Source organism: Mirounga angustirostris, unplaced genomic scaffold (assembly GCF_029215605.1).
Source record: "Mirounga angustirostris isolate CCGP_5_RB_7025 unplaced genomic scaffold, mMirAng1.0.hap1 SCAF_8, whole genome shotgun sequence".
NCBI classification, from domain to species: Eukaryota; Metazoa; Chordata; class Mammalia; order Carnivora; family Phocidae; genus Mirounga; species Mirounga angustirostris.
Genome location: NW_026991716.1, coordinates 23,743,859 through 23,815,487, shown reverse-complemented (window position 1 = coordinate 23,815,487; position 71,629 = coordinate 23,743,859). Strand labels below are relative to the sequence as shown.

The following is a 71,629-nucleotide window of genomic DNA, read 5'->3' as shown; positions in this document are numbered from 1 at the left end:
AAAACCATAATCATAAGTAGAGCACTTTCCTGGAGTTTTGTGGGTCATTCTAGGAAATTATCAAGTATGGGTGGCCTGGGGACCTCCCAAGTGCAGCTCCCATATAAAGTGAGGATAGTCTTGCTGAGACTGTGCCCTTTGATGTGTGCAATCTGACGCTAACACCAAGTAGTTAGTGTTAGAGTTAAACTGTGCAGCAGGACACCCAGTTGGCCCTGGAGAGTTGGCATCAGAATATCACAGCATGGAACAAGAGGAACTGGCCTGATGAAGGGGTCCAGTAAAGCCTGAGTCATGGCATTTCATCTAAGACCCATGGATGAGTTGGAGACCCCGCATCTTCGGGGCTCACTCATTCAGCTCTTGCACCTGGAGTCCTCTCCACCCATCCCTCCAGACCCAGCTCAGACTCACCTTCCATACGCTCTCCCTGGCCCAGCTTGAGCCCCAGAGCTCCCACCCTCATGTCAGCTACCACAGCTGTGCTTGTCCACTTAACACATCCGGTACTGCAGGGATGTTGTTCCTTTGCTGATGTGTCTGTTTTGTTCAAAGGCCAAGCCACTTGGATTCAAAGGCCATGCCTTCCACACAGTAATAATGATCCTAGTTGGAGTCAGATACATTGCTAACATACACTGAGTAGGTAATTTGTACTGGGCCCTATCCTAAACCCTCCCCAGTAATGCTTCACTTAATTGGCACAATAAATTTATGAGGTAGACATTAGGATTCCCGTTGCAGAAATAAGGACACTGAGACTGGTAGAAGCTGAATGATGTAAATAGGTTTCTATAGACAGTGAGAAAAGAGCTACCAGGGCCTCTGCACAGCTGTGGCACATGGGGGCCTCTGCAGCTGGAAGCAGTCACTTGTCTCATCCTTGCAGTACTTTGCTTGATGACAAAGCCTTCATGAAGACAGTTGATGAAAATCTAAAACTTTTGATAATTGTTGTAATTGCTGCAAGATGGTAATTGTGGGGTGCTAATGCCAGAGCCCCCTAGCCTATATAGGGCCTCTGTGTGAATTAAGAAAAGGTGCCCTTCTAAGTGGGCCCAGGGCTTGACTGGCAGGACTTGTGGAGTGCAGAGGCGCCTTACCTTCTGGAGGCTGCCTCCCTCCCCTCACCAGGCCACAGAGCCCAAGGTTGACTATTAGCCCCGCTCAGGCCCTCGGCTGCCTGCCTTGGAGCAGAGCACTGCTTTTGCAGAGCATGGAGGTGCCCACAGCCCAGACTAGCCGAAGGTGGGTGTGTGTGTGTGCCAGGGGCGGGGTGAGGGGTGGGGAGTGGGAAGTGGCAGAATGAAGGAGGCCATAGCAGGGCTCTGGGATCGGAGCCGAATCTCATTCCCTGTGCGACCTTGAGGAAACGAATTCACTATGGAGCTCATTTTCTTCATCTAAAAATGAAAAAGAAGGGAAAAATGGTGATGATGGTGATGATGATGGTGGTGGTGGTGGTCATGATAAGATTGTCCCACTCAGAATGCAAGCTGGTGCAGCCACCCTGGAAAACAGTATGGAGATTCCTCAAAAAGTTGAAAATAGAGCTACCACATGATCCAGCAATTGCACTACTGGGTATTTACCCCAAAGATACAAATGTAGGGATCCGAAGGGGTACGTGCACCCCAATGTTTATAGCAGCAATGTCCACAATAGCCAAACTGTGGAAAGAGCCAAGATGTCCATCGACAGATGACTGGATAAAGAAGAAGTGGTATATATACACAATGGAATATTATGCAGCCATCAAAAGGAATGAGATCTTGCCATTTGCAACGACGTGGATGGAACTGGAGGGTATTATGTTGAGCGAAATAAGTCAAACAGAGAAAGACATGTATCATATGACCTCACTGATATGAGGAATTCTTAATCTCAGGAAACAAACTGAGGGTTGCTGGAGTGGGGGGTGGGGTGGGAGGGATGGGGTGACTAGGTGATAGACACTGGGGAGGGTATGTGCTCTCGTAAGCGCTGTGAATTGTGCAAGACTGTTGAATCTCAGTTCTGTACCTCTGGAACAAATAATGCAATATATGTTAAGAGAAAAAAAAGAAGATAGCAGGAGGGGAAGAATGAAGGGGGGGAAATCAGAGGGGGAGACGATCCATGAGAGACGATGGACTCTGAAAAACAAACTGAGGGTTCTAGAGGGGAGGCGGGTGGGAGGATGGGTTAGCCTGGTGATGGGTATTAAAGAGGGCATGTTCTGCATGGAGCACTGGGTGTTATGCACAAACAATAAATCATGAACACTACATCTAAAACTAATGATGTTATGTATGGTGATTAACATAACAATAAAAAATTAAAAAAAAAAAGATTGTCCCACTCATGGTGTTACTTTGAGGACTAAATGAGAAAATGCTTGTAAAGACCTCGGCACTGGGCCAGTCTTAATAAACGTGAGTTCTCATTGTTTTCAGTCAGCCAAGACAGTGGATGGATGACACCTGAAGGGTCCCCAGGAAAAGAATGGGCCAGCATGAAAAGGGACTCTAGGGGATAGAGCCAGTCAGTGGGTTAAGTGCCTGAGTCTTGACTTCAGCTCAGGTCATGATCTCAGGGTCCTGGTGTCGAACCCTGCATTGGGCTCCGTGCTCAGCGGGGAGTCTGCTTGGGATTCTCTCCTTCTCCCTCTGCCTCTCCCCCTGCTCATGCTTTCTCTCTCTTTCGAAAATAAATAAATAAATACTTAAAAAATTTAAAAAAAAAGAAAACTTCATGGAGGGGAGCCAGGCCTGCTCCTCCCCCGTGAGTACGCTGTGAGCCTATTGCTAGGAGTGTAAAATGGTATAGTAGCTATAGGAAACATTCTGGCAGTTCTGCAAAAAGCAAGACAGAGTTACTATGACCCAGCGATTCCACCTTTGGATATATACCCAAAATAACTGAAAGCAGGGACTCAAAAAGATGTTTGTATACTCACGTTCACATCAGCATCATTCACAGTAGCCAAAAGGTGGAAACAACCTAAGTGTCCATCAACATATGAATGGATAAACAAAATGTGGTTGATACATATCATAGACTATGATGGGGTCTTAAAAAGGAAAGGCATTCTGACACATGCCACAACACGGAGGAATCTTAAAGATGTTGTGCGAAGTGAACTAGGCCAGTTGAAAAAGGACAAATACTGTATGATTCTACGTCTATGAAGTACCTATAGCACAGTCAAATTTTAGAGATAGGAAATCAGATGGTGGGTGCCAGGGGCAGGGAGGAATGGGTGGGAATGGGGAGACAGTGTCCAATATGGACAGAGTTTCAGTTTGGGAATATGAGAGAGTTCTGGAGATGGATGCGGTGATGGTTGCACCAACCGTGGGCAAGATGAGGGAGGGGATCAAGGAGCTAAGGCTACAGTGTCACTGTCCCTGTGAATGAGGAGAGGAGAGGGGAGGTGAAGAGTGCTGCCCCCTGGAGGTCAGGGATGACCTGTTTTGTTCAAAGGCCAAGCCACTTGGATTCAAAGGCCATGCCTTCCACATAGTAATAATGATCCTAGTTGGAGTCAGATACATTGCTAACATACACTGAGTAGGTAATTTGTACTGGGACCTAACACTGTGGGGGCAGAGGAGTACCAGCCTCCTTTGCAAGGGGAGAGAGCTTACTGGTCTGCCTGCCCTTAATGTGCAAAGCTTGGAACGCCAGGGTTGTAGGAAAATGAGCAGCCTCCACTGAAGGAGGTGCAGGGAAAGGGCTCCTGGGGTAGAACCAGGGCTCTGCTAGGGTGGAAAGGTGAGGTCGGGCAAGGGAGGGGCACAGGGCCCCGGAGAGACTGCTCCCGCCATCTGGGTGGGATATCTCAGAATCCCAGCCACCTTGTCAGCAGAAGGAGTTCACATTTGTCTTGGGATTGAGCTCCCTGTCCTTGGCTCTGTCAATTTCCAATTTCAGGCACTCCAGGCTGGAAAGAACTTGTGCCAAAGTTCTGGTTCACGAACACATTTTATGACAAATGATCAAGAATGCAAACACATAAGAAATCTTGGCAGACTTATCACCAATTGAAGATCCAGTATCATCTGGCCCCAGGAGCCATGGCCCAGAAACAGGGTCTGACCACATTTCTCCCTGTCCAGAAAGTATTGGCAAAGTCGCTCTTCACACCGGCAGAGAGCCGAGCCTTGCAGTCAGGGTAAGTCATCACTGAACGAACCCCTCTGTCCATACACAAATTAAATCATCGAGGGGCCTTGTCTCCCCTGCCAAACGCTGTTCACACAGCTTCTTGTTTACTAGTAAACCCATATTGCACATGCCAATTCATCGTCTTGAATAATTAATGCAGCACATATGAATAATTAAGGCTCAGTTGAGACCTATAGCTGAGAAATCCTACAGTCATTAGGTTGTTTCATGCAGTGTGATGGAAGGAACCAAGAAGTCTTTGACAAAGGTACACGGTGACAGAGGAGGAAGCATTATCCAGGTAGCCAGTCCCACAGGGAGCCAGATGAGGTCACAACCACCTGCTGCCAGGTCCTCGGTGAAATACCATCTCACCCCCTTGTCATTTTATAGCCCAATCCCTCTGGAGCTGGTGGTTTCTCGTGCTGTGTGAGGCTTCTGGCTGCCTGGATCACTGTTGCTGCAACATCTTCTAAATTCCAGAACATTCACTCTTTGTGGGGGGGTGGAATTTATGAGCGCTTTAAAAATAAGAAGGTGGGCATTCACAAGTCCTTGGGAAAAAAGAGTACTGGGGGAAAGTAGCCAGTCCCACGGGGGAGTGTTAGAATGGTGCAAGGCACTTCGTATGCACTGTTGCCTTCCACTTGTCCTCTGGAACACTCCTGGGAAGAAGCTGGTAAACAAAACATGCCCAATCGCTCTTCCTGCTCAGGGGCTGTGCTCCTGCCGTTCCCTCTCCTGAGCTGTTCTTTCCTACCACTCTCCCCCTCCACATTGCAGCTTAACCGCCACTCCCTCAGGGAAAGCCCTCCCAGACCCTTGGGCTACAGCAGGCTCTTACTGGATTCGCATCCCTGTTGTGAGTAAACACTGCACAGTGAACCTCCCCCCCTCTAGGATGCCAACCCCCGAGGGCCAGGGTCCTCTTCGGCCCCTGTTATGCTTGCAACCCCAGGGCCTGGTGCAGAGTAGCTGCCCTACCCAGACTCCCAGGGTGGCTGAACACAGGCAGGAAAGAGGATTTACACCCACATCTGTCTGACTCCAAAGCTCAGGAGCTCTTGACCACACCAAATGGCAGCAGAAGGAAAGAAGGGGATGGGGGGAGACCAAGGACATAAGCACTCATGATCACAGCTCTACAGTGGCTAGGAAGCCCCTGAACTAAAGTCTGAGTGTCCTCCTGAAAACTTGTGGAAGCTGCCAGCCGGAGATGGTGGTGGTAGAGAGAGGGCTTGCCTAACACGCTGGCCCCGCTGTCAAGTCGGGGAAAGTGGGTCCTCACAAGTCCTGAGACAACACCTGGCAGTCCAGCATAGCTTTGCTAAGACAGTTCAGGGTCCGTGCCCAACACGATTTCAGTGTCAGCTCCTGGATATTGTTGTGATACTGAACCCCTCATTCTTCAGCTGCTCATAGAGACGGAGCCCTAAAATCCCACCGTCTATCTGCCGTTTGGTTTGAGATTTTGATCCCCTGATAAAATGTTCTATACCGAGAGGAGGGATGACTCCCTATACTATAATCAGGCTTTGGTAGCCCACGGTAAATAAGCAGTCTGGTAGTAAGTGAGAGACTCTGCCTGTGAGGACATGCATGGGGGACTCGGGGTCACAGGGGACGGCGCGCCACACTGACTAATGAGATTGCAGATCTACGGGGCGCCGAAAGCCTTTCTGCTATGAGTTTGCAGAGTGATAACAAAAGATGGTTAAAGCAAAACAGGGTCCTTCACCCTTTGTCTTCACCCTGTTTTTCTCTGTCTTGTTCCTTGAGCATATTCCTCAGATGCATGCAGAGTGTTTTCATCTTAATTGTCCGTGAAAACATCAGAAATGCCCACTGAGTCAGCTCAATGATCTGTCCAGCTCATGGTCACCAGCAGAGAGCATGAGGATGCCCATGGGAGGGCAGCATTTGTTGGCACCTCAAAAGCCCATAGGCCCTTGTCCCCCTTTTCTCAGCTTCCCTCTGAAACAGCTGTAGATGTGCAAACTGCAAGTCACTTAACCTTTATCGTACTCACATAGAAATAGAAATTTGTCTATATTAATATGAACAGCGTGCTTCATCTTTAAGGAAACAAATAAGTTGTTTAGGCTGAATTCCCATATAAATTGTTTCCAAAATAGGGGCCCCTGGGTGGCTCAGTTGTTTGAGTATCTAACTCTAGATTTCGGCTCAGGTCATGATCTCAGGGTCCTGGGATCGAGCCCTGTGTTGGGCTCTGTGCTTAGCAGCGAGTCTGCTTGGGATTCTCTCTCTTCCTCTCCCTCTGCCCCTCCCCCTGCTCTCTCTCTCTCTCAAATAGATAAATCTTAAAGAAATGTTTAAAAAAAGTAAAAAATAAATTGCTTCCAAACAGATGCCTAGAGCAGAATCTATCATCTATTGCCCACATACTATTTTCTAGACATTACTAAGAGTTCCACGTTCCTTATTTCATTCAGTCCTCATAACAAATCTGTGAAGGAGTTCTCATTGTCTGGGCTTCCAGGTGGGTAAATTCAGACTCAGAGAGGTCATGTGACTGGCTGCATTTATGGCTGTTCCGTGGTGTGGCGAGATTTAGATCAGGTCTATCCTGCTCCAAAGATTGTACCACAACTATGATGCTCTACAGCTGGATTTGTAAGCTACCACAGCAACTTTGACCCTCGTCATTAATACATAACTATAATAGAAGAATTATAGCAGTAACTACTGCTATAATGTAACAAGATGTGCCTTGTAACAATTCTGAACCATGATGATGTAACAAGATGTCATTGTGGCCTGAACAGGTTAATTATTAACATAACTATAATAGAAGAATTATAGCAGTAACTACTTCCCTGTTAAAGTGTAACAATTATGAACCATGATGATGTAACAAGAGACTGGTGCTGGAACCTATTCTAGTTAGGATAATCAGGATAGGGAAAGTAAGAAATTATGCTTTACAGAGCAGGTTTGGCAACTTCATGTATGAGAAGGGAAAAAGCCAGGCTGCAGGAAGAAAGGGTGGTACCTGCCCCCAACATCAGGCCCCTCCAAACCCACTGAGACCAACATAATCTTGGCTCTGCTCGGTGTCAATTTTCAAAATTGATTTTCAAGAAGATAATAAATGGTGAAATCTAATCAAGCCTCTTCGCTTTTTAGAAAAGATTTGAGGGGCGTCTGGGTGGCACAGTCGGTTGGGCGTCAAACTCTTGGTTTCAGCGCGAGTTGTGATCTCAGGGTCCTGGAATGGAGCCCTGCATCAGGCTCTGCACTCAGCGGGGAGTCTGCTTGGGATTCTCTCTCCCTGTCCCTCTGCCCCTCCTGCTTGTGCTCGCTCTCTCTCTCTCCCTCAAAAAATAAATCTTTAAACAAAAAAGATTTGGGAAAATAGAACTTCTTAGGAACGCTCTATTCAATTCATCACCAAAATTTGTTTTTACCTCACTATGACAGAGCCAGCAACACAGGATGGATTATGTGGGTTCTAGGCTGTGTGTTTGGGGGCTGGGGCCGAGGCAGGCTTTAAACAAAACATATGAAGCAATAAATCTACTGGAAATCAGAAGCCCCACTCATGGTGAGGCGATGTTTTGCTGTTGGTGGATGACAGGGGGGTATGCTGTGGGCCATGGGGATGGAGAGGGCCATGAGCAGCATCGAGAACTGTGGGAGTGGGGTGCCTGGCAGGAGACAGGCAGGCTGTCAGGGCTCCACACAGAACAAGCTGGATTCAGGAAAGGCCCTTGCTGGATGCTCCAGCAAGCCCAGACTAAGGTCCAGCCTTCCTGATGAGCAGATGTGGCAGGGGCTGGGGCACCCAGATCACAACCCAGCTGCTGGCGGAGAGGCTCCAAGTATCCACCTGCTACCTGCTGGATGAGTTGGGATCTTCTGAATCCAAACTTCCACGTTGCTTCTAGAGATCCAAGCAGCCAAAGAACCCATCCCCCACAGCCCCAGGAGAGTGTACCCAGGGCCTTCGTCGTCCTCGGGTACCAGTCACAGCTATTTTCCTATAGCAGATTAGCCAGACACAGAGAATGTATGATTTACACTTCCTCATTCTTTTTTCCTACATTTTTTTCTGGTGAATGAGAGGAGAAATTCTTTCTGGAAAGTGGCAGGTCAAACCATGCCCCCATGCCCTGACCCCACCCGGACTACTGAAGATCAAGTTGAGCCAGATTCCCAGAGAGAATAAATATTCCCCAGGGCAGGTGTCTGTGGGTGTTTGGGGAGAAAGTATTAACCTGTTCAGGCCACAATGACATACTCTCTTGACACACCACCGTTTAGCACCTTCCTGCATGCAAGGCCTCTTTCTAGGGCCAGTGTGATGAGGTGAGCAAGACACACTGGGCCTCTGGTCTCATTTAATCAGATCCAAGGGGCCCTGAAGGAGTTCCTGAGACTGTCAAGGTCCTCAGCTCTTGTGTGCATGCCAATCACAGACCAGCGGACTCTAGTTCTAAAAAAAGGAGTTACTGGACCTGTGACACTAACCTGCAAACCCCAGCTTGGAGTGCAGACCAGACTCAAGGATAAAGACCACATCTGGTGTGGACGCTGTGTATCCAATCCCACAATCGAGGCGGATTGAAAGCTCAGACTGTTCTGTGAGGTGACTGCGGTCTTGAGGCTAATCAGAGGCTAAAGGAGTCAGGGGGCGCTGTCTACAATGGTGAAGGAGAACCTTTAAATGCCCTACCAGGGAGTTGGGCTGTCCACACTTTCTCACTATCCTTGCTTTACTGGAATTATTTTTTCTTCCTTGTCCTTCTTTTCCTTCTTATTTGTCTCCTTCTTCACCTTTTTCTCCTTCATACCATGCTTTGTTCTGTGTTTTCACAGGCTAGCTGCTGTCTACTCAAGACTGAGCGAGCATCTTACACATTTATGGACACTCAGTGCAGTGGACAGTGCCTGGGACATAGTAGATGCTCAACAAGTGTTATTTTTCTTTCTCCTCTTCCTGCTCCCTGTCAAGGGCCTCCTGTGGTTTCCCAGGCCTGGATGTGGGTGACAACAGTCATGTCTCAACAACCCTCATGCCTCAGGTGCTGGGAAGTCATTGTCAGCTGTCTGCCTAAATTCTCAGAGGACTAAGTTCATGGATTTTACTGCAGACTTCTCTCTCCAAAGCAAGGAGGTTCCTGAGCTGACTTAAGTCAACACCACACATGAAATGAAAAAAATAAATAAATAAATTGGGTGGAGAATAAGGATCAATCAGACTATTCTCAATGAGTCAAAATTTTAAGTCACTGGGGAACTTTTAACCCAATCATCCAATCATTCCAGTGGCTTTCTGAGAGCCCTAGTTTGGATGTTGCATGTTTCCATTTAACACATTATCAGCTAAAATCAGCAAAAGTCAAACCTTTCCTGCTGGGTTGCGTGGGATGCCAGATGGATACCTGGTCATCAAGCTCCTTTTGAGTGAAGAAAAACAAAGTGTTCAGAAAATAAAAATGTATGTTCAAAACCACAAAAATGAGGTGCATCCCACATTGGGTAGTAGTCTTGCCCCTGGGTCCCACTCCCACTAACTCTCTCTCTCTCTTCAGAAGAAATAAACTTCAGAGGGAAAAAGGTCATATTCTAGACCTGAAACTGTGCTTCAGACCCAATCAAGGACTTGGAGAACATAACTCATGTGTCTGCCTGGCTTGATCAGTAACAGGGATTAAAGTGACCCCAAATACTTAGAGAATTAAAATTAGGCCTTTAAGGGATGTCATGGATTCATTGAAATACTGGCTCCAACTTGTTCAAACCTCCCTGTACCCATGTCGTTGGTCGCATCTTCCTAACTTACTCTGGGCTCAAGCCAGTGGACGGTAACGAATGCGATGGGAACAGACTTGAAAAGCACTTGCACATTGGGTTTACCCTCTTTCTGTCCCTGGGATGCTGAGTTCCCATGTGAAAAAGCCTAGTCTGCCCAGGTGGAGGAGGAGAGAGCACGTGGAGTAGGGAGCACGTGGAGTAGGGATGATGAGCCACCGCACAAGCTCTCCTGTACCAGCTCTCTGCAGAGAGCCCAGCCAAGATCAGCCAGGTCCCAACCAGCAGAACTCCCTAGTGAATCCCAGGACACGTTGCTGACCCACAGGACTGGGAGCTAAATAAATAGCTGTTCAGTCACTGAGTTTGGAGCTTGTGTTATGCAGCAAAAGCTGAGTGATACAAAGGCAAATTTCCTTCATTTAAAAACAAAAGAAACCAAAAACTCCTACATATCTCTCATGTCTAAAAATACTTCTATAGTCAATGAGGCATTATTCTACAAATACATTCTTATTCATGAGAAATTTTATATGTTCAGGTTACCTTTGCCTCTTCTGTTGCAATTGCAAAATATTTGAAGCAATCTCATCTTCCATTCATAGAGACCCAGCTATGTATTCACATGCATTGTTGGTGGGTGTACAAAGTGGTCTGGCTCCTGTGGAAGACAATTTGACAATGTCTACCAAATTATAAATTGGTGTACCCTATAACACAGATGTCTCACTATGGAGGAATTGCTCTACAGACCTACCTACATGTGTACTGTAAAAAGGTTATTCTCTGCAATATTGTTTGTAATAACCGAAGAAGATCGGAAACAATGCACTGTCTGTCTATGGAAGCCTGGTTAGAGCACTCCCACAATGAAATGTCATACAGATGCCAGCCAAGGATGAGGAAGTTCTTCAGAATGGATAGAAAAAGATGCTGAGTGTAGGTTGTTAGGTAAAAAAAAAAAAAGCATGATGTAGAGAAGTATGCATAGTATGCTACCTTTTGTGTAAAAAAGTGGAGAATAGGAAAACAAAATATATATATACACATGTATGCTTATATTCATATAAAATATAAAAGTATAGATCAGTATAAAAGTTTAGACCAGTATAAACACTCCTGATCTACAGATAAGGAACAATGAAACCAGTTATCTGGCTGGGGGAAGGGAGTTGGGAGAAATAGCATATGGGGGAGACGGGAAGCAACACTTTTACTGTATATCTTTTTATTCCATTCAGGTTTTTGCTCTCATTATTCTACCAAAACTGTGCTTGTCAAGGTCAGCAGTGACTTCCACTATGCTAAAATCCAATGTTCTTTTCTCCATCTTCACCGTACTTCATTATCAGGAACATTGAAAACACTTGATCCTTTTCTGTTCCTGAAATACTGTCTCTGCTTAGCTTCCAGGACTCCAAGTACTCTTGGCTTCTCTCTTACCTCACTGGCCCTTCTCATTCTCCTTTGCTCCTTTGTCTTTTCTCTAGCTCTCAGGGCACAATCTTTGAGACTCTTTTCTGTCTACACCCACTCGTGTGGTGATCAAATCCACTCCCATGGCTTTAAATAGTTTGTCCTTTATTTTGGTAATTCCCAAATCTCCACCCTCAGATCTGCTCTCTTTCCTGAACTTCAAACCCAAGTATTAGTCATCCCAGATTTAAAATATCCAAATCATTTCCTGCTCTTCCTTTCCAAAACCTGCTCTACCTTTGGCATTTCAGTTGAGGGAAACCAAATGATCTGGTTGTTTGGGCTCAAAATCTTGCAGTCACCCTTGAGTCCTTTCCTCTTATACCCAATGGCCAACTCAACTGCTTCCTATTTCCAATGTTACCACCATGGTCTACCATCATCTTTTGCTGGATGACTGCAACACCTCTTAACGAGTCTTCCCTCTTCTACTCTGGCCCCTCAGGTCTATTCTTCACCCAACAGCCAGAATGACCCTTCTCTATGTCATATACTATTACTCCTCCATTCAAACTCCCCCAGGGGTTCCATCTCACAAGAAAGCCAATACCTAACAATGGCCTACCAGGTCCTCTTATCTCCCCCAAGATGTCCATATGGTTTGCTCCCTCATCTTTGTTCAGATTTCACCTCTGCAGGTGCACCTGCCTGACCACCCTCAACCAGCCTCAAGTTCTTCATCCCTGCTGATTTTTCTCCAAGTCCTCCAGTTTACCATCTCACATGCTATGTAATTCACTTATTTTGTCTATTGCCAGTCCTCTTCACTAGAAATAAACTTCATTGTTCACTGCTTTATCCCTAGAATCTAGAACAGTGGTACCCAGTGGGCACTCGATAAGTATTTTCTGAACAAACAGTGAGTGGATGAATGGACTGATAATATTTTGAAATATGTGGATGGTTTACATATTTACAAAATTAAAAAAGAAACAGAAACAGAGAAAGTATTACAGGGAAATAAAAGAAAAGGAAAATGTTGCTTAGCTAAATAAATGCACATAGATAAAAAGCATGAGGTAACTCTAAGAATCTCCAAACTAAATTATTAAGTGAGAAAGCCAGGTGCATACATTAAAAAAATATACACATTCATATATACTTCTGGAGTGGACCCAAGAAACTGGTTATAATGTTTGTCCCTAGGGCTAGGGCATAAGAATGAGCAGGAACTTGTTTTTCAAGGCACACCACTTTGTATTATATTGAATTTTGTACCATGTGCAAACAATACTTGCCCCAAAACTAAAGTCAAATAATAATAATAAAAGGTTGCCATTGTGAGTTATACTAAAAAATTAACAATTGATTAGAACTAAGATATGCAAATTCTCCTTAGAAGAATGGATCCCAAGACTTGACTGTAAGACCTGTCTGAATTATTGCATAAGTAAACTTGTTCAGTGCCCACCAGTCACCATCCGGTGGAGAAATTTTGACCAACCCAACCAACTCTGAGTGTTTGGTTCAGTAGGGAGCCATAATTGTTTTATCCAAAAGAACATAAAGGACGAAACCTTATGTGCCCCATCCTCCCACCAACAAACTCTTCCTGGAGAAGTTTCCCTACTGAGCAAGGATGCTGCAGGACCAAGAAGAGGGTCTGCCCTCCCATAACCCTCATCTGAATATTTGAGTCACATCTGCCTATAGGCAAGGCCATCCTGACTTTGGGGATGTTACTGCTTGGTTTTTCCATTGTTGAGTTCATCTCTATTGTCTCTTCATTCAACGCTGGGGTTTCCAATAATCTCATAGCTTGTCCATGAAAAATTTTCACTTGTCCACAGAGAAATGAAAAAAAACACAGAACAGTCACTTTTAAAAACTTAATCTGGGGGCGCCTGGGTGGCTCAGTCGTTAAGCGTCTGCCTTCGGCTCAGGTCATGATCCCAGGGTCCTGGGATCGAGCCCCGCATCAGGCTCCCTGCTCTGCAGGAAGCCTGCTTCTCCCTCTCCCACTCCCCCTGCTTGTGTTCCCTCTCTCGCTGTGTCTTCCCTCTGTCAAATAAATAAATAAAATCTTAAAAAAAAAAAAAAACTTAATCCGTTGACTTTGTGTGGTGTCAAAATGCCTTCCATAGAATTCTAAAGCCTTGGTACCAATGATATTTCCAGTAGTATTTAATCTAATTAATCTCCTCTCTTCTAATTTCCATATTCATGAACAAGCTTTAGATCATTATTCTACTTTTCCCACTTGCCAGGAGTGAATACACTGGCCAGCCATAACTTCTTAGGATTCTGATTTCTGGATCAGTTGTTTCTATTGTAAATAAATAAGTGGCCAGGCATTTTGGTGTTTAGACATCTGTCTCAAGATTGTTTTTTTTTTTTTAAAGATTTTATTTATTTATTCATTAGAGACAGAGAGAGAGAGGCAGAGGGAGAAGCAGGCTCCCCGCCTAGCAGGGAGCCCGATGCGGGACTCGATCCCAGGACCCTGGGATCACGACCTGAGCCGAAGGCAGACGCTTAACCATCTGAGCCACCCAGGCGCCCTGTCTCAAGATTGTTTAATGTGAATGTGCCACAGAAGAAAAATTTGCTCTCAGGATTTACTATCTTAAGACCAAGAGCAGCCCTTAGTTTATGGCAAATTCACAACCCTCTGCCAGCTCCTACCACCCCTATCTTCACCCCAGCCCCAAAACAGACAGGAACAAATACTAGAAATTCTAACACTTTGCCCAGCAATCTAATGAAGTTAAGCGTGTCTAAGATATGATACACTGCATACCTGCCAAGTCCTTTAGTCATTCAGACTCTGATTAGAAGTAAAACTGATCACATTTGAGCAGACCACCGAGTTCTGAAGTGCTTCGAGACACGTTGTTAATGACCGTGAATGCTAAGTTATACAGACTTCTAAAAAATATGTACATTCATATTTAAAGAAATATTACAAGTCTGTGCTAGAAACCAATCAGTGTTAGGGAGGATAGGATGGGGACAGGAATAGGAACAATACTTTCTGTCCAAAACCCTTTAAATCATTTTGAGTTCTGCACCACAGGGATATGTCACCCATTCAAATTAAGAAAAAGCAACATCTATATCTATGGGGAGCCTTGTACCTGTTGGAAGATTTTTGCATGAGGCATAAAGTTATGTCACATTTTTAGTTTCCTCTGTGTCATCAGCAGGGGATAAAATCAGATCCCTTTGTAGACCAAGGACTCATAGGGATTAATTTGTATAATAACTACATCTTCTAGTTTCTGTATTTGATGCTTAGACATCTTGGGGCCTTGCTCATGTTGGAGGGACTGCACCTCCCAGGATTAGCCAATTCCTAGAAATAGTGAACAACTTGCCTTTGAGCCCACCTTTAAATGCAAACCAACCAGTGCAGAGCCCACAACCCACCACCTCCTTTATGGGCTCTCATACTCTGGGCCACTGTCCACCTGCCCTAATCACCCCTAAGACAGGTATCAGACACATAGGGGCAGCCCTGTGCCCCAGAGCCCACTGAATTTATTCAACCTGGCTAATCCGAAACCTGCTTACCCTGCCTTGCCTGTTCCTCTCTGTAGAAATCACAATAAAGGCTCTTGCCCACAGCATCCCCCCCTCCTCCACCTTCTCTGCCTCTTGATCAGCCCTGGTGTTTCCCCATGTGGCCCTGCTGGTGTTGTGTCTCCCTCCTCTTGGGGTCTGAGTACCAAACTATCTTTTCAATGGCTGTCATCTGATCTGTTGGCCTTGCCATGCCCATATAATCATAAAATCTATATTTGAAAACAGTATGCACCTGGAGTAGGAAACTGGTCTGCAGGAAGTACTTTAGCACCCCCGACGTGGGTCAGAAATTTCACCTGCAATAAAAATGCTTGTAATTTGACAGAATGCCCTCTTAAATGAAGACCAAGAATGCATTCGATCTCTGGGAGGAGAAAGTGGCTAAGGTTAGGACACATTGCTCAGGGCAGTTTGGCTGCCAGCACCCTGCATATATTTCTATTAATGAATGTTCTATCTGTGAGAACTGTGTGCTTATTAATGAGCCCCCAGTCTGCTCAATTACCAGGTAGCTTGTGCCCGTCTGCTGTCCCACAGCAAGGACGCAGACTGCCCAGCATGTCAATTCTGCAGGCTCATCAGAGGGCAGACCTAGATCGTGTCCTCATTGTGCATCTTCACTTCAAGCAAACCTCATCCGTGAAAGACAGCATCTATTTACAACACAAAGAGCAGATGATCCCCCTGCCTATAAATAGCATTTGCTGAAGGTTCCTTTCAAATAGGAAATGTAGGTGACTTTCATTTGATTCGCCAAAAAATTGTTTTAACTGCAAACCCCTATGCAGGGGCCTATCTAGTGAGTTTTCTGACATGATTCAGTAACAAAGGGGAGTGTCCAGGCCACCGCTGCCAAGGGCCTCCTGGTTACCAGGGCAGCACGAGGGACACGTCACAGGGGAAGAAGAGAGGCAGGTTGTTCTAAAGCAGTTTCTGGAGAAATGTGTGGGCAAGAGTGCAAACTTCCTACGTGAACTTGAACTCGTCTGGTATGGATTCTCTGAACTGACGGTTTAGAAGGTGAAACTTCCTCATTCTTTTACTTGGAAACCTTCTTGTCCCTGGAGTTTTTTTTGGTAACACTTCAAAATTGGGATATTTCACATAAAAAGTCAGATTTCCAGCTCCTATTGAAAACCTGGGAGGACTGGCCACTTTGGGCCCACACTCCCAGCTGGAACAGTCCACTAAACGGAGTGGTGCTGACTGTTCCTTTACACAGTGCACGAGCCCTGTGTTGGTTCCAGTCCCCACCACTCCACACTGCCTTCCCACAGGGACTCTGAGTGCCAGCGACCAATGACCACTGCACTTAAAGAAATATTTACCTGTACTTTGGATTCTTTCAAATGTTAGAATGAGAAGAATAAGCCTACCTGTGTTTTTCCAGGGAAAAAAAAAAAAAAAAAAAGGAAGCCAGAGAATGCTTTGATGTGCTTCACAGAAGAACAAATATCTAAACACCTGATCCCCCCCCCAGTCGAGGAAGCTCATGGTGCACTGACTGGAACCAGTGAAGAGGCTTGTGGAGCCAACCTTGGGCCCCGATGGGGAAATGAGGTCCAAGTAAGCAGAGGAGCTCGGCCAGCTGCTGGGTAGCGTGGGAGAAGCACCTCTGGGGAACAGGGATCCTGAGGATCACCAACTGAAACATAGATGGTGATTAACTAAACGCGGTGATTGATTCTAATCTTAACTGCTAGGCAAGCAGCCCTATCCTTGTAAAGAACTGAATTTACCCCACAAGAGAAGAAAGGCAACTGGCCAACCCCCATCAGCCAGCCAATAGCCTGTTTGAAAGCAGGATGCGTTCAACGGAGCACAACCGGAAGGCAGAAGGGAAACGCAGATCCCATGGAAATGCCATATGCTAGGCAGTCGGGTCAGAGGAGGGTTCCCGGGGCTGCCAAGAGGAACATGGAGAAGGGGGGCAACCCTAAGTCAGAAAAACAAAAATCAAAAAACATAAGCTGTTTGTTCACTTTTCAGTTTGGACAGATTATTCCCTAGGGTGAGAACAGAACACATTTCCTAAGTAACAATGAGACCAGAGTGCTCGGGGCCAGCCCTGAGGCGGCGGGGAATAAAAAGGAGCCATACCTTTAGACACCAAACATCCTAAATCCAGGAGTAGAGTAATACACTTTATTTAATTAAAATAGATTAAAAAACAGACCGTGTAAAAGAATTAGGATTCTCAATAATTTACTATTATTTACATTAGCAAATGTTGGTCGTTAGTAGACCCCATGAGGAGATAAGCACACAGAACCCAGACCTGCCTGCGCACCGCCCCCCACCAAGGGGCAAAGGGGGACTTGGCCAGTGCTTTCCTGTTGGTCTCCCTGCCCCCCCGCCCCCCGCAGGTGAATATGGCAATGACGTCACTGACAGCTTGGTAAACAGCAGGAGAGGTGAACCTCCCACAGCCCGGGGTGGTTCCAGCCTGGCTACCCCACTGAAGGGCTTTAGAGATGCTGGTAGGCCAGGCAGGAACTCTTTTCTCTGGAGGAGAATCAGTACTTCTCAGTCCCCGCTCACGGCACCTGATCAGCAATGATTTGCCCTGTCTCTGTAGCCAACCCTCGCCATCCACAAGGAACCTTCTGTAAAGAGCCCCTTTGGCTGACACCAGACCCACAGCTTCTGGAGAGAAGATGAAAAAGAGAAATGAAAGCCACACATCTGGGTTCCCAGGGAAATCCTGGATTACCTCACATTGCCTGCCTGTGTCGTCCAGACCGTGGCAACTCCTCACCACCTCCCAGGCCATGTTGTGCGCGCTTGTCGGGTGAGGGAATGGTGGGGAGCTAGGGGTGGCCGGGCGGCCGTGGGGGGCCCCTGCACCAGGGGAAAGCCCCGCTGCTCCAGGGGCAGGACACCCGGGCCTCCTGGGCACTGTCACTGAGGAGATACCCCCTGACCCAGGCCTGGGGCAGCAGGGGGGCCCCTGCAGCCGGGGCAGAACCAGCAGTCAAGGGCCCGGAGAAGGTGGGGGCCCACCAGAGACTCAGTCCAAAATGTCCGTCTCGAAGGGGACCAGGTGGTAATAGGATAGGTTGGTGACATAAGCGGCTGGGTCATCACCATCCTCCAGCTCTGAGGTAAATTCACTGCCATTCTCAAACCTGAAAAGGAAAGTTCAGAGGTGAGGCTGAGGTTGGCTCACTGACCACCATCCCCCACCAGGCCCACTGAAGTGGAGAAAGAAAGGGCAGAAGGCCATTGGCAAGAGGGCGCTTAGGGGTCAATGCCAAACGCTATGGAAGGGCTTTCCACAAGGCTCCTCATGAGGCACAGGCTCATTGGACCAACGAGCACGGCCTTCTCAATGCAGGTTTAGGAAGAGTGGGAAGAACCATGGTTACAAATCAATGAGGCAAAATGGACTCTTCTCTAAAGAGCGTAACAGCTCTGGTTGTTACTGCTTTAGACACTGCTATCCCTATTCGGGAACCAACATTTATTGAGGCATTCATTCATTCACTCGTTCACAGAGCGATTTTTTCTCTGTCCAGGGATCACTCTGTGTCGAGCTCTGGGGACATGGCAGGAAGCGAGGAAGGGAGCCAGTCCATGGGGACCGGAACCCACCCCGTGTGGGGCCCCCACTGACAACAGCACTGACGAGTGGGAAAAGCCACGGTGGTCACAAGCTCACAACCCAACCACATCTGGGGGACATGTGTGCCGGTGACTTCGGGACCGAGAACAGCCATCCAGAGAGGATCTGGGTGGGGGGCTGGGGGAAGTCGTGGAGGGAGGGTTCCTTCTAGAGGGGGCGGTGTATTCAATGGGGGGGCTTCCACGGGGGAGGGCAGGCAGGAAGTGCTGAGGAAGAGTATGTACTCCAAACATAAGGTGACTAATGCCTTCCTGACAGGGATTCCCCCACGAATTGAAACCATTTCCACTCCCCCGTCTAACCCAGACATGGCCTCCTAAGCTAGAAAACAAGGCTCCAGATTTTTAAAACGGAGAAACAAGTGCCTGAAGGACATTCTCCCCGGGAAGGGACACAGAGATGCTGCTTGTGCTTTCTCCATTTTCCTCAACTAAGGATCAGTCCCAACAAAGCGGGGGCAGGGTGGAGGCGGGCAGAGGCTCGCTCGCTGCTCTCCAGGGCTCTCCCTGGAGGAAGGGGCCCGCGGAGCCCACAGCACACCGTGTGTCCCTGCACTCATTCCTGGCACTTGAGGGCCTCACTAACTAGGACAGTTAGCTGGAGGAGCTCCACTCTACCTGGAAGGGTTGGGTGTGACCAGGAAGCACATAACTGAGACGGGAGCCGCAAGGGGGTCAGAGAAAAGGCCCAGCCCCCCCCCCCCCCCCCCCCCCGCAGAGCGCCCCTTGTAGCGTCCCACTGATTCTGACCATGGGGCTAACTTCCTCTCAGTCTAAGCTGGAAGTTAAATGAGGAGGAGGTTTGAAATCAGCTCGAAAAGGCCGAGGAGGCACATTGTCCTCTATCTCCACAGTGAGGGGTGTGTGGGGGGATGCGCGGGGCCTCCCCTCATCGGCCGCAGGGGCAGGGGCAGGGCCGCCTCCTCCCCCGACACTTGCCGGCCCCGGTAGCTGAGGCTGCCGAGAAAGAGATCTAGCTGCACACCAACACAAGTGTGCACAGCCTTCCAGGCAGCAAGTCTCACGGAGGTAAGACCACCTCTCCGACTTTATTCCAGGACGTGGTCTCTTCCCAGAAGCCAGCATTGGGAAGAATTAAAAGAGGACTCTTGGACGTAGACAAAGGGGAGGGACAGGGCCAAGATGCAGGCCTGCCCAGGTTCCTACCCTTCCTCCACCTCCTGCCCTCAGATCAGATGACCCTGAGAACCCAGGGAGGGAGGGGAAGCTGGGACACTGGGGAAAGTGAGTCACCAGGCCGAGTCCAGTGGCCTCGTCAGTCCCCAGTGGCCCTCAGCAGGCCTGGCAAATAGCTTTGCTCCGAACCTGTGAGGACAGAGTTGGGGACTCGCCTCAGCCCTGGGTGGGAGCCTGGCAACCACTCCAGCCAACCAGGATCATCACCAGGCAGAGGCCCCTGCAGGCCCGCTGACTCACACCCCGCTCCCGGAGTGCAATGGGGTCTGCGCCTGGGTTCTGGGACCTCCCTGCCCCAGAAACGTGGACACCGCCTGCTTGGATGCACGACACAGGTCCTAATGGCAGGCTTGACAGCGCTGAGTTCACAGTGTTGGGGCCAAATGGTCACCCTCAGGTACCACCGAGGACGGCTGTGGCAGGGAGGCAAAGCCTTGTTTCTCAAATGTCATCTCTCTGTGACCTCCCGTCCCCATTGTCAACCCCCATCACCCGCCTGACAGCCCCGTGGAGTGTTAAAACAGACTGCTCCCGAGAGACAGCCAGTGGCCGACCATCATCAGCTCAGCCACACTGCCCTACGTCAGCCACCCAGAGAAAACCCTGGCAAGCCCGCATCAGGAATTCCCTCTCAATGCTCCCCTGAGCCGTTCGGAAGCCGCCGTTTCTTTGTTAAGCCTTTCTGGGATCACAGAGGCTTTTCTTGCTCGGCTTCCTGCCAGCCAGGCATCCTGGAGCCGGGGGCCCCATGCTAAGGGTGTGTCATCCCTGCCCATGCCAAGCCGAGGGGTCACGTTACTACCCTTGCTTCCTCTCTGTGCTTCTCACAGTTCAACTTACTTGTCAAATCTGGCCAGGTGCAGGAAGGCCTCTGAGGCCTCCTAACGACAGAAAAGGCCCCCCAGGGGATACTGTGGAGCCAGAGCTGGTGATGAGGGAGGGTCTCCACCTGTCCCTCATCCACCAAGACAACCCCTCACCAGAAGCTCCTCCCATGAAGCTAAAGGAGCTCTCCTTCTGGTCACACATTTAATACATAGCAATCTCATACCCCCTCGGTGCCAGCCCTGTGCTGTCATGGACCCCCGGCTCGTGAACGAATGAGCTATCTCCAGACACACACCATGGGTAGGATGTCATGTGGTGTCACAGCAAGGCATGCAAAGGGACAAGGGCCTTTCAGAGAAGGGCCACCCCCGGCAGCTTCACCAGCATGTCCTCTTACACAAGCATTTCATGACATCTCCATGGTGAGGGATCCTTGTGCCATCCACCCAAGAGACATCTGAGAAACTGAGAAAGTGGGAGGTGCTGGCCAGGGCCGGTTCCATGGGCCTGTCGGGGCTCCCACTGTGCTTGATCAAAGAGCAAGGGTCCAGCGGAGGCGGCTCCAGCCGCCTGCAGGAGCTCAGGGACATCCTGGGCCTGGGTGTGTCTCCGCACAGGAGTCTGTCCTAGTGCGTGTTTATTTGCAGCTCAGTGGGTGGGGTAGGATGTGGGACTCCAAGGCCCCTGGATCCCAGAGCACACTGCTCATGGGCCCACAGGGAGACTCTGAGCACCCAGCACTGCCTGTGAGGACTCCTGGGCCAGGGGGGCTCCCATTTACCACCTGAGACCTTGACAGTGACCCTGGGAGGGCCTCAGGGGCCCCACTCTGAAGAGAAGAGAAGCCAGGAGAGGTGAAATGACAGCCTGAAGCTCACATAACCAGGAGGAGCCGTAGGGTTGACCTCGACAGTCAACAGAAGCCAAGTTGAGATGTCCCCTCAAGCTGCCTCCCAGTAAGTCCCAAGGACATGACCCGGAAATGCACCAGGGATGAAGGAGGCTGTGCCTTGAGGGGACCCCAGGTGTCGGGCTTTCCTAGAGCACTTACCACTTATCATGCTTAAAAGTTCTGCTATTAGAGAAGGAGGGACACGGAAGGCGGTGGTGTCTTGGCTGTCCCATCTTCACTCATCAGACACATCCTCCCTCCCCTCAGTGGCCCAGCAGGGCTAGGCTCCAGCCCGTGAGCCCTAGAGAGGTCACCTCAGAGTCCGGAGAACCTCCAGACCTGTGATGTGACACCATACAGGTGACACGTGTCCCCATCCCAGGAGACCAGGCCCTTGGGGCGAGGAGGCTTATGGCCACCATACCTCCTCAGGGCCCAGCACAGACCGGACCCTGAAGGCTGGCCCTCGATGCCCCCTCACAGCCAGCACCTTGGTCAAAGGAACTTGGTTCCCACAAGGTTTATGAAACAAGCTCTCACTGCCTCTAGAAAAGGCAAACACTTTAAATAAGTATCCAAATACAGGTAGGATGGCTCAATGTCTCCGGCCACATCTGCTTCCTCTATGGGCCATGAACTCCAGCCTCTGGCACCAGCTGACGGTTCAGGGATCCCTTCTATAAAACTATATTCAAATCAATCTACTTACAAATGCTCTGTCGGATCCACACCCAGGTGTTGGTCTTTTCCGTTTGGTATACTGTGGTCAATAACAATGGTTTCCGTATTTGCTAAGCAAAATCCATTGGATCTCATGATTTCTGAAAAATGAAAGCAATGAAATAAATATGCAGGAGGGGCCAGATTTTGAAGTTTTGGGCTTATACCAATCTCCCTACTTTCCCCTCCATCTACTGCCCCAAATTCTCCCCCACACTCCAAGAGAATGCTCTACGCCCCAGAGACCCATCCTGGAACTCCGCCACACAGACAGGAGGCAATGCCAACCTCCACAGAAACCACACCTGAGGACCCTGTGCAAGCCAAGGGGCACATCCCTCCTTCCAGAAAGATGCTCTGAATTGTACCAGCACCCTCCCCAAAAGCCTTCCCCATTGGTTTAAAGCTGGGGTAGAGAGAGTACTGAGCTCACGTCTATCGGTCTGGGTTTGGGTCTGGGTCCGTCACACCGCCATGAGGCTTTGCACAGGTACCCCATCTTCCCTGTGCCTGAGATGGGGATGACGCTGTCTACTGCCCTGGGTCGCTGTGAGGGTCAGCTGAGATCAGTATGCATTTTAAACCAAATGGGCAACTTCATTTTTTTCCTTTATATTAGTTCTCTACACAAATTGATTTTTTTTACCTCTACACACAAATTTTGGTAATTTAAAAAGGCCAACAAAGTAGTCTATGTTGGCCTTATGGGGTGAGCCTCCGAGGGTGGAGGCCTGGTGCTTACCCAGCACTAAGAGAGGAGAGGACAGGCATGCCTGGATGTGTCCAGCTGACACAGCCCCAGGCTGGGAGCCTGGACATCGAAGTTCAGCCCAGCCATGAGCTCCATGGTCTTGGGACTCAGTATCCACAACTGGAGAATTTCAGAATAGTATTGGATGATCTCCAAGGATCCCTTCAACTCTAAACTCCCAGGAATTACCAGGTTCCATCAAGCCATCTGGTCCATTTAAGTATAAAGAGTCAATGTGGCTTGACTGACTTCTCATATCTGGTGTAGCTTTTATTTACATTTCCCCGGGGAATGTGTTTCTGTCACTCCGGTAGATTAAATACGCTCCAAGAACTGATCTGGTGGCCATTGCCAGTTCTCCTTGGTGTTGGAGCTCTCCAGCCCTCTGGGAGGCTGCCTGAGCCCCTAACCTCAGCTCTTAGTCAGCTAAGCGCCAAGTTCATGGCCCTTGTCTGTCCTCAAATCAGGTCCTCTCCTTACCTCATCTTAAAAAAACATGCTTAAAATTGACTGAATTTCTGGGGCATTCTCAAATCCAAAGGTTTATCATCTTCCCATTCAGAGCCTCACACACAGAAACACACAGCTCGAAATAGCTTTCCTCTCCTACTAGCCCGGCACAGGTAACAAAAACATTCCTCACTGTCCGCGGTCTCCCTGGGCATCTGCCACAATCGTTTGGGGGACTGTTTTCTTTTATTTTCTTTCTTACATCTCATCATAATTGAGATTTTTTTTATTCCCATGCATGGATTTGCTTTTCTCATAAGTATAACTGTAACTTCCTATTTCTTTTTAATCTTTCCAGATATCTGGTTCTCAGTTCTTCGAATTTCTCTCCATGCGAAGAGAATTAGGGAAACAACACAAAAACAAACAAAGAAAAAAAGAAGATTTCCTCCTCAGCCCCACAGGAATAAAACGACACTTCATCAATCAGATTTGCCAAGTAATTGCTACCATCTCCCCTTGACTTTCTGCAGAAGTGACAGCTCATGGTTCTTTGGTCTTTTGAAACACCAGCCCCCTTAGTCACCCTCTCGTGACATCAGCACATTGCCCTTCCCTGCCGTTCCCGGTCAAAGCCCACACGCCCTCCCTGTGCAAGGACAAGCATGGAGAGCCTGAAGTCATGAGAAGGAGCACCAAGATCCTGTGAAAAGTCAGTGCTTGGAATCTCCGGGATCAACGACATTTCTACCTGCCAGAAGATGTTTACCCAAGTCTGAGTGAGACTCTGAAGAGGAAGGACTACATTGTAACAAGAAAGATTAAGATTCCCTCCCCTCTCAAATCAAAATGTAGCAGCACAGATCCACTTTCTTTTTTTTTTTTTTTAGATTTATTTATTTATTTTGAGAGAGAGAGAGAGAGTACATGAGTGGGGGAGGGTCAGAGGGAGAAGCAGGCTCCTCGCTGAGCAGGGAGCCCGATGCAGGACTCGATCCCGGGACTCCGGGATCATGACCTGAGCCGAAGGCAGCCGCTTAACCGACTGAGCCACCCAGGCGCCCCAGATCCACTTTCTTTATTGCTTTTCACTAACTCTGACTCAAATGTGTCTGTCTCAGAAGCACATCCAACCTCAGCCAGCTGACAGCCCCCAGCCCTTTCTGCCACCCCTCTGCTAAGGGAGTTTAGAGGGGGAAATCCTAAAGTGAAAGCACATGTCAGTGCAACAAAACATTTCTGACTGTGACAGAGAGTGACCTTGCAGAGGAACTTTCGAACTTCCTAATCTTTCTCAAATGTGAAATTTGGAGCTCTAAAGAAATGAAGTCCTTACCAGCCCCCACAAAACAGATTTGTAACAGATCACTCCTTAACTCCCCCTGCAAAGAAACCTCTGTACACAGTCATGTGGTTTAATGGTTTGCAAAGCAACCTGTAAACTCCAGTTCTGCTACTCATGCCTGGGGAGCAGGTCACTGCCTGCTCACTTTCTTCATCTGTAAAATGGGCATACTGGTACTCATCCTTAAAGCACAGGTGTAGAAGAAAGGAGACGATGTTTATAAAGAATCTAATAAATGTGGGGGCCTGGGTAAGTGGTAGTGGTGACTATCATTACTGCTAATGTCTTCATATCTGTTGTGTCATGCAAATAAACAGAACCAAAGAAAGTGTTATGATTACAGAACAGTGCTCACATCTGAAGCCCATCTCCAAACATGCATAAAATGTGAACATCTTAGAAGTCGGCTTAGTCCCAATAGCAAAAAGCACTGGCCAGTGTAATTACTTTAATCCCATATGTGACTGATTCCATGTAACAGTTCACTTTCAAGCGACTTTTCTGCATTCGTATTTTTTTCACATGAAGAGTTCTGCTTTGCCATTTCTTAATTTTCTATTTTGAGCTAATTTTAAGTTACAGAAAACTTACAAAAACAGTATAGAGTTCTCATGTATCCTTCACCAGCTTCTCCTGATGTTAACATTCCGCGTAACTATGGTGCAATGATCAAAGCTGGACTTAACTAGACACCTCCCTTACTGGAGTGTCCCCGGCTTTTCCACCAATGTCCCTTTCTTCTGTTCCAGACCCAGCCCAGGATCCTCTGCTGGGGATCCTTGTGTTGCTGTGTCCTAGTTTTGTGCAGCCTCTGACATTACCTCCGTCTCTCCTCATCTCCCATGAAAGTAACACTTCGGGAGGGGCTGGTGAGTTATTTTATGGACGGTCCCTCAGTTTGTCTGATGCTTTCATGTTCTGACTGATGTGGAGCTTTCCAGGCAGGAATCCTGCAGAGTGACCCCGCCTCCCCTCCCTGCATCCTGTCAGGGGTGTGATGGCAACAGGCCTTGTTCCTGGGCTGTCCATCAGGATCACTTGCATAAGAAGTTTCTGCCAGGTTCACTCTTTCTTTGCAGTGAATAAATATCTTGGGGGAGATGCATTGAGACTGTGCAAATTCTGTTTCTCCTCAAATTTTTCCCACTCATCTTAGCATCCACCAATGGATATTTCTTGCAACAATTACAGTTGACCTTGAACAACACAGGTTTGAAATGCATGGGTCCACTTACATGTAGTTTGTTTTGTTTTGTTGGAAAAATACAGTGCAGTACTATAAATGTATTTTCTCTTCCTTAGGTTTTCTTCATAACATTTTCTTTTCTCTAGCTTACTTGTGTAAGAATATTTAATACATATAACATGCAAAGTATATGTTAATCAACTGATAATGTTATCAGTAAGGCTTGACGTCAACAGTTTTGGGGGTGTCAAAGTTATACATGGATTTTCAACTGTGCAGGGGGTCAGAGCCCTTAACCCCTGCGCTGTTCAAGGGTCAACAGTATGACTGTGGTGTGCACCCAGTGATGATTTGTCTTATTTTTTTGGCTGTAGCTATGTTCTCATCTGCCCCATAGGCCATCATTCCTCCAGTTCGGTAATTCCTATGTTCTTCTTTTTCTGCGGACATTAGCTCAGTCCTGAAAGCATTCACGGTGTAGCTTCTCCCCATCCAAATCCTCTCTCCCATTATATTTTCAGTGGAGTCCAGCAATCAAACAAAACCCAAAGCACCATCTTTTTATCAACTGGCGAACTGGTCTAACCTTATACGGCGAAAATTAAGGTTGAGATTGAACAGATGCTTGGTTAATGAAATACAAAATTAGAATTCATTTCCAGGCCCCCGTCCCCCAAACCTGAATAATTAGATTTTTGCGGCTTATGGAGATTAGTCCAAGTAGCCAGATCACGGGTGGGGTTTATGCTTCCTTTTAAGCACAGACACAACCACCATGTAGAAAACTCTATTTAAGCTTTTCTGATTCCAAAAACATTTAGATTCACGTGGGAGGAATTTAAAGCTGTACTGGCCCAAAGCATCCCCGAGGAGGCCACCGTGTCTCCCACTGCCCTCCTGCGGCCCAGGGACGTGGCTAGCGCCTGGCGCCATCTAGCGGAGCCCCGGCCCCTAAGCCGTCTCCACGGCTGTGTGCTCGAGCCTCTGTGCACGCCTGGCCCTCAAGAAAAGCCCCAAACAGCCTAGGTCAGCGCCTGTCCCCCATGGTGCCACCTCCCTACGTGCCACATCAACAGATACAAGGCATTAAGAAATCGGAGAGGAAAGGAGGAGGAAGGGTGGGGTGAGCCGCAGGGCAGAGGCATTGTCAGGAATGAGTGGAATTTAGCAGGACAGGATGGATGGGTGGGGTTTGTGTGAACAGAGGGAAGATGGGAGCCCACAGCAGAGAAAGCCCCACCGAGGGGAGGCTGAGGGTCTGGACCAAAGGGTTCTATGGTGTCAGCATCAGAAAGCTAGAGTGAGCCAGACTCTGGCATGCTGGAAGGACTAGGGCACTTGGCCTTTATCGTAAGTGTGAGGTTTTGAGAAAATGAACCAGCCCAGGAAGTCAGAGTTCCAGGATGACCGACCTCAGTATTCAGGGTCTGTCCTGGGGCAGGGGAGGCTGAGAGAGAGAGAGAGAGAGAGAGACCTGTGGATATTCCCAGGTGTGGTCATGCTGCCCAGAGCCTGAAGCTTCGAGCCTGGGGGGCCCCGAAGCCACAAACACCCACATAGGAGAACAACACTGAAGAACACGGCTTGCCCATGTGTAGACTAGTTCTTCAAAGGGATGTTAGTGCTACTGTAAATAAAGGTGTCATTGAAAAGTATTCTTGAATTTACCGTAGTTCATTGTCTTAATATATTTCTTTCCTCACTCCGGGAATAACGAAAGTATATCTCACATCCCGGGGGGACACCCTGTTATCATCTGCATATCTACACACTAATTTACGGTGAGAAACACTTGCTCAGACAGACTGAGGGCTGGCTAGTCCTGGAGCAGAGATGGGGAGGTTGGGATGCTTCCACGGGAGAAGCCCCAGACTTGGTGCCCAATCGATCGGAGCAGATGAACAGGATGAAGGCCCCAGGAGACCGAATCTTAGCTCTGGAAGGGTGGCAGAGGCTTCTCCCAGCCTGCCAACCCTGCGAGGGATGCCTCTGACAGGCCCCCTGGCCTTTGCAGGGAGGCATGAGGCTTTCCGAAACAGACTTGCAATAGATATTTCCAGACTCCATTGTTGGGCGGAGCTCTCGTTGTTAGAAAGTGGTCTGTGCTGAGCCAATCACTGCAGTTACTCCCCCACCCCACAGCAGTGTCCCTGCAAGCTAAAACCTGTCCTCAGTCCTCACAAAAAGACCCAGAGAATGGGGGTAAAGCCTCACGTGGGAGGCTACAATTATCCCTGTTAAATTTCACCTCATTATTTTCAGCCCTTTAGGATAAACGTGGGTCATGCGTTTATCTCTGTCACAGGTAAAAATAGGACAGTAGACAGAGGGCTGGGAGTGTTCCCAGGTTGCTGCCCTCCAAGAATTAATGAGAAGCAACTCCACGCAGCCCGAGTCTGTCCCTCTTGTGCTTGGGGCCTTCGGGGTCAACAGGAAGCAAGTGTCCAGCTCCTGGCCCTAAAAGAGTTCTAGTGCTCTTTGCTCTCCTATTGGCTCAAAACAGAAAGAAAGAAAGCAAAACGGAGACACGGTGCTGGGACTCTTCTGCTCGGGACAAAAGAAGAGAGACTTGCCCAGGCTCTAGGTGACAGCACATAAAACCCACCAGGAGTGACAACTGGTGTCCCAGAGCCCTCGCTGTGCCCTTCAAGACTGGGGTCCATAGACACCCAAGCAGGGTAAATGACTGCCATTTCTCCTATGAAGAAGGTTCTGGATACTAGGTGCCAGTTAAGGAGGGATGCCCAAACACCCCTGCTCTTCTTCCTAAGAACACACAGGAAGAAGCTATGCTGGATAGACATCAAAAGTAGCAGACCCCAACAAACCTAGGCCTGCCAGCCATCCTGCACACACACAGCCATGTCCTAAAGCAATTTCCATTCAGGTCCCCGAACTTGCCCACCCTCTCCACCCATCCCCCCCACACAATTAGGAATCTCATCCCTGCTGTGACACATAGCTCAGTAAGGACACTTTTCTACCAAAGACATCTGCCACCACCATCCCAATTTGTCCTCTGTCTCCCCATCACTGTGAACCCCCAATGCCTTCTTAGGAGACAGCTCTGGGCTCAGATGCACTCTCATCTCCTGACTGTTCTTCATCAACTTCTGGGGTCTTCCTCCTGCGTTGCTCCTTCTGCTCTCCTCCCTCCTCCATTTGGAAACAGAATGCTGGACGCAAAATCCCTCTTCCTCTCCTTCCTTCAGATCAACATCTTCTGCAGGATCTCCCCTTGTGCCAAGCTCTATCTCCTCTTACAGCTGCCTTTCCTCCCTTTCCACCGGCCACACTCCTGCATGACCACACTCACATGCCACCTCTTTGGCCCAACCAAGCTGACTGTCCATTGCCTGGGGGAGCCCCGTGTCTGAGACCCTGGGACGGAGCTCTCTTCCCCACAAATGCACAGTAGCCTTCACCAAAACAGTAATGCAAAAATAAAAGTCTAGTGCTCTAACAACACGTGCAACCCAGATCCAGAAAGCTACCAAACAGGGAGAAGACCCAGCATTCCGCGCCCCCCTTCCATTCACCCCACAGGTGAGCCGGCCGGCAGCTCCTCTCAGCTGACATTCGCTCTTACTGCTGCTGACATTCGCCTCTTTGGTGCTCGAAGGCGTGGTCAAGTGTCAACGCTATTGACAGCTAAACTGTGTGCTCCCCTTTCTGTCCTGGGTGCCCTAAAACCAAATTCACTGCCACATTATGTGAACGATCTTATTTCAGCAGGCTAGACTCCTGATTGCAGTCGTTCACTTCCCAATGCCTCATTAATGTGTTCATCAGGACACTGTTTCTTAAGAAAGTTCCAATTGATATACCGAGTTACTCCCTTTGGATATTGGAGAAGTGTAAACTATAGGTCGGTGGGTGGAAAACAGTTTCATGAAAATCAGGTAACAGCCTCCACCCACTCTTATCATTCTTTTGGATCCTCTTTCTGGATCCCAAGGGTAGAAGGTGTGCCCAGCGAACTGGGAGGGTTTCCGGAAAACCACGGCCATCCACGGCAGGACCTGGCCTCCCCACGCCTTCCCTGTAGCTCTTACCTGATATTTTCACCGGACTCTGAAAGCTGGGTTGAATTTTATGTACGTTGTCATTTTTTAACACCTGATCCAAAGGAGATCTTTCAAAGAAGGTGAGCACAACTTCTGACCTGGAATACTGAGAATAAGTGCGTTAATGACTAAACTTGAATCCTCCCTGGAGGTGACCTCATGTGAGGCGAACGCCCCTGCGCTGTTCAGATGCTCGGCAGGACAGTGTGGCTCGGGGGGCCACACTGATGAGGCTGCAGTCATGGCCCACCTTTCACTTACTAATGTTCCCATGTGGCAAAAATGCAAGGCCCCAGGGACAGACAGGATGGGGTGAATGGAAGCAATGGTGAGATTTTCTGAGCGCTTGGTATATGCCAGGGTTTCGCACACTTGTCCCTTCACCATTTGATAGATTGTCAGTGTACTGACTTTCCCCATTTGCAGAGGAGGAAATGGACCCCACGGGAGTGAAGTGGGCCCCAAGTCCACCCAGGGTCTTAACCACCACTCCACACAAAGCTTGCCAACTTCATTTAAAGGCCATCTGCCAATGTGGATGCTAACACTCTCCTTGGCTCCCATACACCCTCTTCTAAAACACCCTCTGCAAGACCGGTGGGCTTCTGAGCGGAGGCAAGAAGGCAAAGACCATGGCAGTGGATGGACCATGTCTCTTCCTACTCAGCACCTCCTTGGCCCCTTACTTCCACTTCTTACCAAGGAGAAAACAATGGAGCCGAAAGAGCCCACAGAAGTCTTCCTTTCCCCTGGTTGTATCTGCCCCTCTCTGTGGCCTGATACGTCCAGGGAGGGAGCAAGCAAGTAAGTGAGCAAGTGCATTGGTTATCTGGAAGCTGGCAGGATGTATTCCGAGCTCCCACCCCCAGCCCTGAGCAGATCGTACTTACTTTGCACGGCATGCTTATGATGGTCTTTAGCAACTTCTCCACCTCATTAAGCCTGGTCTCTATATCGTGGGCATCCTTTATGGCCACCAGTCCTAGAATTGAGACAGAAAGCCTAAAGTCAAAAAAACAAAAACAAAAACAAAACCCAGACCAGGAAATGTGCTCCTAAACTAAATATAGAACAACAGATATCCCCATGACAAGGAGGCCACGGCCCAGTGTTCCCCCTCCACCTAAGATGTCTGAGAGTATTTATTCAGCCCTACTCTGAAAGCCCTGCTCTCAACCTCATTTATTTATTTATTTTATTTTTTTATTTTTTAAAGATTTTATTTATTTATTTGACAGAGAGAGATCGCGAGAGCAGGAACACAAGCAGGGGGAGTGGGAGAGGGAGAAGCAGGCTTCCCGCGGAGCAGGGAGCCCGATGCGGGGCTCGATCCCAGGACCCTGGATCGTGACCAAGCCGAAGGCAGATGCTTAACGACTGAGCCACCCAGGCGCCCCTCTCAACCTCATTTTAAGTTTCAGTGACCCAGTGAATGATTTACATGTGTGCTAGGGTGGATGATGCCCCCCCACACACAAAAGGAGAAGTCTGGCAGGCTGGGGACAGTGGAATGAGTGGGGAAGGCAGGTGTAAGCCAGGGATCAAAGTCCCCTCTGAATGGGACAGTCTGGGCCAGCCCCGTGAACAGCCTGGACAAGCCAGGGGAGGTGGCCCACACGTGCCCAGCCCCAACCACACGGTGGAAGGGCTTGCTCAGCTGGCCACAGCTCACCTCACCACAGAGCATATGTAAATGGAGCCCATATTTAGACGAGTCATTTAAATGCTTGGGTTTGGAAGGGGGAAAGTCAGATCTTCACCCAGAAAAAGAACCAAAGTGGGTATGACTCACAGCATTTCAGGAATCTGAACATTTACTCTCGTTACACATAACAGGGGCCCCGAGTGGCTGTTGGGAAGGAGAGACTTTTGTTTGCAAACTACGACAGCTGGTGGCCTGGAGCCCTGGGTGTGCTTCCGTCTCCCGTGAGCAGGAAAGAACCCGGGTCTCCCCGTTTCGGTTTCTACACATCGGCGTCCTAGGGATGCGGGAATGACATTCCCCAGACACTGGCCTCTTGTCCATACTTCATGCCACCCAGCATGACGGTCCCCATGAGCCACGACCAAACCAGGCGCTGGGGTCATCCCAGAACTATGATCAGTTGCTGAGTCTAAGGTTCTCAGTTCTGGCTTGGTTTGGTTTTGCAGGAGAAAGGCTTGGTTTTCAGGCAATTCATCGACTGAGCCTACAGAAGTCATCGAGTTAATTTCCTAAACTACACGATTGAACACAGTCCCTGGAACCAGAGGCAGCCCCAAACACAGGGCGAGGACATGTCTGAACGCCCGCGCTGTCGCAGGGGGGATCCTTCAAGCAGCCTGAGTCCCCGCCAAGGCCAGGAATGGTTCTCCCAACTTCCTAAAAGCACAGGCCGCCTCGGGTGTCAGAGGGGCTTGTCTGGGCCTGTCCGCGGGCCCACGTGGCCAGCCAGCAGCTGGTCAGGGGGCAGGAGCCCAAGGCGGCTGGCTGGGCCATGGCTCACCTGCTGAGCAACCTGGGGCCTCTGTCCACATGGCCCAGGCACACACCCCAGCATGACACCCCAGCAGTCACCGGAGAAAGGGACCGGGCCTTCTCTACCTTCTCCCCTCTTCCTTGGGTTACCGGGCCCCACCACACCCCCCTGCACATTCTGGAGAGCAGAGAAAAGAAAGGAAGGAGTGCCAGATGCTCAGGATGCTTCTTCCCCAGGCCCTGAATTCCTTGCTTGGAAATACACACACACACACACACGCGCGCGCACGCGTGCGTGCATGCTTTGCACAAAAATGCTTTCATCTTCTGCTTGCTACAAGGGAGTCTACACAGGAGAGATGCCCAATGCAAAACCCTCTGGAAAATTGTTTTTAAAGAGAGGACAATTAAATAAATCGTCCCCGGGCGCCTGGGTGGTTCAGATGGTTAAGCGTCTGCCTTCAGCTCAGGTCATGATCCCGGAGTCCTGGGATCGAGTCCCGCATCGGGCTCCCCGCTCTGCGGGAAGTCTGCTTCTCCCTCTGCCTCTCTCTCTCTCTCTCTCTCATGAATAAGTAAATAAAATCTTTAAAAAAAAAAAATAAATAAATAAATAAATAAATAAATAAATAAATAAATAAATCGTCCCCACCGAACGCTTCTTTATTCTAGGATGAACAAAACTATTATTCAAGTTCAACTTTCATTACCTCTAGAATACAAGTTTTAAATGAATCAAGTTGATGACATGGTGGTTGTATTTTTATATTCTGTAGGTACATCTGGAGGAAGATTAGCCTCTTAGATGATCAATGTATGCAGCATATGTATACCCATTTTATAGGATATAAATCATAATTGAACAATCTTAAGTTAGATTTATAATTCTTGCATTTTTGCCTTAGTGACATATTTTTGGGTACATCTTTGATTTAACTAATAATGTTCAGCCCACAGTTGGGTTTATAACCTCAATATATATAGTCAGATAAATACATTCTGCTCTATATTGATCTTTTTTTTTTTTAGGACGGCTTGATTTAGCAAATAAAACAGGACACCAAGTTAAATATGAATTTCAGATAAGCAGTGAATAATGCAATAGTATGGATAGACTTATACTAAAAAATTATTCACCGTTTATCTGAAATGCAAACTTAACTTGGTGTTCTGTATTTTATCTGGCAGTCCTATCTTCCTGGTAGGGTATTCTATTTTCCAGAACGAAGTATAAAAAGGCTAGAAGTACCCTCCCTGATCGACCCCAGCCCACCTTATAACCAGCTCTGTGCCCTGAGACTCCCCATACCCTTCTGCCAACCTCAAAGGTCCACACTACCCAAACACAACCCCCTGCCCTCCCCACCCCTCCAGGCTCACAGGTGGGAACATCGCACCCATCCCTTAAGGGGTGGGCGCATGCCGTCTGTTCTGTGAAGCCTTCTGCACATCCAAAGAGGGAACTCGAGCTGCCTCTGGTCTCCCAGAGAACTTCCCTGACCTCTGCAGTATTCACTGCTCAGCATTGTGACTGCTCCTGGGCCCGCGGGTCTCCCCAAGCCCACCTTGTGCAAACCTGAGGGGAGCAGGTGTCTCTGTTCCTCTCACTGTTGTCAGCCAGCACATGGCCTGACTCATGCAGGGGTTTCGATGTTTACTGGCTGTTTGTTGATTGATTAAAGTTGCAGAAGAAGGCACAGAAGTCAAGCATTAGTGATTTCCGTGGGTGTGCTCCATCTTGCCCCATAGGATAGTAACCCTAACTCATGCTTCTCAGCACCATGCTCAGCCAGCCCCCCCACCAGAACCTGCTGCCAAGCAGCTCAAGGTCACAGGCCTGACAGCCAAGTGGCATCATGTGTCAGTCATCAGCCATGCCGGCTTGATTTTATTTGTGGAAGTGTGCAGAACCATACCACTTCCTTTGTCCTGTCTTTATGTTCCTGAACGCCAGCCAGACAGTACTCCTTGGAAATGTAAACATGCCCCCAAACAAAAGGAGGCTCTGGAAATTTAACCAGGCAAAGGAAGATGCCAGAATCCCTCGCTGCAAGAACAGAAATGACAGGTGACTGCTTTTTAGCTAGGTCATACTTTATCATTTGCTTCTCCATCCTGGCTTCCCGGGTGACAATCAAGCTGACAATGTGGATCAGCTTCCTTACGATGCTGTCCTCCTTTCTCTAAGGAAAGGCATCCACCAGGAGACAACCAGCACTGGCCTCTTCCCCAGCAGGGGCCTCAGCTAATCAAAGGCGGAGGGATTTAGGAAATGATGGATCCAGCTGAACGCTGTGAAACCCGCCTAACAGCAGCAGATACCTCAGCCACCACCACCAACCAGAGCTCAGAGCGCAGCTAGCCCCCCAACACCCCACACACGGGCATGAAAGAATCACTACCCTCCAAGTGGCTCCCCGCAGCCTAGCCTTTCCCTTCACTCTGGGGCCCCAGACATCACCCTTCTCAATGGTTTTAAAAGTGCCTCCCATCAAAAGATGGCTACCTTACATGTGTTAGGAAAATATTTTTAAGAAAGACAAACCCACAACAGCCACAGTGCAAATATAAACTAAATCTTCATTTTAAAATTTCATACGCACAGGGGTTCCTTCCTTCAGACTTCTCGGTTTCATAATGGGTGGAAAATTTAGACACCTACGGCGAGACCCGAAATGATTATAAATTCTCAAAACGTGACAGCGCTGAAAGGTGAAGTTGCGAACAGAACATGCACGTGGGACATTGAATTACTTTTCAGGGGCAGGTGGCAAGAACCGAGCTCATGAAGGACTGCTACCCCAAACAGATTATACGTACTGGGGTTTCCTTCTACCCTACCTCCTGTCTTTTTCCTTTGTGACCCAACAGCTTTGGTATTTAATGGCTGGTAAAGCTTCTCCAAATAGGACTGTTTACAGTAAATAATACTTTTAAAACTTATTTTCAAAAATAGGCTTAAATACAATAACCTAAGTACTTTTGGCTTTTATGTTCCAAATATTGCGGATGGAATGAGACTTGTGTGGGGATCTTGTCTGACTCCGTTTTCCTATCTGTGATGGAAATAACAAAAACTGTAGGCTGGCAAATGGTTGTGATGCTGCACAATTGAACAGAAAAACTAGCGCATCTATTGGTTATGAGACTGTCATTCCAGAAGTAGCCAGCAGGGGGTGCTAGCACTCTGTGGAACCAACTGGGTTTAGCGTAGAAGTAGACTCAGAAGACTTCACAGCCCCTGGAAATTTTTCTAATTTCTGATAAAGCATAATCACTAATATAACCTCCATTTGTAAAATTTCACTCTACCCAGTTTGTGATGTGGAAATTTTAACCAGATTAGCCTCAAACAAGTAAAGATTTGAATCCGAAAGACGGATAACACATGATTACGTATCAATTACGGTGTGCTGATTTAAATATATTTGGGGGCCAAAAATCAGCCTAGAGCAGCCAGGGTGCCCGCCCTTTCTTTCCAAACTACTTTAGCATTGAAAATTGAGAAACTAAAATGTGATTCTGTCATTTTCAGAATTAGCTTTTTTTTTTTTCTTTTTAAAGATTATTTATTTATTTGACAGAGAGAGGGAGCTCAAGCAGGGGGAGCGGCAGAGGGAGAGGGAGAAGCAGACTCCCTGCTGAGCAGGGAGCCAGACATGGGGCTCAATCCCAGGACCCTGGGATCATGACCTGAGCTGAAGGCAGATGCTTAACTTACTGAGCCACCCAGGTGCCCCCAGGATTAGCTTCTTTATGCAAACACAAACACCTGACTTATTCTTGGAACCGAAACTGAACATGCTGGAGTCAGCACAAAGACTTATCAGTGAGAACAAACTTAAACAAACCAGTTTCCTAACCTCAGAAACCCTGGGTCCAAAGTCCCACATTTTCAGTAAGTGGAAGCTTTGGGATGAACACCTCTGGTAACTGTGCCAGGCTTCCTCCACGGCTGGACTCTGGAGGTCGGAATCTAACCTGAGTGCCTTCTGCCATCATTCCTGAAATAAAGACAAGGTGCCTCTTGGATCAACTGGTAAGGAAGAATGTCCTTTTCAAAGCACATTAAGAAGTGCCCATTACCCCCAAGAACACATCTCTTAGAGGAGACTCATACAATAGTGCCCTAGGGAAATTTTCTGTAAAGCGAACTTTCAAATTGAGTCAAATAATAAATTAGGTTTAAAGATTTCCTTCTCCATTTAATAAATGTGTCCATCAGCACACCGTACAGCAAGGCAGATGGCTCGGGTGAGGCGAGGAATGCAGGGTCATCTTGCATGCATAAGAAATAGGTATTCTTTAAAGGTGGCCCATAATAAGAATTTTAGAAGCAAAATATTTTAAATCTTCTAGGGAAATTTTCAATGCTGATTTCCTAAGTACCTGTTTTCTAAATAGGTAGCCGACATTCAAGAAGTGGAACGTAAGAAATGATGTGCTTGAGAGCATAAGGGAGCTGGTTCTTCAGTGCACACTTAAGTGTCCCAGTGGGAGTCCTAACTCCCAGGGAGCCCGTGGTTCCTCTACTCTAGGCAGGTCTCCCCGTTCCATGTGTGGGGTGTCATGTAGCATTTCTGGAAGGACAGAAAGCCCGTTTCCCCCTCGCTCCCGGCGAGGTTCACCCTCCCACCTTCCCTGCATTAGGCTGCCCACTTAGGCGATGCTCACACCCAGCTGTAAAAGGTGGGAGCTGCTGGGTATTAATTTCTCCTCTGCATCTTTCCGAGAATGAAAAGCAGGGCAGAGAAAAGAGCAGGAGGACATAGAAGAGGCAGAGAAGAAACAGCACTTCCCAGAGGATCCAAGAAGGGGCTCAGAGGAGAAGATCCTCCTTTCTCTGCTTCTTCCTGTACCTACGAGGTGCCCCCTTGAATGATGTGTTCTTTAATCAGCAGGAGAGAAAGAGTGCCAGACTCCAACATACTGCCCTTCCCCACTCCCTCCTTTCCTGCGCCTCTTCATTATCCTCTCCCAATAAAAGCACAATTCCCTTACTGGACTTCCCACTTAATGCATTTCAGAAGCCACTTAATGCATTTCAGAAGCCACTCCCGCAGCTAGTCTGTCCTGGAACATCAAAGGTATTTAGGGCACACCATCACCTGCTAGGCTTGCAAAACAGGAAGCACGCATTCACCCACTCATCCTAAACTACCCAGTGGCTCCCACTCAGTGCCGGGCACCCTATCGCGTGGTGGGGGGGGGGGGACGGGACTGGAAAGACAGATGGACCCCGGGCTCCCCAAGAGCTTTCCTGCTAGCCAGGGCAAACACTGACCACAAAGAGCAGGGTGTCACCTGGGGGACCAGGAAGACTCACAGCAGGGGGACCACCCTCGCCAGGGTCAGAGGTCTGAAGGGTGAGCAGATACAGGGGCCCAGGGAGGGAGGAGAGGAGCAGGGAGTGGGGTCAGGAAGTGTGGAGGCCCTAAGGAGGCCCGACAAACTACATTAAGGGGTTTACCCACAGTGGGCACTGGGGAGTCTTGACTTCCCATGTAGGCTCTGCTCACAGGAACTCTACCCACATGGCAGTTGTATTTCTTCGAGTAATATATATATAGTCACCCTAAGCCTCCACAGTAATCTCTGCCTTGTGAAATTGCCCCCTGGAGCACAGTCCCCAAACCTGACCCCTGCCAAGCACCAAATTCTAGTTTCTGGATCGGCAAAGCCACAGGCCTCGTCCGCAGGGGTCCCACTGAGGTATGTAACTGTAGGGGCCCCCTTTGTGGGCTCCCTCTTTTAGCCTGGGCAGGGGCTGTCACCATTCCTGCCTCCTAGGGACCCGAGGATGGGGTGGGAGGGTTCCCCGGGGAGAGGATGCGGTCAGGAGCAGCAGGTGGGGCGCTAGACCCACACTCGCCCATCTGGACGACTCTCGGTGAGGATGCTGTGTGTCCGAGAGCAAAGCGCAGAAGCTCTAGGGACCCGTGCTGAGTCCAAAGCCCGCAGCTCTCAGGTCTCAGGTGTCAGCGCTTGGGCCCTCCAGCAGCTCTGCTGGGATATCATCATGCGATTTCATCAATCAGGCACCCGGGACTTGGGGAGCTAAGCGACGGCCTGAAGTCCCTGCACAGTAGCAGGGGACAGAGCAGGCCTCTGTGTGCTTCCAGAGCCTTCTACCACTCAGCCTGAGCCTCCCACACGGTGACCGTGAGATACCCCAGGGGAGTCACTACGACCCTGACCCCTCCCACCTGGCCCCGGTGTCCCCAGGTGAGTCCCCAGTCTTGCAGGGCCTGGAGGATTTTCTCCCGCAGGAAGCAGGATGGGCTTCTGCTGGGATTAAGATACTCTATGTAAAAGTTTTAATCACATGTTATTCCTTCCCTCCTCCCTCTCTACCCTCTGTCCAATTACTGCTCATCAGATATTTCCTGCTGATTCTAAGTTACGTATCAGCAAAGGGTGATTAAGATGTTTTGTTCTTACAACAAATATGAAAGCTTGCCAGTATAAATTAGCCGCAGAGCTAGGTGGCTCCTTTCACAGTCATGACTCGATTTGGGGGGGCGGGTGAGGAGGGCGGCCTGGAGGTGTCTGTCTGGAGAATCGCATCATCCAGCACGTGAGTCTGTCCTGTTATCACTGAAGAGAGGCCATAGTCGGGCCAGCAAAGAATGGTGTACAGGCCCCTCTGCCCTGCTTCGCCCCCCCACCCTCACCCCTCAAGGGGAGGATGCAGATCAGGTCATCCTGGGAGCTTCTCAGCCTGTTCCAGGACATGGGGACCATTTTGTAGTGATGACAACCAAAAGTGTCCAGTGGATGCCAAGTGTCACCCAAGAAAGTAAAAGTGAACACAAATACCAATAAAAAGGGACTTCAGAGGACCAGCAACACCAACCACCGGTCCAGACGCGCTCCTCAGCTTACTGTTTCCGCACTCCCTCCCCAGGACGGCACAGAGGGGGCCCAGGGCAGCGGAGTCTACTGTGAGGCCACAAGGGCAAATGCATGTGGGGCTCATACTCACTACCAGCCTGTCCTCCCTGTCCCGAATCCCACCGCACTCCATGCTGAGCTTCGCTGAGAAGTGGCAAACTGATCAAATCCCCATTATTTCACTTGCGAGGCGCTGTCACCTTCCACTGGCTTTCAAATCTACCCTCTCCTTGACTCTTCACCACACAGGAACATCCTTCGCCTTTTGGAAAAGTGTTTGTAGAAACAGCAGAGACCCATGAGGCCCAGACCTGTTTTAGAAGGGAAGGGGACCCGTGTCCCTGCAGGCCCGCCCGAGGGCAGCCAGGAGGCCACCAGGAGGCTCGAGAAGCAGGCCAAGTTTCTCCCCCGGAATTTGGTGGAAAGTAACCGTGACCTAGAAGCAAGCCACCTAACCACCTGTGTCAGTTTCTGGCTGGCTCCTTCTCTAGCTGAGAGGTGAGGTCGGGTCACCTGGGGTCCCCCTGCACAGTCCGAGATCTGATGGGATGAGATCACAGGACCAAGAACCAATTCAGCCATAGGGCCACTTGCAGAGAAAGGAGAAGGCCCCGGTGCACCAGGAAAGGAAATGGCAACAAAGCCCGGTGCACACTGGGGAAGCAAGATAAAACAGAAGGCAGAGAGAGGAGAGCAGGCTAAGTGGGGGCGGACACGGGGGTGTTGGACTGGGACGGCATGCTGCCCCCGGGGCCTGGGAAAAGCGCATGCACCACGGATCTAGAAGAGCTTCAAAAATACATCTGTGAATCAGAAATCCCCAAATCCCCGTGGGAAGTGAAAGCTACCCCTGTCCGAAGGGGCAGGATGCCCTAAAGTGAAGCACCGCAGGGGCTGGGGGGTGGGGAGCAGTGTCGGAGCAAAGGGCAGAGCCACACGCAGCAGGCAGGAACAGAGCTTCTCCCCTGCAGTCCATGTGAGAATAAGTGGGCAGGCTCAGGGCCTGGGAGCATGGTCTGGGCTGTGGGAGCTGGGCAAGCAAATCTGCGTCCAGCCCTTTCTGGTTCTCTCCTGGATGCCTTAACTCCGGTCCTCAGAATCTCAAATCTAAGCCCACACCATTTACGTGTATGCAGGTAGATTAATGTTCTTGGTGATAAAGGTGAACATGGACCTGGATGCTAGCACCACGCCCAGGCCTTCAATGACCCGACCTTATTTGGAGAAAATGCTAAAATACCACATTCAAGCTGGGCCCTCCACCAGCCCTCCTGCAGGCTCCCCCACCCCTCCCAGTGAACGGCAAGTTCCACTTCTCAGGCTGAAAGCTGTAGCAGGCCCTGACCCTCCTTTACTCCCACATCGGGTCCCTCAGGAAATCTCCTGCCTCTCCCTGCCAGACACATCAGTGTTTGACCACTTCTCGCACTTGCTCTGCTGCACCTGGCCCCACAGTCTAGCACCTGTCCCCCATCTCACTGCCTCCGCCGTGTCCCCCTCCAGTCTTTCTCAGCACAGCAGCTCAGATCTGCCCACTCCCTCCTCCCTGATCACCTACTCTCCACATCCTTCTCCCCGCTCCAGCCATGATGGCCTCCTCCTCCTCCCTCCTGGAAGCCACCAGTCCTATGCTGGCCTCAGGGCCTTTGCTCTTGCTCTTGTGCTGCCTAGAATGCTTGCTTCCCTAGGTATTGACAAAGTGGCTTGTTCCCTTCCTTCCTTCAGGTCAGTCCTTTGAGACTTTCTGGAGAACCTCATCTGAAAGTTAACTCCTCCCCCTAGAAGTCATAGCCCCTTTCCTTGCTTACTTTTTTCCTTCTGAATGTTTATCACTATCTAACATATGATTTATTTATCTTTGTTTATGTTTGGATTTCTGCCAACCACAATATGAGAATCATGAGGGCAGGAATTTTGGGGGGTCTCTTTTGATCACTGCCATGTCTCCACCACCTAGAACGATGCCTGGTACATAGCAAGCACCCAGCAGATACTCACTGCAAGAATGAATATGAAACCAAAATGTTGGATTTCACAGTAATCAAGAATCAAAGATCACCTGACTACTTGGGAAATAGGATCTCTTGCTGGAGTGGTGACCAGGATGGCTCAGACTTCACAAGGCCTGGAATTGGTGCTATTAAAAAAAAAAAAAAAATCAAAATAGTCAAAGAGGCCCAAACAGTCAGTCAGAGAGTCTGCATGTTTATGTTTTAATGTGTAAGAGATGTAAGAGACGGAACAGGCAGGAGACCCTGACCACGGTCAGGAAACCCAGACCACGTAAGTATTATGCGGAGGAAATTCTGGTTCAAGACTCAGCCCCACTGGTGTAGGGTGTAGAAAAACCAAAAGGAACCCCTTGGTCACTCAGAGATAATATCCACAGGAAGCAGCTATCTCCATCTCTTTGGGTTGGGGCACCAGAAAGGATGGGTGAGTACCTCAGATCCAGAGGAAGAAGAGGGTGAGGTGGGAAGCCAAGACTCTAAGAAAAAAGGATGGAGGAGGACAGAAGCAGGACTAGTCCTGAGGTCAGCCTTGCCCAAGAGAAGGCCAGGAAGGTGAGTGAGCGAGGTCCCCCCACTCGTGCAGGGCCCGAAGCACCTTTAGACGTGCGTCATTGTGAAACATTCAAGGCCACGGACGGTCCCCGAGCCTAACACCACAGTGTGTGTACCAAAGGGAAAGAAAACCACATTCTCTCCACATAAACACCCTCCCCCACTGCAAGACTTGAGGGACTAAGAAAAAGGGCTCAGCAACCCTTTAAAATCGGAGGGTGAGATGAACCATGAGAGACTATGGACTCCAAGAAACAAACTGAGGGTTCTAGAGGGGAGGGGTTGGGGGGATGGGTTAGCCTGGTGATGGGCATTAAGGAGGGCACGTTCTGCATGGAGCACTGGGTGTTATACGCAAACAATGAAGCGTGGAACACTACGTCAAAAACTAATGATGTATTGTATGGTGATTAACATAATATAATAAAATTAAATTAAATTAAAAAAAAAATGCCAGTGGGGGCTAAGGCTTTCATGCCCCGTGAGGGTGTTCAGTCAGACATGTATAAGAGCTACCAGCCTGCTGCAGCACGAGCTCCGAAACCCAGATCTGCTCACAAAGCTTGTTAATAAAAGTAGAGGGCACAAATCTAACCCAGCCCAGAAGGATTTCAATAAATTTCAAGCAAGGGAATCTGATGGGGAATTATACCGAGGAAACCTGACATTTCCCATACAACACATGCATCCGCTTGCCTTTTGTATTTACAGTTTGTATATCCAGACAATCTTTTTATGCAAATAATAAATCCGCATGGAAGTCAGGTAGAATCTTCTCTTACGTTACTATTATGTATTTGATTCAGTGAACAATTTCCCTGGATTTAAAAGAATCTAAGAAAGGAAAAGGGCTTCCCCTGGGATTCCACAACAAAACTCAAGGGGTGCCCTGGGGCAGCACCAGCTTGCCTCCATGCAGAGAATCAAGGACCAGGACAAAGAATTAAGGTCATCCCTTCCTCTGGCCCCACTGTCCCCCATCTCCTCCCCTCCAGGGGGTGCTGGCCCAGCCCTCACAGAGGTCTCCACTGAACAGGACTCCAGCCCAGGCAAAGGGGGCCAACAGTTCCAGTATAAAGCCCTTTCCACCCAATCACTTGTCCTCATCCTCAGCACCTCCCCACCCCCACCTCCACCAGCAGCACCGCTAACACCCAGAACTAGTTTCTCCCTCCTTCGGATACTTGAGCAGCTCTCTCCTGTCCCTCTGAATCTTCTTTTCTCCCTGCTAATCCCTCTCTTCCTAAACCTGTCTTCACTCTCTCTTCAGAGACACTCTCTGTGACTACACTTCAGGAACCCAGAACTGAGCCATGAGCACAGGCGGGTCGGAGCCAGGGTGTGTGCAAAGCAGGTCGGGTGTCTCGCACTCACCACCCTTCTGCTCCAGGCAAGTCTATTTCACTACCAGATCCCAGAGCTTCCCCACTGGCTACAACCCTTGCCTGGAGCCGCTGATGCTGAGGCTAACAGTAACAACTAGTATGTATGGAGGGCTTACTTACTATTACGAGACACTCTACTATGCATTTTAATCCTCACCAAAAAGAAAAAAAAAAAGTAGGACTATTACTCTGTTACAGGGGAGGAGCCCAATTCCAGCCCATCTGCCTGCCTGGGGTCCCAGCTGAGCTGTGGCACCTGACTGGAGTGAGACCTGGCAAGGACAGGGAAGGGCATATGCCTCGGCCAGCCCTCAGGGGCTCTAATTTGTTAATGGCCAGCCTTGTTCCAGAAACGATGTAACTCACTGAATTAACCATTGTTCCTTCATGCAAGCTTTCCTGGTTTGGGCACTCATTTGTTTAAAAACTACAACATACACACCCAAATAGCAAAGCCAAGGAAAACTGCTGCCATGCTTGAAATGACACTCAACTATCTCTGGAATGGCAATAAATGTGAGAATCTGGGGAGCAACGAGAAGCGTGAAAGGCAGGCCATCTCACTCAGGGCCTTCAAACTTGCTGGCTTTGGGAGCCTTTCCAAACGATGTGTCTGCCAGAGGATGTGTCATGAGAACTGAGCTAATTATCCATATAATTCACACACTGGGGCGGGGGATCAGCAGGAGGAAGTAGACCTCAGGCAGACCAGCAGCTAAGGAGACTTGTTTGCGCCACCCTGGGCTTCAGCAGATGCCCCCCAAAGGTGCCACCAGGTCTGTTTCGAAGATTGTGGAAAGGAAGGCCTCTGGGTGAAGTGTGACCATTTTTTCCGAGCTGCAGGTGGTCACAGCGAGTGGCGGGAGGGAAGGACTGCTCAGAGCCCTACAGACTTCCCGGGCCCCTTCTCTCCAGCTTTCTCCCGCCCCTCCCCCTTCTGGGCTCAACTTCAGCCTCTCTCACGCGCTTCCTTCCCTCTTCCAGCCGCCTCTCCTCCTGGCCTCCAAAGAGCAGCCGGTGGGATGGGCGTCAGCCTGGAGTAGGAAATGGGAAGCCACAGCGGTTCTCTGAGAACTCGAGTCCCCAGGAGCCTGCGCAGTCACAGGGCCAGGGAGGAGACGGGCCGCAGTTCATCACACCCCAATGCAGTCCCACCCTAGGGGTGGGGACCTGGGCTCTCTCCCCTGCCGTCGGCAGCAGGGAGGCCCCTCCGGACGAGTGACAGAAGGCTGCGTGGCACCTCGGACTCGGGCTCCTCTGTCGCGGGAGACCAGAGGCGCAGCCCCTTCCAGCGGAGCACTCCGAGGGGGGAGGCTGCCAGACAAGACGCGACCCCAATCGGACACTCTTCTTAACTCTTCTCAAACATTTCACCAACCCTCTCCTATCGCTCTCGGGGCGGGGCAGGGGTCACAGCCGGCCCTCCCGACGGTGAGGAGGGAGGGAGGGAGGCCGCCACTCCGGGGCAGGGGCTGGGTTGAGAGACCTGGGGGTCACCCCGACACTGGTCGCTGTACTGGTACAGGTCAGTGACTCGTCCTTGGGGACAGTCGGGGCGCCCGTCTTGCCCATCTCCGCCTGGAGGGCCTCAGGGCTCCAAGAGCTGACTCCTCGTCCTCCGACCACTGCCGCCCTGGGCGCCCTTCATTTGGGGGCGCAGATCTAAGCGTCCCCCGTCCCGTGCCAGGGACGGAGGGGAAAGCCGCAATCTCGGCTTCAGTAACTGCCCCTCCAGCCTGCATTGCACTGTAAAACGACCTCGCAACCACATCTCCCCGTAAGACTCCATCCGAGGCGCCCCCCCGTCTTCCCCCCGCCCGGTGCCCGCGGCCCCCGAACCTTGCCGCAGCGGCACGCGCGCTAGCTCCGGCCGGTCCTCGGGGAAGGCGTCGCGGAGGCGCTGCCACAGGCGGCCGAGGTCCGCGAAGCTGCGGTGCAGGTAGAGCACGCTGCGGTCCGACCACTCCGTGCGGATCTCGAAGAACTCCTCCTCGTCGCCGCGCCGGCTGACGATGAGCCTGCGGATGCCGTTCACCCAGCAGCCGCGCACGAACATGTTCACAAGCGAGGTGCCCTCAAACACCGCCGAGGCCATGCCGCGGGCCGCGCATGCCCCCGCCTCCGGGGGCGCCTTCGGCCCCCGCCCGCTCTCCGGCCCGCTCGTCGGGCCGGGGGTCTGCCTGAGGTCTGCCGGGAGCCGGGATCGGGCCGGGATCTGTCCCGGGCCGGGTGCGTCCGACGCCTCCGGGGCCGGGATCGGGCCGCCGCCGTGTGCCTGCGGTCTGCCCCGGACCGGGGTCTCTCCGGGGTCAGGGTCCGTCCGAGGTCTGTCGGGAGCCGGGAGCCGGGAGCCGGCCGGGGTCTGCCTGCGGTCTGCCCGGGGCCGGGAGCCGCGGCCCGTCCGAGGTCTGCCCGGAGCCGGGGTCCGTCTGGCGGCGTCAAGGACCGGAGTCCGTCGTGACCCGGGTCTGTCCGGGGTCCGCCCCCGGCCTCCGCGCGCACTCGCGGGGAAGCGCGGCGACAAGTCGGTCGGGCCGGGCCGAGCTGTGTCTTTATAAGGCACTTCCCATCGCGGGCGGCGCGGTCGTCGACGTCGAGGCCGCCACCGCCGCCGCCTTCCTCCCTCCTCCGGGTGAGCGGACGCGCCGCGGGCTGCGAGCGGAGGGGGTGGCCCGGCCCGCCGCGCCCCGCGCCGCCCACCGCAGCCCGCGCTGCTGGGGCCGCCGGCACCCCCGGCCGCCGGGAGCCGGCCCGAAACCCGAGCGCCGGCCCCGCCTCCGCGCGCCCCGCCTCCGCGCCCCCGCCCGGCCCCAGACCGCCCCCGCCGCTTCCTTCCCCTCCCGGCCGCAGAGCCGCCGGCCGGTGACTGGACGAGGAGCTGGGAAGGGAGGGCGGGGCGGGCCTGCGCTCCCGGGGTTCTCGGGGCAGACTTTCTTCTCTTCCGTTTCTCGCTTCTCCGCAACGCTCGGCCGGGGGGCTGCGCGCCCTGCCCCGCCGGCGACAGCGAAGGAAGCTGCACGGGGGTCGGGGCCGGGGACCGGGGCTGGGCGGAGCGCGAGGGAGGCTGCGGTGCGGGGGGGTCCGGACGCGCCGGGCGTCGGGACCGTTGCTCTCGCCCTAATCTCTGCACCGTCGCCCACCCACCCCGGCTTGGGCCGGGGGCATGGGCTGGGCACCGAGGTCCGCTCGTCCCGCGTTCGCCCCGCGCTCAGCGTCCCCTCTCCGCCCGGTGTCCGCTCCCCGCCCCGCGTCCCCCCCCCGCCCCCCGCGCATTCCAGTCGTGCCACACACAGCCCGGACACCCCTGCTGCAGACAGACCGGGACGCGGCGGGACACACAGGGAACGGGCGTCCATTAGGACTTGGCCAGCCAAACAAGCGGTGGCCCTCCAATAGGAGAGGGGATTCCCCCTGCCCCCTCCCCCTGCCAGGAAGGGGGACAAACCTTGGTGGGAAAGAGCCCCCCCGGAGTGAGCTGGGGCCCTTTGTGAGTCTGGGATTTCGGAAGTCGAACTGGGGAAACTGCCCACCTTGGAAACTGGGATTTATAGCAGCCGTGATTCACAGCCTATTTTTTAGGCTGTTCCTAATTGGAAGATAATTTCAAGCGATAATTTAAGAATTGGAAGTTCCAGAAGTGTCTCCTGTGACCTCACATCGCCCTAGGCAGGGGTGGGAGAGCCAGGGCTAGGCTCCCTTCAGCGCCTTGCAGAGTTCTAGAAAGCACAGAGAGCCCACCTAGGGCACAGAAACGTTAGAGGTTGAGGGCAGGTTGCTGGTCACTTGACTCAATCCAGCCCGAGATATGACCCCCTTCCCACCTCCCCCCATTCCACCCCCCCACTCCGCTTCCCATCACCGCCGCCAGGTTTTATTCAGACTGCTCCAGCGACTTGAGGTATTCTATCTTCACGGTTCACCATCTAGGTTTATCTTTATCTCCCTGTGCTAGTCTTGGTCCCCGTTTGCTGTGTAAACTGGGAGAAGAAGGACTTTTCGGCAATTTGGCATGCCCTGCCCCCACCGTGGTGGCAGTCAGTAAGTGTGGTGCGACTGATAGGCTGACCGTGGGAGTCTGCCCTGTGCACCCAGGGGCCTGAGGGCAGAGGCTCAAGGAGCCACGCAGGGCTGCGTTCCACCTTCCTCAACAAAGCCCCACTGAGGCCTCCCTCACAGCCACCCTCCCAGGACACACACCCTTTAGCTCTCCGGGCCACTGGGCTGAACAGCCATCACTAGGACTTTAAAGGCCAGAATTAAGGTGCTTTTACACATTCTGTAAAGTCTTTCCTAGGAATAATCTGTCTGGGGTCCCCCGTTGCCAAGGAGACCTAACTTTGTGAAACTGCCCCTCAGTCTGTGCCAGGCATTCCTGGTCACCAAAGAGAAGAAAGTATTTTGCTATCAGTGGTGTTTGTTTGAAGAGACCCAGAAGGAGAGAAAACCAGATGCCCAAGTAGAAATAACAACTGCCCCAAAGCCACGAATAATTACAGAAATTCAGGTTAAAACACAATGAACTATTTTTCATCCATTGCATTGATACAGATTTCTAAAAATCTATTAAGAAAAATTATCCCAAATCTGAAAAGAAGGCCAAGAGGCTGGTCACCCCCTCTCAATGTATGTCCTTTCAAAGTTACCGGGCATTGTTTTAAAGCCCAAGGATTACTTAATTTTCTAGGAGAATGTACCATTGTTTGATGTTGCTATTTACTATTAATGAAAGGGTAAGACTCTGTAGGGTTATATATTAACGTGTAGATTTGTGCTTCATGGAGATGCAAATAATTTTTGCCCCAGAGATAACTTCACAGTTTATCATTTATTGCCCTGTAGGACATTAACCATTTTTATATCTAGTCTAGCAATCTTATTTTAATATATTTTAAGGATGATATAAACCTTTTTCACCAAATGGTCGTTGAGTCAGCTTTGTCATCTTACAAATTTTCACATTAATTAATGAGGGGAATAAAATTTCTGACACATGTTCATGCCATATTTGTAGAAACATTTGACAGTCACATTTAACTTTTGAAAATTATACTTGGGCAAGTCTGACAACAACAAGAATTTTTGCAGGATTATGGACAGATTTTTGGATGCATCAGTTGGAGCAGGCTCTTTGGAAAGCAGTTTAGCAGTGGTTGTTAAAACTGAAAATGTGAATGACTTGTCACCCAACAACTGCTAGGATTCAATCCTAGAGAAGCATTTCCACATAAGCACTGACAGAAAGGTACCAAGACACTCATCATTGCAGTGTTTGTCACAGTAAGACATTGGAAAGAACTTCAATGTTCATCAAAAGTGGGGTGAAGAGCTGGATAGGGATCAAACCATTCTGAACACCTACAAACTCAACAGGAGATCCAAGAAAAGAAGAGCAACAACTGTCTCAGCAGAAAAGCGACCACTTTCTGGAAGGTAGGACGTGAGGAGAAGTGAATCCGAGGCGATATTCGGGAGGATAGACGGCGGGGGAGGGGCCTCCGTCGGCCGCTTCTGGCAAGTGATAGAAGCACGGAGCACAAAATCGGAACTTTTAAAAGTCTGCTCCGCCGAGGGACGTCACTCTGGTGGCTCAGCGGGGGGTGGAACCCTCCGGGACAGTGTGGTCTCAGGACCCTCGGGGTCACAGAAAGACCGGGGGTGCCTGAGGGCAGCAGGGCTCCCAGGTATCGGAGCGGGGAAGCCGGCTGCAGAGGCGGAGCCCAGGCGCGGGCTCTCAGCTGGGGTTGCCATTAACCGCGATCCGCGGCACAGTCGGGCCCCTGCTCCTCCAGCAGGGACCCAACAAGCGGCCGATCCGGGGAGACTCACCTTCCTCCCCCGGGAGGAGCCGCGCGGGAGTGCACCGCAGGGATCTGCTGGGTTTGGAGACTCCAGACCGGGTCCGGTGCCAGAGATAGAAACGCGTGGTCACAGGCCGGTTGAGCACGGAGTGCAGCTGCAGACCGGGGAGACGGGAGTGACTGACGGCTTTTCTCTGGGGGCTCACTGAGGAGCGGGCCCGAGTTCTCGGCTCCTCCGGGGCGGAGATTGGGAGGCCGCCATTTTCACTCTCCGCCTCCAAAGCTGTACGGAAAGCTCGCAGGGAACAAAAGCCCCGGAGAGCAAACCCGAGCAGATTACTTAGCCGGGAGGGGGCAAGGGCGGGGCTATTCCGCCTCCGGCAGAGACATTTGGAAACCACGGCAACAGGCCCCTCCCCAAAAGATCAGCGAGAACAGCCAGCCAAGACCAAGTTTACCGATCAATGAGAACGGCAGAACTCCAGCGCTAGGGGAATGCTGCACATAGAATTCACGGCTTTTTTACCATGATTCCTTAGTCTTTTAAAGTTAATTTTTTTTTTAACTGTCTTTTTGTCTTTTTATTTCTTTTTGAATTTTTCTTTTTCCCTTTTTCAAACAACATCTTATCAATCCCTTTTTTAAAAAAAAACATTTTTATTTTTCATTTTTAGAGTCATATTCTATCCCTTCATAGTAGTTACCCATATTTTTGGCTTATATATATAAGTTGTTCTCTCTTTAAAATTTTGAGATAGTTTCTTCTAACAGATTAAAATATACCCTAAATCTCTAGTATATGGTGTTCTCTATTCCCCTGCCTGATCACATCCTCTCCCTTTTTTTTTCTTTTTCTTTTTTCTTTTTTTAAATCCTCTTTCTTTTTTCAAACAACTTCTTATCAATTCCTTTTATAAAATTTTTTATAATTTCCATTTTTACAGTCATTTTCCATCCCTTCATCATATCAACCCTTATTTTTGTACATATATAAGTTTTTCTTTCTTTAAAATTTTGGGAGACACTTTCTTCTAAAAGACCAAAACACACCCCAAATCTAGTGTGTGGCACTGATCTATATACCATATAGATCATATTTGATCACATTCTGGTTTTTCTTTTGTTGTTGTTCTTTTGTTTTGTTTGTTGTTGTTTTTATCTTTATCTTTTTCTTTTTTTTTTCTTTTTTTTTTTTTCTCTCTTTCCCCTTCTTATCCCACTGCTTCAGGTCTTTTCTGATTTGTTTAGAGTATATTTGCTGGGGACGTGGTTACTCTGCTAGCATTTTGTTCTCTCATTAATCTATTCTCCTCTGCACAAAATGACGAGACGGAAAAAATCACCTCAACAAAAAGAACAAGAGGCAGTACCGACTGCCAGGGACCTACTCAATACGGACATTAGTACGATGTCAGATCTAGAGTTCAGAATCATCACTTTAAAGATACTAGCTGGGCTTGAAAAAAATATGGAAGTTATTAGAGAAACTCTTTCTGGAGAAGTAAAAGAGCTAAAATCCAACCAAGTAGAAATCAAAAAGGCTATTAATGAGGTGCAATCAAAAATGGGGGCACTAACTGCTAGAATAAATGAGGCAGAAGAGAGAATCAGTAATATAGAAGATGAAATGCTGGAAAATAAAGAAGCTGAGAAAAAGAGAGATAAACAACTACTGGATCATGAGGGCAGAATTCGAGAGATAAGTGATACCATAAGACGAAACAACATTAGAATAATTGGGATCCCAGAAGAAGAAGAAAGAGAGAGGGGGGCAGAAGGTATAATGGAGCAAATTATAGCAGAGAACTTCCCTAATTTGGGGAAAGAAACAGGCATGAAAATCCAGGAAGCACAGAGAACCCCTCTCAAAATCAATAAAAATAGGTCAACTCCCCGACATCTAATAGTAAAACTTACAAGTCTCACAGACAAAGAGAAAATCCTGAAAGCAGCTCGGGAGAAGAGATATGTAACCTACAATGGTAGAAACATTAGATTGGCAACAGACCTATCCACAGAGACCTGGCAGGCCAGAAAGGACTGGCAGGATATATTCAGAGCACTAAATGAGAAAAATATGCAGCCAAGAATACTCTATCCAGCTAGGCTGTCATTGAAAATTGAAGGAGAGATAAAAAGTTTCCAGGACAAAAAAAAACTAAAGGAATTTGCAAACACAAAACCAGCCCTACAGGAAATCTTGAAAGGGGTCCTCTAAGCAAAGAGAGACCCTAAAAGCAACATAGACCAGAAAGGAACACAGACAATATATGGTAACAGTCACCTTACAGGCAATATAATGGCACTAAATTCCTATCTTTCAATAGTTACCTTGAATGTAAATGGGCTAAATGCCCCAATCAAAAGACACAGGCTAACAGACTGGATTAAAAAACAAGATCCATCGATATGCTGTCTGCAAGAGACTCATTTTAGACCCAAAGACACCCCCAGATTGAAAGTGAGGGGGTGGAAAACCATTTACCATGCTAATGGACACCAAAAGAAAGCTGGGGTGGCAATCCTTATATCAGACAAATTAGATTTTAAACCAAAGACTGTAATAAGAGATGAGGAAGGACACTATATCATACTTAAAGGATCTATCCAACAAGAAGATCTAACAATTGTAAATATCTATGCCCCTAACATGGGAGCAGCCAATTATATAAGGCAATTAATAACAAAAGCAAAGAAACACATCAACAACAATACAATAATAGTGGGGGACTTTAACATCCCCCTCACTGAAATGGACAGATCATCTAAGCAAAAGATCAACAAGGAAATAAAGACTTTAAATGACACACTGGACCAAATGGACTTCACAGACATATTCAGAACATTCCACCCCAAAGCAACGGAATACACATTCTTCTCTACTGCCCATGGAACATTCTCCAGAATCGACCACATCCTAGGTCATAAATCAGGTCTCAACCGGTACCAAAAGATTGGGATCATTCCCTGCCTATTTTCAGACCACAATGCTTTGAAACTAGAACTCAATCCCAAGAGGAAAGTCGGAAAGAACTCAAATACATGGAGGCTAAAGAGCATCCTACTGAAGAATGAATGGGTCAACCAGGAAATTAAAGAAGAATTAAAAAAATACATGGAAACTAATGAAAATGAAAACACAACTGTTCAAAATCTTTGGGATGCAGCAAAGGCAGTCCTAAGAGGAAAGTATATAGCAATACAAGCCTTTCTCAAGAAACAAGAAAGGTCTCAAGTACACAACCTAACCCTACACCTAAAGGAGCTGGAGAAAGAACAGCAAATAAAGCCTAAACCCAGCAGGAGAAGAGAAATCATAAAGATCAGAGCAGAAATCAATGAAATAGAAACTAAAAGAACAGTAGAACAGATCAACGAAACTAGGAGCTGGTTCTTTGAAAGAATTAACAAGATTGATAAACCCCTGGCCAGACTTATCAAAAAGAGAAGAGAAATGACCCAAATCAACAAAATCATGAATGAAAGAGGAGAGATCACAACCAACACCAAAGAAATACAAACAATTATAAGAACATATTATGAGCAACTCTATGCCAGCAAATTAGATAACCTGGAAGAGATGGATGCATTCCTAGAGATGTATCAACTACCAAAACTGAACCAGGATGAAATAGAAAACCTGAACAGACCTATAACCACTAAGGAAATTGAAGCAGTCATCAAAAATCTCCCAAAAAACAAAAGCCCAGGGCCAGATGGCTTCCCAGGGGAATTCTACCAAACATTTCAAGAAGAATTAATACCTATTCTTCTGAAACTGTTCCAAAAAATTGAAACGGAAGGAAAACTTCCAAACTCATTTTATGAGGCCAGCATTACCTTGATCCCCAAACCAGACAAAGACCCCATCAAAAAGGAGAATTACAGACCAATATCCCTGATGAACATGGATGCAAAAATTCTCACCAAAATACTAGCCAATAGAATCCAACAGTACATTAAAAGGATTATTCACCATGACCAAGTGGGATTTATCCCTGGGCTGCAAGGTTGGTTTAACATCCGCAAATCAATCAATGTGATACAGTACATTAACAAAGGAAAGAACAAGAATCATATGATCCTCTCGATAGATGCCGAAAAAGCTTTTGACAAAGTACAGCATCCTTTCTTGATCAAAACTCTTCAGAGTATAGGGATAGAGGGTACATACCTCAATATCATAAAAGCCATCTATGAAAAACCTACAGCAAATATTATTCTCAATGGGGAAAAACTGAGAGCTTTCCCCCTAAGGTCAGGAACGCGGCAGGGATGTCCACTATCACCACTGCTATTCAACATAGTATTGGAAGTCCTAGCCACAGCAATCAGACAACAAAAAGAAATCAAAGGCATCCAAATTGGCAAAGAAGAAGTCAAACTCTCACTCTTTGCAGATGATATGATACTTTATGTGGAAAACCCAAAAGACTCCACCCCAAAACTGCTAGAACTCATACAGGAATTCAGTAAAGTGGCAGGATATAAAATCAATGCACAGAAGTCAGTGGCATTCCTATACACCAACAACAAGACAGAAGAAAGAGAAATTAAGGAGTCGATCCCATTTACAATTGCACCCAAAACCATAAGATACCTAGGAATAAATCTAACCAAAGAGACAAAGGATCTGTACTCAGAAAACTATAAAATACTCATGAAAGAAATTGAGGAAGACACAAAGAAATGGAAAAACGTTCCATGCTCATGGATTGGAAGAACAAATATTGTGAAGATGTCAATGCTACCTAGAGCAATCTACACATTCAATGCAATCCCCATCAAAATACCACCCACTTTTTTCAAAGAAATGGAACAAATAATCCTAAAATTTGTATGGAACCAGAAAAGACCCCGCATAGCCAGAGGAATATTGAAAAAGAAAAGCAAAGCTGGTGGCATCACAATTCCGGACTTCAAGCTCTATTACAAAGCTGTCATCATCAAGACAGCATGGTACTGGCACAAAAACAGACACATCGATCAATGGAACAGAATAGAGAGCCCAGAAATGGACCCTCAACTCTATGGTCAACTAATCTTCGACAAAGCAGGAAAGAATGTCCAATGGAACAAAGACAGTCTCTTCAACAAATGGTGTTGGGAAAATTGGATAGACACATGCAGAAGAATGAAACTGGACCACTTCCTTACACCACACACAAAAATAGACTCCAAATGGTTGAAAGACCTCAATGTGAGACAGGAGTCCATCAAAATCCTAAAGGAGAACACAGGCAACAACCTCTTTGACCTCAGCCGAAGCAACTTCTTCCTAGAAACATCGCCAAAGGCAAGGGAAGCAAGGGCAAAAATGAACTATTGGGACTTCATCAAGATAAGAAGCTTTTGCAAAGCAAAGGAAACAGTTAACAAAACCAAAAGACAACCGACAGAATGGGAGAAGATATTTGCAAATGACATATCAGATAAAGGGCTAGTATCCAAAATCTATAAAGAACTCATCAAACTCAACACCCAAAGAACAAAGAATCCAATTAAGAAATGGGCAGAAGACATGAACAGACATTTTTCCAAAGAAGACATCCAAATGGCCAACAGACACATGAAAAAGTGCTCAATATCGCTCGGCATCAGGGAAATCCAAATCAAAACCTCAATGAGATATCACCTCACACCAGTCAGAATGGCTAAAATTAACAGGTCAGGAAACGACAGATGTTGGCGGGGATGCGGAGAAAGGGGAACCCTCCTCCACTGTTGGTGGGAATGCAAGCTGGTGCAGCCACTCTGGAAAACTGTATGGAGGTTCCTCAAAAAGTTGAAAATAGAGCTACCATATGATCCAGCAATTGCACTACTGGGTATTTACCCCAAAGATACAAAAGTAGGGATCCGAAGGGCTACGTGCACCCCGATGTTTATAGCAGCAATGTCCACAATAGCCAAACTGTGGAAAGAGCCAAGATGTCCATCGACAGATGAATGGATAAAGAAGATGTGGTATATATATTCAATGGAATATTATGCAGCCATCAAAAGGAATGAGATCTTGCCATTTGCAACGACGTGGATGGAACTGGAGGGTATTATGTTGAGTGAAATAAGTCAAACAGAGAAAGACATGTATCATATGATCTCACTGATATGAGGAATTCTTAATCGCAGGAAACAAACTGAGTGTTGTTGGAGTGGGGGGTGGGGTGGGAGGGATGGGGGGACTGGGTGATAGACACTGGGGAGTGTATGTGCTCTGGTAAGCGCTGTGAATTGTGCAAGACTGTTGAATCTCAGATCTGTACCTCTGAAACAAATAATGCAATATATGTTAAGAAAAAAAAAAAGAAGAAGAAGAAGAAGGTAGCGGGAGGGGAAGAATGAAGCGGGGGAAATCGGAGGGGTAGACGAACCATGAGAGACGATGGACTCTGAAAAACAAACAGGGTTCTAGAGGGGAGGGGGGTGGGAGGATGGGTTAGCCTGGTGGTGGGTATGTAGGAGGGCACATTCTGCATGGAGCACTGGGTGTTATGCACAAACAATGAATCATGGAACACTTCATCTAAAACTAATGTTGTAATGTAAGGGGATTAACATAAGAATAAAAAAATTAAAAAAAAAAAAAAAAAAAAAAAAAAAAAAAAAAAAAAAAAAAAAAAAGTGGGGTGAATAAATTAGTGACACAACAGAATACTATATAGCTGTGAAAAATGGATCAGTTATAAAAGTATGGATAGATCTCAGAAACAAGATGACTAATGGGTATAGCATAGGAATAAAGATATATATGTAACAAAACAGTACTAAATTTGGAAAGATATCTGCCAAATTCATAAAGGTAACCTTTGGGGTGATGAATGAGTCCAGATGCGAGGGTGTCAAGAACATTTATCTATAATGTTCTTATATACATTTCTGAATTACATGAATGTGCACACTGTGTAATTTTTAAAAAGGACATGGGTGCTGTGGGAGGCTGGAAGTCCATAGCCAGAGTGCTCCCGAGTGCTCACTTCTGGGTGGTGGGAATAATCGCTAATAAGATTTCCTTCTTTAAAAAAAAAAAAAGATTTTTTTTTTTATTTATTTATTTGAGAGTGAGAGAGAGCACGAGTGAGGTGGGGGGCGGGGGGCAAAGGGAGAGGGGGAAGCAGATTCCCCACTGAGCAGGGAGCCCAACCCAGGACTCTATGCCAGGACCCTGAGATCATGACCTGAGCCAAACGTAGATGCTTAACCGACTGAGCCACCCAGGCGCCCCGAGATTTCCTTCTTAGTATTTCTCTGTTACTTAAATATTATCTAATGATGATGATGAAAAAAATCTCGGAAACAAGTACCAAAACTTCTGACTCCTGGTCCTGCCCAGCCCCTGACGGACTCCAGCTGTTGAATCTCAAACTGCTCACTTGAACTTTCTTGTCCTGGACTTTCTTTTCTGTGAATTAGGAATTGTAAACAAGAACTTTGGAAAGCCCATGTCTGCCACAAGGACAAATAACGTGGTAGATGGCAGAAAGTGTGTCGTGGACACCTTTGCGGGCCTGTGGGTTATAAACGTGAGGACCAGACACAGAGGAGGAGGAGTGGTTTCAGGCTGTAAATGAAGCTGAGTAGCCCGCTCAGGGCCTGTGCTGACGTGATAGAATGTGAAACGGAGAACGAAGAGGAGCTCTTGGGTTCACCTGCGCATCTTCCCAGCCTGGTGCAGAGTTACACGGGTACAAGAGAGGGAGAGCCGTGGTGTAGGTGAGAGCCTGGGAAACCTGATACGTCCATCTGATTGATAAGAGTCAATAAAATTCAAGGCCTTTACTTTTGAAGTGATGTTTGTTTCTCTGTTTCTCTTTTTTTTTTTTCTTAAGATTTTATTTATTTGAGAGAGAGAGAGAGAGAGAGCGCACACAAGCAGGAGGGAGGGGCAGAAGGAGAGGGAGAAGCTCCTCCCAGCTGAGTAGGGAGCCTGACTCCGGACTCAATCCCGGAACCCTGGGATCATGACCTGAGCCGAAGGCAGACGCTTAACCGACTGAGTCACCCAGGTACCTCTCTGTTTCTCTTCTGCATTTGCTTTGTTTTGGCTTGTTGTTGTTGTTGTTGTTTTGTTTTGCTTTGTTTTAAGTTCTATCCTTTCTAGACCTCACCGTTAACAGAAAAACTGTGCAGAGGTTGGTAGCCACTTCTCTGGGTGGCCCTCTGTGTCACACTCCTTCTGCATCTAACAACACCATAGGAAGCTGGGGGCTTATGCCAGAAAGTGAGATGGGGATGGGGGAGGCAGTCCTGGCCCCAGGGCAGCCCTAACCCCACAGGTTCCACCATGTCTAACCCCCCCTCCTAACACTCTACATCCACCAGTATGCAAAATCACAGCTAAAGAGTCTTTTTTCGTCACTGCTGCTTGGGATGCCTTTGATAAACTGTTCACATCAGCACCAGGATTTACTTTTCAGTTTCACCTCCCCAGTTCCAGACACGGTAAGGAAATTCGGGGAGCATCCTGCAGACCATAGCTCTTCTCTGTTTTTCTTCTAAAGAAGAGCAGTGGGAGGGCCTACAGCTCTGAACATTTGCAGTACATTAACTGATCTGATCTTCCCAACAGCCCCCAGCGATAGGGGGTGGGGAGGATAATGGTCCCTTGGCCGATGAGGAAACTGCAGGCTCCAAGAGGATCTAAAGTGGTGCCAACCCATAGCTAGCCCTAAACTGAGGGTCTCCCTTGCTCATCCCACCAGCCTCTGTCTGGCCTTGGTCCATCCACATTGGCCTGCCTTCACCATCTCCAAGTGCCAGGTGCCTCTATCCAGTGCCCCCTCACGGGCCCGACAGGACTTCCCCATGCCCTCCACCACCTGCCTTGGCCTGCTGATTCCCACTCACTCTTTCAACCAGTGCTTGTTGAGAAGCAGATCTTGATTCATTAGGTCTGGATGGGCCTGAGAGTCTGCATCTCTGACAACTGCCCAGGAGATGCCAGTGTTCATCGTCCGCAGGCCCCTCTGGGTAGCAAGCCTAATTCTAGCATAAACCAGACAAAGTGAGTCTGGGAAATGTCAGGAGACACCGTTGTACAATTTCATAATGCCTGCCTTGATTCCTAATCGTAACTAAATGTTAGTCCTGTTTTCCTGGAGAGAATGTAATCTCCCTGGGGACAGGGACGAAGTATAACTGTCTCGTTCATATTTCCCTACCCAATGCCCAGCACAGGGCCTGGCACCTGAGGAATGCTCACTCAATACCTGTGGAATGACTGAATGAGCCAGAGAGCCAACACCGTTCTTCCCACCAAAATGCCATCCCTTGATTTCTGACAATTAGACATTTGGGAAGTGTCATCATGTATCATCAAACCCCGGGCATTGAACCATTTTAGAAAGGGACAGACCAAATTGTTCATGATGACAATCTCTCAGGAATGGGATTTTATTTTCTTGTGTGCACTTTTATGTTTTCCAGATTTCATGCAGCAATCAGGCATAACTTCAGTAAATCGAAGGTCATTTAAAAGTTCAAGTTCATCTAAGCAGATTCTTTCTTGTACTGTGTACGTGGTCACCTCTCCTTTGTCACTGCAGACACTCAGCTAGCTGTGTTCCTAGTGTATCCGTTTCCTGACTACGAAGGAAGGTCAGACTGCAGATGAGTACTGGGAGGCTTGCTCAGGCCTCAAATCTTTCTGAATCTGTCTTTTTATCCATGCAGTCCCTCTCACCCTTGTTACCCCCAAGGGATCTTAATCTTATTAGTAGAGTGGTGAAGGAAAAAATTCTCCCTCTCTCTTTTGAGGTCTTCCAGCTGGACTAAGAATTAAAATTACATGAGCAAATTAGCAGAAGAAAAACCCCCGACATTTTATTAAATGTGCATGGAGGCCCAATAATAAAATTCTATTTTTGGGGTGCCTGGGTGGCTCAGTTGGTTAAGCGACTGCCTTCGGCTCAGGTCGTGATCCTGGAGTCCCGGGATTGAGTCCCGCATCGGGCTCCCTGCTCGGCAGGGAGTCTGCTTCTCCCTCTGACCCTCCCCCGTCTCATGCTCTATCTCATTCTCTCTCTCAAATAAATAAAAAAAAATAAAAATAAAAAAAATAAAATTCTATTTTTAGACAAAGAGACAATAAATCTGTGAGGAATTGACAAGACAAAGAAAACTTAACTTTGGGAGCTTTAATTAGAAAGAATTTTTTTTTTAAGATTTATTTATTTGAGAGAGGGAGAGAGAGAGAGAGAGTGCTCATGAGTGGGGGGGAGGGGCAGAGGGAGAGGGAGAAGCAGACTCCCTGCTGAGCAAAAACCTGAGCTCAATCCCAGGACCCCGGGATCATGACCTGAACTGAAGTCAGATGCTTAACTGACTGAGCCACCCAGGCGCCCCACAATCAGCAAGACATTCTAAACAGAATTTGGGCTGGGCAGTAAATTAGTAAAACCTAACAAATGTTCTTTATACAGTCTTCTCAGCCCTGAATTCCCTCTCTCCGGAGGTAAGGATGTCTCTTTACCTTCTGGTATAGGGAGGGTACCTCTCCCATCGGAGATTTATTTCCTGCTTGCAGGGAGAGAGAGGAGGGTCTGAAAGTCCTCACACAGGCTGTCTGTTAAATAACTTTTACTTAAAATCGCACATTTTGGGCGCCTGGGTGGCTCAGTTGTTAAGCGTCTGCCTTCGGCTCAGGTCATGATCCCAGGGTCCTGGGATAGTGTCCCACATCGGGCTCCCTGCTTGGCAGGAAGCCTGCTTCTCCCTCTCCCACTCCCACTCCCCCTGCTTGTGTTCCTGCTCTCGCTATCTCTCTCTGTCAAATAAATAAATAAAATCTTTAAAAAAAAATCGTACATTTTGGGGTGGCCTGCCTTCAGCCCCTACACTGCTGACCTCAGCTTTGCTTTTACTGCCAAACTAAATATTGTGTCAAGCTATCCCTTTTCTGAGGATGGAATTTCTTTACTTCGAACCTAGATAACAGACTTCATTCATCGCTACTGCCAAGGTGCTTGCCTAAAGTTGCCATTTTTGAGCAGAACACTCTGAAAAATCATTGAAAACCCAAGACTGTTTAAGACTATCAGCTTTTAGGGCTCCTGGGTGGCTCAGTCGGTTAAGCGGCTGCCTTCAGCTCAGGTCGTGATCCCCAGGTCCTGGGATCGAGCCCCGCATCGGGCTCCCTGTTTAGCAGGGGAGCCTGCTTCTCCCTCTCCCTCTGCCTGCCGCTTCCCCTGCTTGTGTGCTCTTTCTCTCTCTGTCAAATAAATAAAAATCTTAAAAAAAAAAAAAAAAGACTATTAGCTTTTAGGGCACCTGAGTGTTTCGGTTAAGCATCTGCTTTTGGCTCAGGTCATGATCTCAGGGTCCTGGGACTTAGTCCTGAGTTGGGCTCTGTGCTCAGCCGGGAGCCTGCTTGTCTGCTTGTCCCTCTCCTTCTCCCTCTGCACCCCCGCCCCAGGCTCCTGCTCTCTCTTTCTCTCTCTCAAATAAATAAACAAAATCTTGGGAAAAAAAGGGGGGGGAGCTATCAGCGTTAGTCACAGCACTAAATAATCCCATTAGTAAAGCCTGATGGAGTTCACACTTTTTAGTTACTAGCATTCAGTAAATATTCTTAGATGATAACCTGTGTGAGGTGATTCAGCAAATAGCCTGTGGACAGGCAAAATATTTGTACCTCTTCCCCCGACCCGCTCTGTTTTACCCAATGGTACAAATGCATGAATATATGAGATGATTTAACATGATTTTCTGGTTTGAAGATAAATGCTGTTTTCACATTTATTAGCTCATTGAAACATCCACTCAAGCTGTTTTCTATAGGCTACCCTGAGCAGAATTAGTAAGCCAGTTTGTGGAAACTATACAGGAAACATAAGGAAAGTTTCAAGATCAAAGTGGGAATATTAATGGATGGACATTGTAGCCTGAGATACAGTGACTGCCCATAATATTTATATGAGGTCTATCTATTATATTAGGACAGATGTCAGGCCTCTTTGAATGGCTAGATTAAATAAAGGATCATGGTTACTACTAGGATTCTGTATTCTGAATAGAAATAAAATTTCCGTGCCTGAACTTTGTTCTTACCGTTTTGAGCCAACATCACTGCTCATATTAACCAGCAATGTTAGCCCCAAACAGGTAATATAATTTTAAAATCTTTACTGTTTAGGTAGATAATATAGAGATATAAATATGTATTGTTTGAGTCCATGAAAGATTTAAGATGACTTGCCAAATTATATATACAATAAAAAATGCATGAATTACAACTGAAAGCCTAAAAAAATATGGTAGAAGAGAAAAAGGAGCAAAGGAAATTTGTTACATAGATACACAGGCCACAGAACCTTATTTGGTTACCAAATGTGGATTGTAAATGGCTTCCAATCTCGGAGTTAAACTCCAGAATGCAGCCTGTCCTCCAAGACCCCTACAGGACATGCTGCATCACCCTATGCCCCCAGACCCCTACACCCCAGCCCTGCAGCTTATCCCCTGCCATTGTCCCCCTCCCTCAGTCTGCTCCCCAAGAAGCCAGGCAGACCACTGCAGTCCTTCAGTTACTGCTGCCTGGGCATGAAGGTGCCCATGTCCTCCCCGAGGGCTCCCTCTCTCTCTGGTCTCTACCCAAATCTACCCCCTTATCCGAGGGGCCCGCCCCGGCCACCCTACCAAAAAAGCATGAGGCTTCCACCCATCACTAGCCCCTTCTGGTGTTTTCTTTTTCTTCAGAGCACACCACATGATCTGTCCCCTCCCTGGCAGGTAAAACTTCTGAGAGCTATGGATGGCTAAGGTTCTGACTCTGGCCAGGGACAGAGTGCAGGCATTTTGTACATGACAGAAGGTCCATCCTACTATCTGATGCTCAGTTGGTACTTTTTTTTTTCAAAGCGCATGGATATGCTCTCAATCAACAGGACAGATTTCTTGTCTGGATCTGGTTAATCCTCATAACTGTGATGTCTCCGGAGCATTCCAGCTCTACATGGCTGTAGGGCAAGGAGGATCTGCCGCTAAAATTGCCTATAGCCCAGAAGCTGCTTTACTGTGTGAACAAAAGAACGGTCAAGACCCCGGGGTTGTCTACCCTCGGGCTGGGCCGTGGTGATTTGGGTCTGGGAGAATTTCAAAGCAGCATGTAGTAATTGCTGCATGTCTGTACATACAGACAGATAACCAACATGGATTATCAGTGATCCCACCAGGCTGACTTCATTGTCAAATAAAAGATACCTTCAAGTAATTGAGTTTGGAGTATGTTTACCACAAATGAGAATTTGGGTATTAGAACAGTCTCATAAGCCATGCTTTCTGCCAACAGCGTGAACCGAGTGTTGATAAGGTCACCTCTGGTACATCAAAACAAATCTCTATAATGAGCATAAAGAATAAGTGTTAGACCATTGGAAAAAGACTATGCACAGGATATTAAATGGTATTCCAGAATTTTTGTTTATTCTCGTAAGTGTAATAATGGTATTTTGTAATGAAAATATCCTTGTTTTTAGGCTCTGCATGCCATAGTCCTTAGTAATGATGTGACATAATGTTAAGAATTAGCTTTCAGTTGGCTCCACAATAAATACATAAATGGATGGATAGATGAAGTGAATACAGCAAAATGTTAATAATTATTGAATCCAAGTAAAGGATTGCAGTGTTTATTACACTATTTTATTCTTTCAACTTTTTTGAATATTTGAAAATTTTCACAAGAAAAAATTGGAGAGGGAGAATATATTTTCATTTCTACTCCTTTATAGTACCTAGATAATCTAAATGTGATTTCAAATCAGTAAGTCATAAATTAACAAGAAGAGAGGGGAAAAGTCCTGTTTTCTTGCCTTCAGAAACCATTTATTTCTGCTGATATTCTCAAAGTGATATTAAGGCTCAGATTGTGTATAAGCATCAGTGGACAAGGATTTTTATCAAACACATTAAAATTAGTCCCAGAGTAGTTCCTATTCACTGAGTTAAAAGTCAAGGAAAAAGCACAAACAATCCGGCATCTTGTGTGTAACTTACAGTTATGCATGAGGTGATGAAGAGAGTGGGGACAGCCATATTTCAAGGCTCCTTAGTCCTGACACACCCAGGCTTGTTGGGTGTCCTACACCACCATCACCGTAGGACACAAGAATCCTCCCCCCAAATTAAGTCCAGAATATTGCATTTTATACCCAAGTTCCCCAAGTTAGATATTCAACAGACTTTAATAGAATCATTTCACCTGCTAGCTAAAAGGGACTTTAATGATCATTTCACTGTAGTGAATGTTGATTGTACAATTATTAATGCTTCTGAGGGTAGAAATATTGCCCTGAATGCACCTGCATTAGTTGAATGACATAACAGAGAGACTCTAGATTGGTACTGGGTAAACATTTTCTTCTATGAGTGAATGAAAAGGAGATTGGGGCACTTTAGGCTCATTCAGGAAATTATGGGGAAAGAGTTGGGTCAAGTTTACTCCATTTAATATGTGCTCACATCTGTCTACCCAACATCTTGTCCATTTAGTGCCTTTTCAATCTAACACATCAGCCATGAGACATGTAGGTGAGGTGAGCAAGGGCTCCTACTCAAGAAGAAGAGATCTTCTGAAAAGATTAGATTGACTCAGTTTCCATAAATTTGATTAGAATGAGCAGGCGTTTGTAATGGGGGTGATATTTTTCTACTCAACCTCACCCACATACAGGGCCTTGAATTTGTCCCCAGAGCATGGCTGAGTAACAAGGACCCACTCTCTGTTGGGGGGAATTATATGGCTCATGCCATTCAAGGGAGGAAGTATGAAGCAATTCTGAGGCTCAGCAGATGTGTGGAGAGATGGGCATTCTGTCCATTGGCAGTGGGCCTGCAGGGGTCCATGAGGGGGCCCGATGAGGACAGGTAGAACAACTCCTTGCCACTCACTCTGCAGGTGTGACTTGGCTTCCAGGCAGTAGCCTGTTGCTGCCTGCCAGGTGGTCCTCTCCACTCCCAATTTTTTTCCCACCCGTGGCCAAGAGCACTCCTGCCGCCATGTTCCCTGCCATACACCCCAGGCGACTTAGATTCCTCCTTTCCTTCCCTTCCAGGGCATAATCTCTTATTTCCTGCCCCTCTGTGGCCTTCCTTTCGGAATCTCAAGAGCATCATTCTGGGGTGGGAAACCCTTGTTTATTTCTCTTTGCCTTCTCGACACAACAGTTCTAGCTTCTTGAGGGTTAGTCTAAGAAATGGGGGAAAATTTACATCAAGATAATGTTTGAAGACATCTTGCTGCAAATCAAGAGAGCTTTAAAGAGTCTCAGGTGACCTTCCTTTCTAAAGCAAATAATCACATGCTGATTTTCCTTTTGGCTTTTGTGCATATTCATCTTTTCATCCCCAGATTTGTTCAATACAGGTATGGCCATACTGATGAAAGCCTCTGCTTTTACCCTTCTCTCCTTCTCTCCATCTGGCCAGAATATGTACTTTCAAGTAGCAGTCCAAATTACTTAATTGTCTGACCAGTCCAGGTATTTCAGCTAATTGTCAAATTTCTCCTATACGTTATCCCATGACTGTGAAGACCTCACCAATGGGGCTTAAATTCTGCCCAGGCATAAAGGGCTCAGTGAACTGAAATCAGAAAAAAGCTCAGAGCAACACAGCACATGCCGGTGTCTTGGTTCAAGGAGTTGACTTTTATAGAAGTAAGTACATTTGTATTAGTTTTACAATGGATTGTTCTGGCACTTACCCAGACAGGAAAATAATGGAAGATTCTTTTCCCAAGGGCTCTTTAACTCAAACATTCAAAATGACCTGGCTTCAGTTCGCCCAGAGCAGAAGTCATAAGACTGAAAAAACAAGTAAATAAATTTTTAAAGAGATGGGCAGAGCACTGCTTTCCAAAAACCCTCCAATTCAGGCCAATGATTGAAAAGGAGCTAAGAATAGCTTCTGGAATGTTTGCTTCCTCCTTACTTAAATTTTTGTGAAGTTGTTATAACACTTATATTAAACTTCCAAGCAAGAAGAGCATGTATGTGTGGGAAGTATATGCTGGAGGGACTATCCACCACCAGCCCCCCAAATTACATACATTCCAAAGAACCAAGGCTAGCTCTGAAGACCAATTTTGGGCTACAGCTGTAGTTTAGAAGCTAAGCAATTGCAGACTACTCTGGTAGGTTTTGCTTTTTGTTAATAACCTATTTTCAAGTTCAGCAGACTGGCATCTCCTTTGATTCTGATTATACTCCTAAATCTCCAAGTTCAGTGTCAGCAGATAACAGTGTAATAGTAAGTGAGATTGTTTTCCTGGTTTGCTGGTGCACCAGCTGGCCCCCCGGGGGTTGCTGCGTGGGCATGCTTGGGGCAAACAACCAAGGGTTACAGGTTAACCACACATTTCACACCCATAACCACACCCTCCTGAAATGTAAGCACGGTCTAGTCTTCAGAGGCCTTTCTATAATTTTATATTCAATGGTAATAGCTCTTGGTGATTAATTTGGCTGCTTTTGGTCACTTCCAGGAAACGGGTTTTGACATGTCATCAGTGTTTTTCGAACTGAGGGAAAATGGAGTTGAGGAGAGTGTTTTCAAATTAATTCCAATGAATTTGAGTCCCATGTTGAAGCAATGTGATTATTCCTTGAATGCAGCCACACACATATTGTTCCATTATTTATTATAACTATTCGTGGCTTCCAACACCACGAATAAAAGAATGATATTAATAGCTAAGAATATTAGGTAGAAGCGGAGCATATCCGAATTATTTCACTTCCCTATTGCTCTGGCCGTTCATTTCGCTTCATGAGGTATAAGGGTGATTGTCCAGGGAAAAATGACTCTGAATCTGGTAATACCCTGTTCCAGTGAGAAGCTTCAGGAAGGCAAATAGGACTAAGTGTATTATTCAGGCCACTTTTTACACCATTTAACTGTCACATACAAATATAGAACTAAAAGCATTTTAATAAGATGGGTAAAAATATTTATGCATATTCCAAATTATCCAAAATTAGATATTCTATTGTATAGGAAGCTTGCCCTGTCTTCTTGCAAGCTCAAACACCTCCTGCCTGCAAGGTTTATTCCTTAATAGCTGGACTTCTCCTCTGAACTGATTCCAAGACGGGAGGCACTTCCCGGAACCCTTATATCAAAGAAAGGATTAATACCTAATTCTTTTAGTGGGGGTAGTGAGCAGGAGAGAGGGAAAAGAGGGAGGGTCCTCCTGATCCAGTATGTGGTGGTCTCCTGGGTTCTTCAGTGTAACAACAAAATGGTGGAAAATCCTTAAGAATAAGTTTCTATGTGGATGTGGTATGAAGGAGCACACTTCCTAAGGAAATGAAACTTCTAAGTGTCTCTCTCACTTTATTGGTGACCTTAAGAGGAGGTTTTTTTGTTTGCTTGTTTGTTTTTCAGTTTGCTGGTTATAAATCCAGGTTCAAAACCTATGACTATTTACCCAATTAACCACTTATTTTTTTTTTTTTTGCATGTATAAACTCCTTTCACTCTTCCAATTTAATTTCTTAAAATATATTCACCCAACCCTCTCCTCTCCCTGTGAAAGTCCCTCTTGGCCCACATTCCCATCCTTTTACCACTCATTCATTCCTTCATTCCACAGATTTTTTATTGCCAGGTGGAAAAGCAAGTGAGAAGAGCACCAATATGTGTGTGTGGAACTCTTCTGTATTTTTGGCTGCTTCTTTATGAAAGATCAACAATTCCTCTGGGCCCTGAGGAGTCACCAAGTGGTCAGGGTTTTCATTTATACTTTTTCAATTGACATTTGTTAGCCTAAGAGATCATGAATTACTACGCTCTTGGGGACTGAGAGAAAAGAAAGTTGATTTTCTAGAAGCTGGTCATCTGGTACCTCTGTTAAGTTCATATATCAATTTTTAATTCCACCACTGTTTAATTTTCAGGAAGAAGAAATCTGTGCCATAACGTGAGCAATACCTGCCTCCTCCCTGACTCTAATCCATGTGAGCTCTTTAGGATGGTATTTTGAATTTAGTAGGTAGGTAGCTCTGCTCTCTCTACCTTCTATAGACTGCTACCTGGAAAATAAGTATTGGGATTTTTTTTTTCTACACTCCCCCAGTCATCAGACCGTTTACTTCTGCACCAATTTTCTCACTTATTTTAAGGTACACATGATCTGTGGTAATGAGCTCACGTACAGATTGAGTTTACATTTTGAGAGGAGGCCCCTGGGTTAGACCTCTCTAGTAAATTTAAAACAGCACATTAGATTTGTCAATTTAATTGACAAATTAAATTTTTTATTTAAATAAATAAAATTTATTTTTAATAATAAATTAAATAGGGCGCCTGGGTGGCTCAGTTGGTTGAGCGACTGCCTTCGGCTCAGGTCATGATCCTGGAGTCCCGGGATCGAGTCCCGCATCGGGCTCCCTGCTCGGCGGGGAGTCTGCTTCTCCCTCTGACCCTCCTCCCTCTCATGCTGTGTCTCATTCTCTCTGTCTCAAATAAATAAATAAAATCTTTAAAAAAAAATAAATTAAATAAATAAAATTAAATTTATTATTTAAATAAACAAAAAATTTATTTCTTTATTTTATTTAAATTCAATTAGCCAACATATAGTACATCACTAGTTTCTGATGTTCTCATTTTCTCTTTATCACATTCACATACATATTTCTTGTCCTGAATTTCCTTAGCCTATGGACTAGGAGAAAAGCTCATCAACGAGAGAAGCTATGGATATGTAACTTAATGAATAGCAATGTCCCAAACTTCCCATTTCATTCTTCTGATGAAAAGAATTATCACCATGTGGCATACTTCTGCTGTAAGAACTTTTGATGAAATATGCTAATAATTTGTAGCAGTTAAGAGCGTTGTGTCTGAAAGGAAGGGAGAGATATGAACACACAATGAATTCTAACAATGGATCGAGAGTAGCCATGCCCAGCTGCAAGGGATAAAGATGAAAATAATCACTTCATTCTTTACCCTGCTTTTTTTTAAAAAAGATTTTATTTATTTATTTCAGAGAGAGAAAGCACAAGCAGTGGGAGGGAAGGGCAGAGGGAGAGGAAGAAGCAGAATCCCTGCTGAGGAGGGAGCCTGCTGCTGGTGGCGGGGCTCGATCCCAGGACCCTGAGATCATAACCCGAGCCAAAGGCAGCTGCTTAACCAATTGAGCCACCCAGGCACCTCTCAACTAATAATCATTTTTAAGAACTACCAAAGTCAGACACTGTCTAGGTTTTATTGTCAGGAACCATATGATATCCTTTGCTTGATTTCCTGTCAAGCAAAGGATAATCCTTCATCATCTTAAATAATTCTTTCTAAAAATTATTTTTAAAAAGTTGATGCAAAAAGTGTAAAACAAAGTTAATACATGCAATGGTAAGAAAATTAAGCAGTGAAAAAGGGAACACATGGAAAGTAATTCCCTCTCTCTTCCCTGACCCCCCCTCCCCATCCCCAAATTTCTCCCACCTTAAGCAACCATTATCACTTGAATTGAGCTTCCTTCCAGAATATTCTATACCTACACAGCCACCTTCTTTTTTAAAGATTTTTATTATTTACTTATTTATTTTATTTAAATTCAATTAGCCAACATATAGTACATCACTAGTTTCTGATGTAGTGTTCAATGATTCATCAGCTGTGTATGACATTCAGTTGTGTAAAAGACGTGCCCTCCTTAATGCCCATCATTCAGTTACCCTATCCCCCTACCCACTTCCCTTTCTGCAAACCTCAGTTTTTCACTTTACAGCTTCAGGTCCTGTGCCTGTCAGCAGTCAGGTGGGGCTTCATCTGCATGTGCCTTCCCAGAGCTACCCATCCATGCTCTGCAGAGCCAGCCAGGGCCCAGAGATGAAACTTCCTCTTGGTGGGGAGGGGGGGGGGCGGGGAGGGAGCAATTCTTTTTTTTTTTATTCTTATGTTAATCCCCATACATTACATCATTAGTTTTAGATGAAGTGTTCCGTGATTCATTGTTTGTGCATAACACCCAGTGCTCCATGCAGAATGTGCCCTCCTCAATACCCACCACCAGGCTAACCCATCCTCCCACCCCCCTCCCCTCTACAACCCTGTTTGTTTTTCAGAGTCCATCGTCTCTCATGGTTTGTCTACCCCTCCGATTTCCCTCGTTTCATTCTTCCCCTCCCGCTACCTTCTTCTTCTTCTTTTTTTTTCTTAACATATATTGCATTATTTGTTTCAGAGGTACAGATCTGAGATTCAACAGTCTTGCACAATTCACAGCGCTTACCAGAGCACATACCCTCCCCAGTGTCTATCACCCAGTCACCCCATCCCTCCCACCCCACCACCCACTCCAACAACCCTCAGTTTGTTTCCTGCGATTAAGAATTCCTCATATCAGTGAGATCATATGATACATGTCTTTCTCTGTTTGACTTATTTCACTCAACATAATACCCTCCAGTTCCATCCACATCGTTGCAAATGGCAAGATCTCATTCCTTTTGATGGCTGCATAATATTCCATTGTATATATATACCACTTCTTTATCCATTCATCTGTCGATGGACATCTTGGCTCTTTCCACAGTTTGGCTATTGTGGACATTGCTGCTATAAACATCGGGGTGCACGTACCCCTTCGGATCCCTACTTTTGTATCTTTGGGGTAAATACCTAGTAGTGCAATTGCTGGATCATATGGTAGCTCTATTTTCAACTTTTTGAGGAACCTCCATACAGTTTTCCAGAGTGGCTGCACCAGCTTGCATTCCCACCAACAGTGTAGGAGGGTTCCCCTTTCTGGGGAGGGAGCAATTCTGAACCTGCCACAGCTTTTCTTTGAGGAAAAGAAAGGTCTCAAGATAACTTTCTATTTTTTCATTACTTCCCAAACTAATACAGACACATTGTATTTGCATAACATATTTTTGGTCCACTCCGGGACCCCATCTCCGGCTTCCTGAATATGTATTTTAGTCTGTGGGATCTGAGAGCTGAGTCTCTAATCTCATTACCAGCCCGTATGCTTCCAGTGAGTTAGTCTGCAGGCTTTAGAATAGGACCTCCAATTTGTAAGCCTAGCTAACAATTACATTTTCATCTCTGAAAGATGTTAAATAAAAGAATGCTTTGTGGTGAGAAATATATCAAAGATCTCAGCATACGCAGCCCCCACCTCCCAGCCTAGCTACTTTGCTTGTTCAGCGGAGGTGGGCGTTGTAAAACTCCCTTTCCAGAACCTTCATCTTCACCGGGAGAACCTTGCGGAAACTACTTTCAAAACACAGCATTGTTTAACCTCCTTCACCAAGATGCTCTAACTCGATTGCCCTGAAGAATCATTTCCAGGCTTGGAGACAGCGTTCAACTATTGAATGAAATGGCATAGGGTTCCAGACTGATTATGAATAGACTGTCCACCCCTAAAAGAATAGGACAATGGACAAGTTACAGTTTCAAAAAATATAATAATAATTTTGCTGAGACAGGTCAAAGACAGTCAAAATCATTCTTCAAAGTCATTCCCCAGCCTCTCTTTGGCTTCTCTACTTAGGTTGGGGCTGCTTTGGGGCCAAATGCCTTACCTGGATAATTTCTTTTAACCCTTGCCACAATCCTAGGAGGTTGGTTTTTTTTTGTTTTTGTTTTTGTTTTTTTAATCTTCATCATCCAGGCGAGGAACATGAGGCAAGAGACTTTCCCGAGGTCCCACGGTAAGAGACAGTTCTGAGACAAGTAATTGGATCTGCTGGCTTTGCAATAACCTGCAGCTTTAATCCTCACCAAATCCTGGATCTATCCCTTCAATGTCTTCCTGCCTTCGCTCCAGCTTTCTAAGATCTTCCAGGGCAGGACCATGTGCAGATCTGGACGCCTTCTGCCAATTGTGTTCTGCCAGCTGACGCCTTTGCTTTTCTGGCTTCTTTTTGCCTCGAGAAACTGCTTTCTGACAAGATGGGTGTTTCCTACACCAGGCTCATCATCAGAATCATCTGGGGTGCGTATAAAATAGAGGGGCCCCAGCATCTCTTGAAAGCTGATTCGTGGGTCTGGAGGTGGCGACCAGAAGTCTCTTTATTCGACAAGCTCCAGGATGATTTTAATAATCAAGTTGGAGAAAAGATGCCATTTCCCCAAAGTTTTTCACTCATGCAACTCCTTCTTTTTCTTTCCTTTTTTTTTTTATTTTGGGGGGGAGAAGGAAGAGGGGTAGGAAGGGGCAGAGGGAGAAAGAGGATCTTAAACAGGAGCCAGACTCAGGGGCTCGATCCCACAACCCTGAGATCATGAGTTGAGCCGAAATCAGGAGAGGACACTTAACTGACTGAGCCACCCAGGCGCCCTGCACCTCTTTCTTATAATGTATAATCTGAAGACCTCTTTCAAAAATAAGAAAAATAATTTTATTATTTTTGCATGACTTTGACTAAAAGCTATTCTCATTTATTATCTTATTTTAGATCAATCTGATATCAAAGGTTGTCATAAAGTATTTCTAATGTAATAGTAACGCTCACAATTTATAAGGTGCATTTTATTTTTCTCACTTAATGAGTGGCTTGTGCTATTTAATATGCTTTCATTTTATAT

At 47.5% G+C, this 71,629-nt stretch overlaps 1 protein-coding gene and 1 long non-coding RNA gene across 2 annotated transcripts; one reads left to right on the top strand and one right to left on the bottom strand.

Moving 5' to 3' along the window:
- Positions 1-17,056: 17,056 nt before the first annotated feature.
- Positions 17,057-45,912, bottom strand: PXDC1 (PX domain containing 1). The gene is made up of 5 exons (XM_045866442.3): positions 45,126-45,912; positions 30,876-30,967; positions 29,974-30,091; positions 22,176-22,287; positions 17,057-18,053 (listed from the first exon to the last, which is right to left on the bottom strand). Exons 1-5 carry the CDS (start codon positions 45,379-45,381, stop codon positions 17,936-17,938), a joined length of 696 nt encoding a protein of 231 aa, XP_045722398.1. The 5' UTR covers positions 45,382-45,912; the 3' UTR covers positions 17,057-17,935.
- A 9,526-nt stretch (positions 45,913-55,438) lies between these two features.
- LOC135365483 (uncharacterized) lies at positions 55,439-62,339 on the top strand. The gene is made up of 4 exons (XR_010413417.1): positions 55,439-56,797; positions 56,914-57,090; positions 58,511-58,681; positions 61,943-62,339. It is a non-coding gene; the product is annotated as an uncharacterized LOC135365483 (long non-coding RNA).
- The last annotated feature ends 9,290 nt before the right edge of the window (positions 62,340-71,629 follow it).

What these genes read in the sequence shown, in the direction of transcription:
- PXDC1 (XM_045866442.3), bottom strand. Translation starts at nt 45,381, where the DNA reads ATGGCCTCGGCGGTGTTTGAGGGCACCTCGCTTGTGAACATGTTCGTG. An exon ending in GCGCGTGCCGCTGCGGCAAG is followed by an intron (nt 30,968 to 45,125) that starts GTTCGGGGGCCG and finishes TCTCAATTCTAG; the next exon opens with GACTGGTGGCCATAAAGGAT. An exon ending in GAGTCCGGTGAAAATATCAG is followed by an intron (nt 22,288 to 29,973) that starts GTAAGAGCTACA and finishes TTCATTTTTCAG; the next exon opens with AAATCATGAGATCCAATGGA.